Below are 72,089 nucleotides of genomic sequence, written 5' to 3' on the forward strand. Positions count from 1 at the left end.
TTAAATTTGTCTTTTCCTATCATCATCAGTATTATCATTGGCAGGACAATTAACATCCATTCATAAGGTTTTAACAGTCCTTATCCCACAAAATTAGAATGCACAATGTATATTGTTGGGGCAACGGTTTTTTCAACAGTTAGTTCTTGATAGTTGTTAGATCTAGGCCATGTTTGTGCTGTAAGAGGTGTGAAAAATGGATATTTTATTACTTAGTCAATTCCATATCCACTTTATTATGAAAATTTGTTGTGTAAGAGAAAGCTTATATTGAAATTTCTTACATTGTTCATATATTTGGATTAATGGTTCCACTTATAAGTATTTATTCTAAAGATATAGTTAGATATGTACACAGCAAGTTTATTGCAAATTTAATTAATATATTAAAAAATATTTGTTGAGCACATTTTTCTTATGCTTGACATGGAGAAAATAGCAATAGGCAAATTTTTAACAGAAAACTAGTTCAAGTTATGTTGTATAATGCAATATGGTAGACTATCATAGTCACAGAATTTTATTTCATGTAAGAATATTTTTAACATAATAAATGTTTGCACTATACTGAAAAAATAAAACTTATGTTTCAAAATATGGAAACAATTTATATAATTTTGTAATATATATTTATTTGCATATTTAATGCTTTGTATAATTATATCAATAGATATTTAGAGACAAATACATAAAAAAGTGGAATAATATATATCAAAATGTCAACTCACAGGGGCTATAAATTGACTATAAATTATAGACAATATTTATTCTTTATGCTTTTCTAACATTTTCCAAATATTTTACAATAGACATATATTACTTTAGCAATTAGAAAAAACAAATATATATTATATATATGGTATTGGGCAATGAAACCCCTCAAAAAAAGTTAAAATTTCATTCAGGATTAAGCCACATATAATTTTAGTTTAAGCCCTCTAACTCATCAGTAAGTATTTATGTGGAATCCAAAATATTTTCATAGAATATGATACTCGAGTTCCTTTTCTTGTTATTTGTTATTTTGAAATTTCAATGTGTTTCAGTTTAATTTTATTTTTTGTTGACAACCTAATCTTCCCACAAATCATTAATCTATTCATTAAGAATCTTCCTCCAAGCTTTTTCCCAGACTCAGGGCTTCTGCATAGGCTTCTACGACTGCCTGATATGCTCTTCTCTCCACTCTTGTTGAATAATTCACACTCGTTCTTCAGGTTGCTATTTAAATATCTCCTTCTCATCACACTTTATGATATATCTTCTCTTATCAATATAAATCAATCTCTCCTCATTATAGTTTCTTTAACTTTCTTGTATAACGTTTGCATTATTTAATAATTATAAATCTATTCATATTTCCACATATTTAATTTCTATACACCCTACTAGACATTTTAGTTTGTGTTTTCATTTATTCATTCATTCAATCATTCAACCACAATAAAAAGGAGGTTCTACTAAGTTTTAGGCAGGGTTGTAGGAATTACAGAACTTTCAGTGAACAAAGCTGATAATGTTCCTACCTCCTGGAGTGTAAATTCTATAGAAAAGACAAAAAGGAAGAAATACATATGTATATATCAGTTAGTGATAAGTGCTCTGTGGAAAAATGAAGCAGGATATGTGGATGAAGACTGACTAGGAGAACAGGGTTCTGCTGTTTAAGAGAATGGCCAGGGAAAGATCACAAGACTAATGAAACCAGAGCAAAAATCAGAATGAAGTGATGGAACGAACTACACAAGGGTACGTGGGAAGAGAGTTCTAGGCAAAAGGAACTGCATTTGCAAATCTTTTGACAAGAGAATCTATTTGGAAAATTCTAAGAACTGCGAGAAGATCAGTGTCACTAGAGCCGAGGGAATCAGTAAGAGTGGTCTGAGATGAAGGCCCAGAAACAGAAAAGGGCAGGTCATGTAAGATCTATGCTGGCCATTGCTAGGAATTTGGATTTTAGTCCAAATATGATGAGAAATCTGTGGATGGAAACGACATAATCTGGTTTGCTCTCTTAAAGACGATTCTAGCTTTCATATGGAAAACAAACCTTTAGAGAGTAGAAACAGAGGCCAGCTACGTGGCTATTGCAGTTGCCTAAGTAAGAAATGATTCTACCCGATACATCCAGGTCCTATCACAGTGCATAGACATTGTCAGGACTTAACTCAAATATTTTTGCTGAATGACCAAATGCAAGAACAAGATGAATTAATATATCTAAACTATGCCTGGTTCGTTCGTTCTTGATAATTTGCAAGGACTGCTCAGTCCAGCATTCTAACGATGGATTACACAGAGTTTTGCCACAGTTGTTAGCTATTGACCATTTTTATTCTCCCTGTCACCTAGTGGAGAAATCTATTGGGAATAGTGTTAGGGTCATTGACAATTCTTATTCACCTTTTTGTGCCCTGTGACTCAATGCACAAGAACCATCAATAGGCTAAACTCTAAGAACTTAATATAGATGTTGACATTTTTACTAAATTGCACCTAAAATCTTCCAGGATAATCAGAATTAGGATGAAGAATCTATGGATGAATCAAGTAATAATTCACAAAATGCAAATCGGGGATTCCCACTCATCCTGAAGGCTTTAATTTTTCTTCTACCCAGTGGCTTGTCACAGTTTTGCTTATTGCCTTACTTTTTTGTTTAACGTGAAAAATATACATACACATTTTATATAGCAATCATACTTTTTTTTGTTACCATCTACCAATAACCTAATAGACAATTCACTCTGCTATGTAATTATAGACAGAGAGTAAATAGACAGTGACATCACTTTGAAATATGTTTTCTAGTATTTAACTGACTGAATAAAGAACACTTTGGAGAAAACCAACTCCTTTAGTTATATAAGACTATAATTTTCAAACAATCCCTTTAAATGTTTCACCAATGTTAAAAGGTGGTTTTATTTGGACTGTGAAAGAGCTTATGGCTCAATGCATGGATATTTCAAAACTCTTGCTGTTTTCAAATATTTTACATTTCTATGATTCAATGGATTATAAAAATCAATGGACTAAAACTGTAAGAATTCAGTATCCATAATAGTGTTCTATAGGGCCTTGATCAACGCATACTTTGAGATTTTTTTTCAACTACTAATTTTATATCTGGCCTCCCTGGAAGACACTATTGGGTCCTTGTTTATCTATTGTTTTGTGGACAGAGAAAAGCAGCAAATTTTGCAAAATATTTCCTTTAACGATGGTATTTCTTTGGCTCAACTTTATGCAGAAGTGGATTTTCTATTTAAATAGTGTCTACTTTAGAATTCTCAACCTCCAAAAGAAAATGGTAATTCTCTCTGCTCAGCAGACTTTTAAACCATGTGTATCTGAACTTAAGAGCAGATAGGCTATTTGTAATTCAGTTCTTTATCAGGGTGACCACCTCAAATTTACTGCCACTAATAACATTCAATTGAAAAAGTAAAATGGATGGAGTTCTCCTGAAAGGTCTGCATTCTAACTCTAGGTGGTTGGATATTTTCCACTGAACAGAGCCAGAACATCAGCAGGCAACATTTCTATTACTGCATTTTTCAATATTTTCTATTAATTTCTTTTTACACTAAGCCCACACTGAAGGACTCTATAAAAAATACAGTGACACTCATATTTACTGTAGAAGCATTCTGTATGAAGTCTTATGATAAAATTTTATCCTGAATTCAGACTTAGAGGGAGTTGTACTTCCAAGCAACATGTTGTTTTTATCTTATAGACTGTATGACTCATTACTGCTCTTAGATGTCCCTTCTTTTATGACATAGAAGCATTGAGTTAGCTGTATCTTGCCATTTTTCAGGCTCACAGAGCAAGACCATACAGCATTCACTTCAAGCACTTAGCTTACCCTTAGTTTCATCTTATTTGGCTAATGAGGAATTATCAAGGTATTTTTGGTTGATATGAGTTACCTCTGGCAGTGAAAGATGAGCAGTAAGAGATACTCAGGTAGATGAGTTCTACCTGACTATTGAACAAAGATTTGTGCCTCCCTTGGATAGTGGAGAGCTATATTTCCCATCTCCTTGTATATTCTGGAGTCATGTAAGTACATTTGGGACAATAAATTGTGGGCAGAAATGAAGTATGCTACTTCCAAGCCTGAACCCAAATGTGATTCCTCATATTTTCTCTTCTTTTTAATGCTGGCTGTATATTAAAACTCAAGATGACTTTGAGAGCCACACATTAAAGGTGGCGTATTTTCTGCCATATAGGGTCTCTGAATGTCTTCATTGAGCATAGCACTTGTTCCTTACCCTCCCCATCACCACCAATTGGTATTTACATGAGCAAATATAAACTATTGTGGCAAACCACTTAAATTTTAGGGCATATTTATTTCATCAGCTGTAATTACTTTAACTATATGAAATTGGAACCTAATTGGGATACTGCTATTTCCAAAGACTGTCCCATGTTATCTAGTGGCAAAATGTTTGGTTAAGCTGACTGAAATTACTTGGGAAGCAGACCATATGTCTACTGAGCCTATAGCTCTATTGGAATAGACTGAAAAACAGAAAGTCAATGTTTGTTGGTTGTTACTGGTAGTATTTAGCAAAATGTTTGAGAAAGGGATGCACTTAAGAAAATATAGGCTGATTTCAAGCCAAAATAAATCAAAATAGAAAACCATCCAGAAATTTGGAGATTTGCAAAATGGGAAATTCCAGTATTAACTAATTATAATTTCCAAAAAGAAAATTATAAGTATGAAATGTCTGAGCTACAAGGCCCAGTAACACTCAGTCCTGTTGCAAAAATTTTAAAATGTGATTCTTGACTTCCAATTTTGTGATCCACATGTAGAAGCTTAGAAGTCACCACTCTATCCTAACAACAAGTAAAAAGCTGAACAGGCTGGAAAATCAACAACTCTTCTTGGATTAGTAATAGAAGGGAGGACACAGGGCAAACCATTGCCCCCAATATTGGAGAGACAGACTACTACGTTCTTCTTAAGAAAGCCTGTCCTCAGGAGAAACTGGTTAACCAGAACCTAAAATACTGGGGTATCATCAGAGCCTAACTGAACTGGGGGAAGGGAAATACTCAACTGCAGCTCATTCTTGCAATCCTGTTCACCTAAGAGGGGAGGAAAGAAACTGAGAAACACTTGTGAAGTTCACGGTGTACAGGGAAAGGCTCACAAAAAGATTGAGACCTACTCATAGGTCTATAGAACACTGATCTTCCCCCACACACTTTACGACTATGTTACTACAGGACTATTTACCACAGTTCCTTTTGCCTGGTACATGATGTTTGGCTATCAAGAAAAAATTACAAGGCATACTAAAGGCAAAAAACATAGTTTGAAACAACAATGATTAATATGCTAAGGGCTCTCCTGAATAAAGTAAACAGCATGCAAGAACAGATGGGAAATGTGAGCAGAGAGACAGAAATCCTAAGAAAGAACAAAAAAGAAATGTTAGAGATCAAAAACACTGCAACAGAAATGAAGAATGCCTGTGATGGTATTACTAGTAGACTGGATACAGCTGAGGAAAAAAATCTCTGAGCTTGAGGACATATCAATAGAAAATTTGAAAACTGAAGTGTAAACAGAACAAATACTGAAAAAAAAAAAAACAGAACAGAATATCCAAAGGCTGTGGGACAACTATAAAAGGTGTAACATACATATAATATCTTGAACATCAGAGAGAGAATAAAAAAGAAAGGAACATAAGAAATATTTGAAACAATAATAACTAAGATTTCCCAAAATTAATGTCAGACACAAAACTACAGATCCTGGAAGCTCAGAGAACACCAAGCTGGATAAATGCCAAACAAAACCAAAACAAACTACGTTTAGGCACATCATTTTTAAACTACAGAAATTCAAAGAAAGAAAAAATTTCTAAGAAGCCAGAGGGAAAAAACACTTCACCTAGAGATAAACAAAGGTAAGAATTACATTCAACTTGTCCTCATAGACCACGCAAGAAAGAAGAGAGTAGAGTAAAATATTTAAATTGTTGAGAGAAAAAAGGAAAAAACACTCACCTAGAATTCTGTACCCTGTGAAATAATCCTTAAGAATGAAGGAAAAGAAAGACTTTCTCAGACAAAGAAAAAAATGTGGTTTTCCCACCAATTATTTTAGATAGTCACAAAATAGACACCATTCTTTCATAAAAGAGATATTAAGGTTGAGAAAGCAATGAAATACATAAAACTTAAGAGTTATGTCTCAGAAATAACTTTCAGTATCATACGGGCATATGAATTTAATAGGAAGAAAATTGAAAACAATCCTACTAAATTTTTTAGGAAATTGTATTACAAAGGAAACCAGGAGACTGGTTATAAAAGGCTTTGATTAACAATTGTTAAAACAAATTTTATCCTCTTGTACTTGCACAAATGGAAACACACTAGATGGACTTCAGGATATTTTTCCTCTTGAGGAAGAGGGAGTGTGAAATGGATGCTGGAGGAAGGTACTACGAGGATATTTGGTGATCAGAGGAGTGGACCAATGCAGAGAGATATATCTTTCCACCAAGAATTTTTCTTTCCTTTATGGTACGTAGTTTTATCCAGCCTGACCCAATATTTTCTATTCTCCTTGATTCTGTAGGGTGCCATGTGACCATGTTTGATCAATGGAATATGGACCAAATTGATCTATTCTACTTCTAAGTCTAGCTCTTCTTCTTTGATGCTAGTATCCATGGCAACCCTGGAAGACACATATTGAAGATGGTAGAAAATCCATTACCATTGATTACAAATAAAACTCTGTTGTGTTTACCCATTGAAATTTGGAGGTTTACCTATTATAGCAGCTATCATTACCTTCTATGTTCCCTAATTCACACAATGGACAATAAAAGTCAGTCATAGACTGAATTCTGCAAAATGTACAAAATTTATTAGCAAGAGAGTACATAAGCAGCAACACCATCTGATCTTATAAGCTGACCTTAGGCATTTTGACAAATACCTTGGATAAAAGGCAGATAAAACAATATTCTCATGGTAGAATCGGTCAGTACTCTAGTTGAGGCTCCTCAAGTCTTCAAGTTTGTCTCTCCGAATTTGTTAGCTTCTTTATCCCCAAGCAGTTACTCATTCTCATGCCTCCTGAATTCTTAGCCTTTGGCTAGGCATGCAATCTACACATATACCACATAAAACCGATTGTAGATCTTCCTCCCACCTCTCCAATTTTCTTCTGTAATGGAATTTGAAACTCTCTTTGCTGTTTCCTCAGTTTTCTGTTGTCATTAAATAGATGATTTATGTGTATTGACGTATATTTTCTGGCTGCTCATCTTATTTTTGGTGAGAAAATAATTCTGCAGTAGATTGCTTCATCTGTACCTCAAACCTTCACCATTGGTCATGTCTTTCCAATAAGACTCCGTGCCTAGCACTGGCCGTAAGACTTTACCAAGGTTTTGTCCACAAAGAAAAATGAAACCTCTAGTCTACTTATTCTTTATCCCAAATTTCTTCACATATGTGGTTATCTAGCTATATGTTATGTCATATTTTATGAACCACACTGAAAAATGTGCCATAGGTACAAAAACGCATATATATAAACTATGTCTTTCTAAAACGTGTTTCCATTCTTCTGCGTTAGAAAGTAAATATTTTAAAAATTAATCTTTTCTTAATGATTCACAAATATGTAGCATTTGATGCCCCCCTTCCCTTTTCCATCAAATATATGGACAGTGTTATACTTTAATTGTGTGAGTCAACGCTAACAACTTTGTATCTAAGAATAATTTAACCTAGATTCTATATCTGTGTTTTTTAATAACGCAGTGATATTAAGAAAATCCCTCAGGGGCTGGCCCCGTGGCTTAGTGGTTAAGTGCGTGCGCTCCGCTGCTGGCGGCCCGGGTTCGGATCCCGGGCGCACACCGACGCACTGCTTCTCCAGCCATGCTGAGGCCGTGTCCCACATATAGCAACTAGAAGGATGTGCAGCTATGACATACAACTACGTACTGGGGCTTTGGGGGGCGGAAATAAATAAATAAATAAAATTTAAAAAAAAAAAAAAAAGAAAATCCCTCAGCTCATAGGGTGTCAGTCTCCCTATCTCTAAAATGAAACAGATGAAATATTTGAAATTAAATGGTAAGTCCTGTTCAGCTACAAAATTTACTATCTGGTATTAGGATTAATCTGTGCTAAACTCACCATATACCTGTTACAGAAAATGAGAGCTAGATAAAAGTAAAAGCAGTGAAGATAGATTTCATTGAAGAAAAAGTATTACAATAGGGGAAGAGAGACTCCAGCATAGGACTGGGCTCAATTCCAAATATGACCAGAACACAGTGGGATTTATAGCCAAGTAGCAAGTGTGTGTGTGAGTGTCATTACTAAGGAAACACATCAAATCTGGAGAGATCCTGGCTGAACCAACCTAACAGGAGGCTTGCCGAAGGCAGGGCAGGATGATCAGACATCCTCTGGGGGATACTGGATATTAGGAATTTGATCAGATACCAAGGGTGCAGAGTTCTCACTAACTGAGTTAGCAGGATTCTGGCCCAAACTGGATTCTACAACTAAGTGCAAGGGTGAATGCTGTTGGAGAGAGGGTTCACGGGAGTCTGACTACAGTTTGGTCAAGCAAAGAATCTTTGTTACACCCCAGAACTAACTTTTGTTTGTTTTAACAGGTTTCTGTTGAAGTTCCTTGTTATTAATAATCATGTGAGCATTAATAAGCATGTTACCATGCTTACCATGTACCAGCACTGTGCTAAGTGCTTACATCTTTCAAGATAATCCATTTTGAACTCATGCCACATGTCTACCAAAGTTTGGTTGCAACTCTGCTCTGCATCCCTTTCACTCTGGTACCTAGCTGATCGACCACCTCTATCTGAAGTATTATCAATCTTGTGGAAGAGAATAAAGAGGCATAATGGAAAACCACATGATGCTTCTCAAAACTTCTGCCCTATGTGATACACATAACTTCTGTTCAACTACGACAAGCAAAAGCAAATCTATATCATCAGCCAGGTGTCACTGAAGGGAGGAAGTTAATCTTCCTTACCACAGAAGCATTCAATACTTGTGAAAAATAATGCAGCCTACCAATGTGTGCTTAAATCAGGACTGATGCTAGGTATTTTTCTCTTTTAAATGTAGGAAAACAAAACTCATAAATGTAAACCTATTGAATTAAAAAAGCCAGGATTTGAATGAAGATGCAGATCTGTGGTGAAAACTGTGTTTGAAAAAAGCCCATCTTCTTAACTTGTAATAATTTGGTCAAATTTTGATGAATTGATTATATTCTTTTACAGGGATCTCCTAAAAATGAATAAGAATGATCAAAGTAATAATAATAATGATGATGATAGTGAAAACACAAAATTAGCAATGAATTTTTTCTCTTTCAAAGATTGGGAATTCCATTCTCTCATTAAAATCTATGCTCTATATGGCTTCTAAGCATTTAAAATGTTGGGGTTTTTGTAATGGAAAACTTTTTAATGGTGAGTCAATTTTAAAATTCTAATTTTGCTGTTTTATTTTCTTAGCCAGGGAGGTGGAGGGCAACGAGTAAATGTCAAAGTAGAGCAAGGAGAAAGACAGGGAGGCAAGCAAAGCACAGAAATTGGGAATTTAACAGTTGATTACCTGTTAGAGTGTCTTGGTGGTTCCCTTGTGTCTTACATTCCTTTCAGCTTAATTAATGACTCACTCTGCCTTTTAATCTGCCTTCCTTAGATTATTAACACAGTAGCCTTGTTTATTTAAGGAAAATTGCAGGGAGCTGGATGTTAAATAGTACTGGTCAGTATCTCACTCATATTTGAATGCCTAATACTGCCTTGCTGATTCACATTAGGTCTCATTCTGTATTTAACATGGTTCCACGGTTGGTATACAATATAGATTCTAAACTTTATTACTCTAGAATTTCTTTAGAGATTTTGAAATTGTTTTAGAAACAGATCATTTTCTTTAAGTTCCATAGATAAAGCATAAAAATTGAATATGTTTCATATTCCTTGAGCCAGGGTTTCCACATAGGGATGTATGATCATTTTGATATAGAACAAATAAGGTTCATATGAACCACCTCAAATACTCAGGTAAAATGGTCCAGCATTTATTTAAGAAAGAAAAGCATAGTTGAAATTGGTTGCTGCTGCTCTGTTATTGAATTATGATATTTACCCCTTTTTCTAACCTCTTCTATTCCCACAATTTCACTGTTATTAAGCCAGGAAAACAAGAATTTAAGACTCTCTGTGTTTCTCTCCCTGTTTCTCTCTCTCTCTTTCTTGCTTTGGAAGCTACAATAAGTTCTGTTGAATTTATTTGTTTTTATTTTTTTAATTTTATTTTTATGAGACAGTACAATCTCATATTCAGAGGTTCTACATTAGATTTACTTTGTCCTTCAAAACTGGATAGAAAGAGGTGCCAACACATATGGTAACTCCTGGAACAGTTTGCAGTTTGAACAACCTACAGGAAACCATGAAAGCCACATTTTCTGTCAGTATTGTGAAGCCAAAATCTGTGTTTGGAAATGAACTTGAGCATGTACCTAAAATCTGTGCAAAAATCCATTTAGTGATCGTATATAGTTTTAGAGGTGACATATCCTGAGTGACATTCCAATAAAAGCTAACAAAATCCTGATTGCATTTTAATGAGTGAAAGTAATTTTGAGTTCTACTTTGTGTTTTTTTAATGAATACAATTTTATGATTTTTAAATTCCACTTCAAATAAAAATTAAGCTCGATTTCTTGTCTCTGATAGCCTTGTCTATGTGTTTCATTTATGTTTCACTTTTCTTTAAAAGACAAGAATATTTGAAATTTCCCTTCTTAATACAGTTTCCAGTTTTGCATCTGCACTCTATGTATTTATGTAGATAATTTTACAACCTTTCCTGTGATTAGATATTAGTTGTGGAATAAACCAGTAATAAGCTAAATAAATTTTGAAATATTTACAATATATGAGCTCTCTATGTGAATAAATCCTTTGATCTTTCGGAAGGAACACAGTTGATAAGAAACACTAGAGCAAATTTCCAAAGCCTGAAATCTCTGGCTGTTAACAATTGGCACTTCAAAGAATCTTTGACAGTAAAGATGGTGACAGCTAAGAGTGTATCGTGAGGAGAGTTTGTAGTAAACAAATGTCTCCTTTGATGCAAATTTGGCTTTCTAAAGACATTAGTTATTACTGAATGGATTTTCAAAGGCTGCTCTACAAAACCTGCTTGAGAAATTGCTCTGTGGTATTACTCCAAAGCTTGTATTTATGTGTGAAAAATGGTTCTTTTTTTCACTTTCAAATGGATGGTTACAGCTATAGGTATCTCCCATTTCTATAACACGCAGTGAGGATAACGTGTCAATTTAGCCCAGAGAACAATCTATTATGCCGTGACTGATGTTTTCAGTCATTGAGGTAATATGCTTAAGAGAAGATTCTCCACACTTTGGATAAGCTACTCACCTCACAGCCTTTACCCTCCCGAGACTCAGTTATTCAGCAGAAACCTTGCCCTCCTCACTCAGCTTCTACTCCCCAGTCTGCAGCTTCACCTCAGAAACCTGGGTAGTTTCTCCTGTCATCATCAGTTTTCTCCAATAAAGAGTTGGTTATCTTATTTTTCTTCTTTTTGTATCAAGTAGAGTTTGAGATTTACTAAGATTCTTTTTTCAAACTTGATCTCCTCTCCCCTTTAGTACTCAGAGCAAGCAGTGATGGACGGGACTAGATATGAAAATTGAATTGCAGGTGTCTACCTGCCATGAAGCTAAATTGAATAGAAGCTGACGGGTGTAAGACCAACAATAATTCAGGAATACAATGAAACTTTTCTTCAATTTTAGAGAAAGGAAATGCCTTTGGTTTACCAATCTCCTTAATTATACATTCTATATCCCTCTAGGTCTAAAAAGTGCAAGGCAAAACACTTATTTGGGTTTTTAGAAGTCACAAGACAATTGTCAAGCTCTCATGGTCTCTTACTATTTGATAACTCTGTTTATAAGACGTCGTGGCTGAATTGGCAGAAAGAAAACAACCACAGGTAGATTGTATACCTAATCAGTGTTAACATGGCATTAACAGAGATAATACTGTCAAATTTAAAATTATTAGGGGGAAACTGTGGTGAAAGAGATTTTAATCACTAAAGACACAATGAAGATATTTGAAAAGGCTTGTGAAAGAAATGTCAACCAAATCACAACTCCACACTCTAATAAGGATGAAATTTTTCAAACTGATGTGAGTTTCTACATTAAATAGATATCTTGTCCTTCACTTTGGCCAAAATACACGAGACTGCTTAGTAGTAGATGAAAAGGGGAGGTAATTTACCTCTACCATCCTGATACATTAGATTCTTCTTCTTATCTATGTCTGTTATTAGCTGTATTTATTTATGATAAATCCAACCATATTTTTAGTGTATAACAAAAAATCTCCATTATTTGAAATGTTTACATAGGCATGTGCACATATTTTTGTCTGATGCAAAAATATCAGTATAATTCTTATGAGTAGCATATCATAATATGAAGATGAATTAGACATGAATCCAACCATAAGTAAATTTATGTTTATTTGTAAACCAAAAAAAATAAACAAAATGATATATTTAGAAACCAACAACGTAAAATGGGGAAATATTTATTATTAACATGTTAGATAGTAGATTAGTATATATATGTTTCTCAGTGTACATATAAATTGGTAAAATCAACACTAACATCTAAATATATACTTTAGGCAAAAGTTACAATAAATATTTAATGTAGCAAGAAATGCAAATGATTAATCAATATATCTATAAATGTTTGCTGTCACTAATAATCAAATAACTGTAAATTGAAACTAGTTAAAATATCTTTTGCCTTTCAATTTGGCCAAGATTTGAAACAAATGTTAACATAAATAATGAGAGAAGAGGAAAAAAGACATTTTCACATGCTACTGCTGAGAGTGAAGACTAGTCTATCTTTTGGAAGAGCAATTTGTCAATATTAATGATAGAGTCTTTAATATTTTTATGAATTTTCTCCCATTTTATGAATTTTTTTCTGATAATTTATTCCAAGGAAATTGATAGAGTTGGATGTTAAGACAGATATGAAAGTGTGCAAATTGACGTTACTTCTAGTAACAAAAACTCTAAAAATAAAAATTTTTTAAATAATGGGTTTATCAAGCAAGTTTTGGGCAGGAAAACAGTTATATCTAGAACCAATTGGCTAACATAGACAAGATGTCATAATTAATATTTAGGCACATTATAATATTAGTTTTTGATTTGTTATTATTCCTGTGAGGTTGTAATGAGACGTTTATTTTATTAGTTCTGCTTTGAGCTTTTACAAGCATTATCACACAAGGTATTCATGCCAGTGAGTCAACAACTTACTGGTTATGGGGAAGCAAAGCAGTGCACATACATGAAGAATTGGGGTCAGGAAAGTGATGTGGCCAGAATTTAGGTAGACAGCCAGGAACCAAGAAGACACACGTCACACAGAAACCAGAGCAAAATAGGTACCAAGAGCATGCAGGGCATGGGCAGGAAATGAGAAATAGATGAAATCAAGTAGAAGAGTAAGCTCTCGGACCCGTAAATAAGTAAAGGCATCACAACAGAGGCAATTTTCGATTGCAACCTTACTGAACTTGAAGCTTCTTGAAAGCAAGGACCATCTTTTATTCCAATGCTTAGTAGAATGGCTGGAAATAATAAATGTTCAAAAGTAGAATTGAAGTAATGGACTTTTTACCCTTTAACCCCAAGATAGCCTATTCTATTCTGGAGTCTTTTAGCCACTTAATATAAAAAACAATTCTCAAACCAAAGTTAAGTGATAATTATATAGTTATATTTTGTTTGAATGGAGGGCAGAAATAACTATTTTATACATGAAGGAGGTATTTTGGATTGAAAAGAAGCATCTAAGTGAATATTTTTGTGTTGTGATTATTCATTGAATTATATCTTTATTCTTGCACTTGATAGGCAATCTTGTATTCATTTGTTTAAAGTTTATCTCCCCAACTACACAGCACAAGCTTCTTGGCTTGAACATTTATTCATCTTTACATTCTCAGCTCAAGGCTCTACTGATACCTCCGTTGTCTTTAAATTGATCTGAAATATTTTTCCCTTTCGGACAACCACTCTTTTCCCTTCTGAGTCCCATGATTTAGGCTGAATTAACTTTACATTTAACTCAGAGTGGACCTGTGCCCTAGGTCTAACCAACATGACCGTTTCAAGAATGATCCCATGACCCAAAGTTGGAATTGGCCAGTGAAAATATCCTCAAGATGATTGCTGGAGTTCTTAGAAGAGAAGCATTCTTTTCTTTTGAATTCCAAACTGTAAGAAGGATGTAAGGTATATTTACACAGCACAAAGAAATCTTCTCTGAATGGCACAGAGACCAGAGTAAAATGGAAAGACGAAAGGAGAGAGAGAGAGACTTGATGATGACATTGAGCACTTAGATAGAGCCCTGCCTGAAGTCCATCTGTATCTTCTCAGTTATGTGAGCCCATACATTTCTTTTTATGCTTTAGTTAGTTTGAATTCCGTGTCTGTCAGCTAGAAGTGAGAGAACCCTCAAAAATTCACTAGTAGGAACCAAGAGCACCTTTAAAGACTTTACTGAGAAATTCGGAAACATTTGAATATAGACTCTATATTAGGTAATATAATTAAATAACTGTTAATTTCCTTGAGAATAATAATCATAGTGTGGCTATATAAAACAATGGTTTCACGAAATACATGCTGAAATATTTAGGGATAAAGCATCATAAAATCTGCAACTTTTATTTTTAAATGAATTAACAAAGTAAGGCATATATTTATATAAAGAGATAAAATATACATGGCCAAATGTTAACAATTAGTGAATCCAAGTGAAGGATGTACGTGTGTTCACTGACTATTCTATTAACTTTCAGTAGGTTTGACATTTCTTGAAATAAAATCTGTGGAGAAAACCCAAAAAGCAATAATTCCTGAGTACAATGATTGCTTTATAATAGATGCTCAGCAAAACACATTCCTTTTCAATTTTTGCAAAGTTTTATTAGCTCCTTTATTCACTAGAAGTAATCAAATCTTAGCTAAATCAACACTATAAGGACTATTTTTACCCATGCTATCTGCAGAGAGATCAAATTGTGTAGTAGCTTCTATATTTGGGAAGTGAAAGTGAGTTATGTATCTGAGATAACAGAAAAAATCAACTTGTCAAGTCAGACTCACAAGAATCAGAGATCTTACTCAGTACCAAACTTTGCTAATCATTTTGAGGAAATAAGTAACTACTAGCCACATGTGAAAAAGGAATGTTTGAGACACCAATACACTTCAGTATTCCCTCCTGAAACATCTTCATTTTATATGCAGATAGTTACATAGCTTACATGACCTTTTCCAGAGAGCTATGCCCTATAAATCCTCACATTCTGGATTTTTTTTTACCACAAGCAATCCTAGACAAACCAGATACATCTTGCTAAAAGCATTCCACAGATAAAGAGTCTCTGAGAGTAAACATCAATATGTTTGCCAAGATGTCTGTCATTAGCATGTTTACAAGGACATTTGACCAGATTACCTTCCTTCTTTCTTTTCCCAGGTCAGGAAACCCCTCACATTGAAAGAATGGATTGCAGAACTGTTGTGACCAACTTTCCCCCAGTATTTCACCTTCCTCTATCATCTCCAAGACTTCCATGTCAATTACCTATATTGGTGTCAGTTTATCCACATCCTGGCTTTTGAGTTTAAATAAAGAAACTAACTAGGCAAAGGCATCTAGACATTTTCTAGGATTAGTAAAGAGAAGATAATCAACTGTGGGCTATTGAGAAAAAAGAGAGGTGGAGAGAGTAAGGGACAGCAGTAACAGAGGCATGCTAAAGACAGAGGCACAATCAGTGTAATGTGGTTGATCATGCTTATATGTAAAATATGCAATAATTTTATATACATGTATAAAACTGACACATACATATGCCCAGAATTCAGCAAAACATAGTGAATATTTATTTTGGTTTACTTGTGGCTTAATGTTTTATGTTGTCTGCAAATCATAAAAACATTCACCTCTGATCAAAATATCAATTTTGTGATTGCATTTTTTTCTTTCATTTACTATATTTTAATTGTTTACATCTCAGTGATGGAGTTTTAGTTTTATTCAATTTAATCTGTTTCTTTGGTTGCTGTCATATTGGTTACTGTCATAGGAAATCAGTTTTGTATATATATGATATATGTATCTACATATATTTTATGAATCACAGGACTTCCTTCATATATATAGAAAGAAAAGACCATTCAGCAGGCATATTACCCTAAAGTAACACTGTATATGTATTTGTGGATGTATTTATACACACCTATAATTTTCTACAGCACTGTTTAAAGTCCTTGACAACATATTTAAAATACACACATGAACATACATTCAAATATTACATGATTTGTGTGACTTTTTTACTATTTTGCTACTTTAAAATAGAATAGTTTTACATTACTGTTATTCAAAAATTATTGCCGTGTATTTTTATTTGATTAGAAACAGAAATCCAGTTGAATAACACTTAGAATGACCTTATTGTGACTACCTGAGAATAAAGCTCTTTGTTCTGTCCCATTCCAGAAATTAAACTTTAGGTGGGGTCCAAGGAGATCGTAGATAGCTTTGCAATCTGTGTCAAGTGTCCTGCCTAGAAATTGGAGAAGAAGAAAGCCATGGACAACTCCTTCTGAAAAATTCCGGTTTTCATTACAGGATAGCACTGGCAGCTGGGGCCTGAGAGAACTGCCCTTGCAAATCTCCACTCCATATGGCCCCAGCATGGAGAGGAGAGCACTCACCAGTGTTCCTATGTCTCACAAAGTGAGATGTGGATCTTGGCAGAGAGTGGACCAGTGAATTCACAGTCCTGAAGCAGACTCACAATGCTAGAAAGAAGATCATGAAATATTTAGAGCTGGTTGTTGGAGGGGACATAAGTTCATGAATTCAGATATTTCAGCAGCAGATGTGGAGGGATGAGAAGCACACACATTTATAAAAGGAGGTGAGCTACACTTTATCAAAAGCCAACCGAAACAAACCAACCCTCCCCTCAGTTCCTGGGGCCTGAAATCAGCCCAAGAACAAAGGTAGAAAAAGGGGAAAGAATCGTGAAATGACTATTTACCTATAAAAGACTGAATTATATATCCTGAACTGCCTGAAACAATACTGATTTGGAGTGAGAAAGCAAATTAAATTGACTAGAATATGTCGTTGACCATTTGGAGAGCTAAGGCTGAGTTAGCGATAAGATTTGAGCAATAAAACAATAGTTCTTTCACTACACACTTGAGTCTAATGGACTCCTGTAAATTTTATATCCTCTGAACATACATATTTCTACATTTTTGTTGTTGAAAGCACAAATAGTTTGTACACTGTAATGGTGCATTGAGCAACCAGGACTCGTGGATATAATCAGAAAGCATCTTCATTTTTCTCTTTTGTTGTCTTTTAAAGATATGTTCAGTGATAAAGTCCTTTCTTTACCCTTGGTTGAAAATTCAGACATTCCCATGCTTTTTGGCTTAGTCTTATAATAAAAGGTCTCATAGTTGCATTAAGAAACAACACATTTTCAATTGAAATATTACATACTTTTGGTTCTTATGGTAATCCAAATTTGTACCTGATTGAAAATTAGACTCACCTTGTTTTTCTTTGTGTCACTTGCTGGCCTCTTGCAGGAGGAAACAATGGTGCTGTTCTTCCTCTTAGGTTTTCACACCTCCTCATCCAATTAGCTCAAGTCTGTGGCCAGAGTAGGGCTGAAGCAGTTGGGGGGAGGAGAATTAAGGGAGACAGGAAAGCAGTCACCTTATACTGTCATAAACGAGCTTCGTGCTTTCAGGGCCTGCCAGATGTCTAAAACACGCTCTGACTCGTGAGAGCTATTCACTTCAGTTTCATATACTCTAGGAGGATATGCCGTTTCCAACAGTAGCATTTCTTCTACACTCACCTGCCAAATCAACGGGCCACTCCATCTCTCTTGTTCCCTGGTCTCTAGATTTCCCAGGTAGGGGGTACATACAAGTGTATTCTATTCCTCTCAATGCAGTGGAGATATATCAAGCTCTTCCTTTCTCTTGACTGAATGAAGTTCTGCTTACCTCATCTTGTACCATTAGAAAATAGGTCCTCACAACACAGCCCTCTCCAAAGAAATACGCAAAGAATAGCCTTTCTTTTATTCAGTCCTCTTTTACTCACCATGTGGATGAGGGGGCCAAGATCAATAGCCAATTTTTGGCTAATCTTCCTCTTCAAGAACCCCAGGCTAGTTGATACTGATATTTTCATATTCAGTATTGATTGTGTTCATGTCTCATTGAAAATTGAAATAAAAGTTCAATATTTGTATGCTGGGGGCCCGTCCATCAATCATCCTATCTATCTATCTATCTATCTATCTATCTATCATCTATCTACCTATCTACCTATCTCTCATCTAATTTGTTTTATTATAGTATATGTTGGTAGTTCAGAGTGAATTTTCTTCCATCAAAAGGGATCTTCTCATTTGCAATGTCCACACTTAGTAACTCAGAAAAGGGCCTATTCGTTTACCTATAAAATGAGCAAAATTTGATTCACTATGTTTAGATCTTCTTCCAAACCTGACGTTTCGAGTCCTTTGCCCCTTGTTTCTACCATGGGTCTTCCTTGGAGCAAGTGAGTAGGTATATAAATTGTGTTCTAGGAATAAAATTCTATCTTTCACAATATGGCAAGGCATACAAATAAGTCTCTAATGAGTGTGGATAAGCTACACTGTTTTTTTTTTCAATTTTCATATTGTATAATCCTGCTTACTGTAAGTGCCAAGTTGCAGACACCCTAGTACACGAAAAGCAATGTATGTGTGAATCTGAGCAGTTGAAAATTAAAATGAAGGGAAGTGGCTTAGGATGCAAAATGAGAATTAAAAAAAAAATAACAAGACTGCAGGAGAGTTGTACCCTCCAGATTTGTGATAAAATCTCAAAATTATACATTGCAACAAGGAATTACAAATCTGCAAAATTCACCATCTAATACTGAGCAAAGGAAGTAAATAAAAAACAGAAAGAAAATGAGAAAGAAGTCTCACAAGACTAAATAACATTAAGATGAACAAGTTCCTTTGATGCTTAAAAACAAAGATGGTTCATATCCTTGAATAGAAACAGTCACTTGGACATAAAGTAGGGACACCATTGTTTCATCTGCTTCCTTTATTGAATTGTATGCCTATGTGTTCCAGTAGGAGTTTTAAAAATAAACTCTTTTTCCATCTACTTATTTCAAATTATAATAATGCAAATAGAAAGTTCAACTACTCTAACCTTTAAAAAATAGCAAAACACATACATTTTTGTTTCCTCATTTGTCTCTTAAACATGAATATAATTTTAAGGGCATATTTTTAAAAAATAAATTTGTCCTTTTAATGTTTCCTTGAAATCTTCAATTCTGAAAATGATTTGATCCGTTTTGTTTTTCTATTTCAACTTTCCTCTGACTATTCAGGTCAACAAGCCTATTTCATGCATTTTTGCTACTTGCATCTACATATCTTCATCCTGCTTAGTGTTTTGTACTCTATATTTATTAAAGATATGCTCTTTTTTATTTTCTGTTTTTAGTCACTGGCTTCATTACCTTACATTGCTCTGGAGTGAATATCACAGTCAACTACAGTCATTAGCTAATGATCCATTGTCTCCTAAAGGCAAGATTAGAGACGCAGAGATGCTCATGCTGAGCAAGTGAGAACTGGATAGCTAACACATCGAGAAAATGAAATAAAGGGAAAAAATCCAATTAGATACTCTTAGTAGGGGTCAAAAGAAGTAAGGGTTTTCATTGGTTCTGACATATTCACAGTGTCAATGTACCGTAGAAGAAAAGTATAACGCATTGTAGAGAGGCAGATATTTATGAAGTGAGTCACCGAACAATTACTGCAAGTTGCCACCAAACAAAACATAATTGCTTAATTTTGTCAGCGTTTACTCTTTAGTCAATCTATCTCTATATTGCTTCAAATACTAATTTCAGTATCAAAAATGCTCAATGACAATAACAACCTTTGCAGGTTTTGCCAGAATGTTCTGTTGGCAAAGATTCACAGATCCTTATATTTAGTGTTCAGTTTCTAGAATTAATTTCATGAAGTAAGAAGTCAAGAGCACAATAGAATCTTTTATTTTTTATTTATTTATTTTTTTGTGAGGAAGATCAGCCCTGTGCTAACATCTGCCAATCCTCCTCTTTTTTTTCTGAGGAAGACTGGCCCTAGGCTAACACCCATGCCCATCTTCCTCCACTTTGTATGGGACGCCGCCACAGCATGGCCTGCCAAGCAGTGAGTCGATGCACGCCGGGGATCCAAACCGGCGAACCCCGGGCCGCCACAGCAGAGTGCGTGCACCCAACCGGCCACCAGGCCGGCCCCTAGAATCTCTTAATTGGAGTTCAAACTGAATAGTTGATATTGAATACATTTTGTGTTACTGAGTAGTGGTACTTTTTCCTCATTACACATTTATAATCTTATTCACACCCCTATCTCAGGCCATGGTATAATTATTCTTTACAATTTTAATTATACTGAACATAACACTGTGTATAATGTTGACATAGGGTCTTTAATTTCAGATCTGTGACTTATGCACACAACTTCCAGAGTTAATAATATGAATTTCACCCTCCCCTCACCACCATTATTTTAATAGATGTGATAATTTAAAATAGCTGTAAGGAGAATGTTTGGTGACAGTTTTTTATTGTCTTGTGTGTCATCTCTCATATTCTTTGTTTTTAAAGTTTGACTCACCTTCTATAAGTCTTTTAACAGCTTTTTAAAATTTAAATGTTTTAAATTTCTTCTTTCTCATTTTTCCTATTGATCTCACCCTTTTCAATAAAAAAGTCTAATTAAATTCTGATGTATCTTTCTTGCATACTCTTCCCCAAGTATTATCAATCATACCATATGTCCTATCACAGTTTTATAGCACTAAAAAGCATGTTGCATGTGGGCTTATGTGTTAAAAGTGTGTCTCTATATAGAGTCATCTGATACTTAGCAAGATGTATTTGATTTCTAATTTTAGAAAGCTTAAAAATTAAGAAGGTAGGAAAACAACTATGAAATAGAAGGATGACCAGAGGAAAGGTCTGAAGCCCAAAGAGAAGAATGTCATAGAAGACAGGACAGATTGAGGTGCTAAAGTTAAGATAAAGAGGAAAGAAGTGTGAGTTCTGGGTCCCAAAGGAGGAAGGACAGATGTATCCATGGATACTTTAAGAGATTATATGTGGATGGAGGAGGAACACTTGGATGGTTAATCTTACGTGTCAAATTGACTGCGCGATAGGGTGTCCAGAATTTGGCTAAACATTACTCTGAGTGCTGCTGTGAAGATATTTCTGGATGAGATTAACATTTGAATTGGTAGGTGGAGCAAAGTAGATTGCCCTCTGGTATGTGAGTGGGCTTCATCCAAACCAATGAAAATTTGAATAGAAGGAAAGGTGGAGAAAAGGAGAATTTGGGGCTGGCCCAGTGGCATAGTGGTTAAGTTCGCACACTCTGCTTTAGTGGTCCAGGGTTTTCCAGTTTGGATCCAGGGTGCAGACCTATGCATTGCTCATCAAGCCATGCTGAGGCAGCGTCCCGCATAGAGCAACTATAAGGATGTACTACTATGACATACAACTATCTACTGGGGCTTTGGGGAGAAAAAAGGAAGAAGATTGGCAACAGATATTAGCTTAGGGCCAATCTCCCTCATAAAAAAAAAATTAAAAAAAAAAGGAGAATTTGCTCTCTTTGCTTGACTGTTTTAGAGCTGGAACTTTGGTCTTCTCCTGCATTTGGATTGACACTTATGTCATTGGCTCTCTTGGCTCTCAGGACTTTGGACTTGGACTGAAACTATACCACTGGCTCTCCTGGATCATGTGACTCAGTTCCTTAATATCTAAATCTATATCTATATCTATGTCTATATCTATATCTATATCTATATCTATCTATATCTGTATCTATATCTATCTATATCTATATCTATATCTATATTATCTATATCTACCTTATTTAGTCTGGAGAATCCTGACTCATACAGATTTTGGTACCGAGAGTGATTCTAGAAAAATAGAATTTAAAGGATGAGTTTTCTGAATTGGTTCTGGGGTTTTTGGAATTGCCTCTCCAATCTTATTAGATTTATAAACACTAATTACTCTATTTCCAGTAGTAAATGGAGATGCACATAACATCTCCATTGGGTACTCCTAATCAACCACTTGCAAGAAGCAAATAACTGGATGACTATGTATGTGATACTTTCAAATATTTTGGAAAACTGATAAACATAATGAGGTTGGCTGGTTGTTCCTAATGTCCCTGACTTTTACCAAAGTAGTCAAAGAAAAGACTGAGCTCAGTGATATGAATCCCCAGCTCAAGCATGCATAACTGACCTGAAGGCTTCTATGTGTACCCTGAAGGAGACCTTTATCTCCTATAGCCTCAGAGCTAAGATTGCTAAAAATCAAATGTAGAATCTCATCTTGCAACTGGCAGGATGCAAATTGAATTCCCAGCCTCACAGAGTGTCTACTATTAAACTGAGGACATTGATTGAGAAAGAATGGGATCCTGTAAGTTGAGATGGGCATGGGTGGGAACACACTGGTGAAGCTAAATATATTGATCCCTAAATCCTGATGAGCCTTCTTTTCCAGTGGAAGTGGCCTATAACTCCCATTTGAGGGGATTAATCCTACATTGCCTGAGGAAACTCTAATGTTTTCCCTTGAGGCAGTGCCATGCAGGACAATATTGATTGTCCCGAGGACCCACCCCTACCACCCTTCTTTGCTTCTAGACTTATAACTAGACTTCAGTCCCAGCAAGCCCTTAAAGGTGAGGAACAAAGTGTGACCCATGAGGAGATGTGTTACAATACAAAAGGACTACTTGAGTTTTCTAATTTACACAAGCAGAAATCCAGCAATGGATACTAAGGGTGTGGGATAACGGTGGAAGGAAAATGAAGTCGGATCAGGTTGAATTTATTGATATGGGTCCACTAAGAAAAGATTCTACATTTAAAGTTGCCATTCAGGAGTTAGGGAGTGTTCTAATTGTTTGTCTGGTTGGCTGAAACATGGACCAAAATATGGCCCAAAGTGAGCCTACCAGATCTGCCTTAGTTTAATGTAGAGAAAAGAAGTCAAAGGCTTAGGGAGATTGGAATGTTAGAACAGAATTTTCATTTAAGACCTACTCACCCACACTGGGAGGGTCCAGAAGACATACATTTCACCAATACTGGCATCCTTGAAGAGCTCTGGGATCTCTCTTCTTTGTAAGTAGGACAGACCTTACAGAACAGTGCTCACTGAATTGGAAAACCTAAATGCAATGGGAATAATTGGATCCCGGACTGTCAGGGGCTATTTGGTGGTACTCAGCCACCAAAGGCAAAGTGGGTATGGTTACTGTAATGGACAGCAGAGTAAAAGTTGCAGTCAGAATCGTCTAACCTGCACAGACTTATGGTGTTGGCTAGTTGAGCATGGAGTTTCTAGAAGTGAAATAGATAGGAAGCCTATTAAATTCTTACTTGATTTGTATAAGCAGAGAAGTTCTAGGTCAAGTGAACAGAAGTCTAACCTGAATTATAAAAACAAAAAATCATAGTCCTTTAATCCATTCCCAGACTTGAGCCCGTTTATAGAGCCAGAATCCCTTGAACAAGGGAGGCTGGATCCCCTTGGAGAAGGACTCAGCACTCTATCAAAAATTTATCCTGTTAATCTTTCTCTCTGTCTTCCCTAAAGAGATCCATGATCTTTACCAGGGTAACTGTTCATTAAGTAAAAGTAAATATTCACATCTTTCAGGGACCACTGGTCACTGGCTCTGAACTGACACTAATTCCAGGAGACCCAAAATTTCCCTTTGGTTCATCAGTCAGTGTAGGGACTCATGGAGGTCAGGTGATTAAAGGAGTTTTAGCTCAGTTCCATCTCACAGCGGTTTGTCCCTCTACCCATCCCATGGTTATTTCCTCAGTTCTGGAAAGCATAATTAGAATAAATACATTAACAGCTGGCAGAATCCCCACATTGGTTTCCTGACCAATTATAGTGTAATAAGGACTATTATGGTGGAAAAGGCCAGTGGAAGCCACTAGAACTGCCTCTACCTAGGAAAATAGTAAACCAAAAACAATACTGCATTCTTGGTGTGATTGCAGAGATTAGTGCCGCCATCAAAGACTTGAAGGATGCAGGGGTGGTGATTTCCACCACATCCCCATTCTACTTGTCTATTTGGCCTATGTAAAAGACAGATAAATCTTAGAGAATGACAGTGAATTATTGTATACTTAAACAGGTGGCGACTCCTACCGTAGCTGCTATGGCTAGTGTGAATTCATTGCTTAAACAAATTAACACATCCTCTGGTACCTGATAAGCAGCTATTGATATGGCAAGTGACTTTTTCTTTATCCCTGTCCATAAGGCCCGCCGGAAGCATTTGCTTTCAGCTGACAATGTCAGCAATACACCTTCACTGTTCTACTTCGTGGGTATATCAGTTTTTTAGCCTTATCTCATAATTATTTCACAGGAATCTTGATGGCCTTTCCCTTTCACAAGATATCTCACTGGTCCATTACATTGGTGATATTATGTTGATGGTATATGGTGAGTAAGAAGTAGCAACTTCTCTAGATTTATTGGCAAGACATTTAGGTGCCAGAGGGTGGGAAATAAATCCAAAAAATTTAGAGTCTTTCTAACTCAGTGAAATTTCTAGGGGTCCAGTGGTGTGGGGCATGTTGAGATATCGTTTCTAAGTACAAGTTAAGTCATTGCACCTGGCCCCTTCTACCATCAAAAAAGAAATACAACTCCTAGTGGATCTCTTGGCGTTTTGAAGACAATGTATTCCTTATTAGGGTCTGTTACTCTGGTCCATTTTCTGAATGACCAAAAAGCTGCTAATTTTACGTGGGTCTCAGAATAAGAAAAGACTGCTAAAGGTCGAGGCTGCTATGCGACCTGCTCTGCTGCTTAAACCATATGATCCAGCAGATCCTATGGTGCTTGAAGTGGCAGTGGCAGATAGGGCAATTATCTGGATCATTTGATAGGCCCCTATAGGTGAATCACAGTGCAGGCCCTTTAGGATTTTGGTGCAAGTTGTCCTATCCTCTGCAGATACCTACTCTACTTTTGACAAACATCTCTTGGCCTCCTACTGGCTTTAGTAGATACTGAACACTTAGCCATGGGCCCCCAAGTTACCATGCAATCTGAGCTGCCCATTATGAATTAGGTGTTATCTGACCCACCAAACCATATGGTTGAGCATACTCAGCTGCACTCCATCATCAAATGGAAGTGGCATATACTTGATTGGGTTTGAGCAGGTCGTGAAGGCACAAGAAGTTACTTGAAGATGTGTCCTCATATGTTCATGGTCCCCAGTCATGCTACATTGCCCTCTTTATCTCAGCCTGTACCTATGGCCCATGAGACATTCCCTGCAATCAATTGACAGAGGAAGAGGAGACGTGGGCCTGGTTTATAGACGGTTCTGTAAGACATTCAGGTACCACCAGAAAGTGGACAGCTACAGCACCACAGCCGCTTTCTAGGACCTCTGTGAAGAACAACAGTGATGGGAAATCCTCCCAGTGAGGAGAACTTTGAGAAATGCACCTGATTGTTCACTTTGCTTTGATGATGAAATGGCCAGATGTGCAATTATGCATTAATTCATGGGCTGTGCCAATGGATTGGCTGGATGGTCAGGGATTTGGATGGAAAATGATTGGAAAATTTGTGACAAGGAAAAGGTATGTGGATGGACTTCTTATGAATGGGCAAAAATAAATGAAGATATTTCCATTCCAAGTGAATGGAAAGGGCATTCCAAAGGGTATCACCAAAGGGCAACCTCAGCAGAGAACAATTTTAATAATCAAGTGGATAAGATGACCCATTCTGTAGGTACTATTCAGCCTCTTTCCCAGCCATGCCTGTCATCACCCAATGGACCCATGGTCATGGAATTCACAGGTCTTACCAAGTTCCCATTTTCCTGAAGCAGCTGGTTTGATAGAAAGATGGAATGACCATTTGAAGACTCAGTTGTTGTGCCAGCTGGGTGACAATACCTTGCAGGTCTGGGACAATGTTCTCCAAAAGGTTTTATTTGCTCTGATCCAGCATCCAACATTTGGTACTGTTTCTCCTATAGCCAGGATTCATGAGTCCAGGAATCAAAGGGTGGATATGGATATGGAGATGGATGTATACAAATATTCTGTCGGTTTTGTTTCTCTGGACAACTCTGACTAATACAGTTTCTTCTATCAGATGGAAGGAGAAAGGAAGAATAAGTGCAGATTGTGATTCACTAGCTGTTCGTCAGACGTGGAGTTGAAGTAACTCTTGATTAATGGTATAGTTTGCTGAGAAAAAAAGATAAAGCAGTACAGTTAAAAACCCGAGGTGACAGATGTGGGCAGAAAGAGAAAGTATTGACCAGGTGTAAGAAAAGAGATTAATAAACATCTTTAATATTCTGGTTGACTTTAAAAATCATGACTTTCAAGTCGTGCCCATGTTTATATTTTCATTTAACAGTACGTAATAATCTGACTTTAGAAATGGAAAAACTTGTCATCTGAGTAGATTTAAAGTTTTATATTTTTCAAGATGCATGACTAGCAGAAAAGAGATGAAGACAACTGAAGGTTCTAAAAAGAAGATGCTTAAACGGATCATGGATGTTACACCTCTAATTGAAAGAAATGGTGCCAAAAGGATGCTGCTAGACCAAGAGGAAACAGAGTAATAAAGGAAATTGAGCTCTTAAGAAGATAAAGATCAAACATAAGAGGAGTAACAATGAGGAACAAAAATAAGAATATGAATATGAAGTCAGAAATTTAGATATCAGATTATAAATTTGCAGGAGTGTAACAGATGTACTTGATGCCAAGTTCCTGATGTGTCTATCAGAATGGGTTGCTGAAGCAAAATATCAGTAAAGATCACTGAAAATGAAAAATAATTTCTCAAAAGTGTGAAGAAAGTTTATTGGTTGAGATAACCACAGCCAAGTTGATAGTGGAGGGCAATGAAATAACAGGAACACTGATTCAGATATAAAAGTTCTTCGTGAACTTCATGAAGTTTTATATCTGGTGGAAGTGGATACAGTGAGCAAATGACAGGTGAGAAGTAAAAAAAACAAATAAAAAGGTCTCACTTAAATATTTTTATTAGATTATTACCATTTTTTTTAAAGTCATGAGTCATTTTATATTCTCAAAATAATTTTGAACATATTTATTCTTCTTTATGGTTATCACACTATATTTAATACATCTGTTAATGGACTTAGAATGTTGGAACACTGCAAAATTGGCTGAAATGAAAAATCCTCATAAAATAAATGTCAACCCACTGCTGAGAGTCACAAGTGTTCTCATTCCATGGGTTGGAATGACTGTATTTCATCATTAATGCTAGAAACTTCCACTTATGTTTCATTTCTTTTAATCCAGGAAAAAAAACAATTTTTATGCTTATATTTATATTCATTATTCTATTTTCAATTATTTCTCCTCCTTAATTAGTACAGCTAGAAAATAACTTTTTCAATTTAAATTGGTCTTCTTGCATGTGACTTACCAAAGAGATAAATGAGTCACTGAGGGATTTGACTTGTGTTGACATTAGGAAAAGACAGGTACCAGGAGGCCATTTAAACAGGTTAGCTGTGACTGAATCATATTACTCCCACACTACACAAACATACACTTTGTTACTGCGTGGCTGAGTGGGCTATCATCTTTGTGTCTTTTGCCTAAAATAGGTACAAGTAAGCTGATAAATTTTTAATTATGTCTCCTTTAAAACATGCTTTGATTTGATTTTGGTAAATAGAAAAAACACTCACTTACACTAGCTGAATTGGAAATGTCTTTAGAGAGCAATTTCATTCCAGTAGGTTTTATTGCATTTGCTTATTGTTTCTTCATTATTTGATGTGTGTGTGTGTGTGTGTGTGTGTGTCTGTGGTGTGTGTTTACCCTTTTTGAGAGTTAGTAGAGAGAACACGGCATAGGTCCTGATGATGTTCATAAAATAATGTTCATGATTATGATGTTAATTTGGAGTGGCTGAAATTGTCATTTGGGTGCCTTTATGTTCATCCCAAAGTATTGCTGTGGTAATTTTTCAGATGGGTTTAGATTTTCAGAAAATGTAACTCCATTTGCTCAAAGCAACCACACTCTTGGGAAAAACAGACAACAATACTGTCAAACCTTAGATCTCAAATCATTATATAGACGTCTATGCAAATTTTTCAAATAATTAATTAACATTGTGTTAATCATTAGTTAATTAATATTACATTAAATTCTTAATTATGTTTGTGTGCTTATTGCTTTATATTAATAGAATGGAAAAATAAGTAAACATATATAGAAAAGCTCTGACGTCAAGAGCTTTATATACTCTATGTAATTCATTACTTTTATGGCCATGTAAATTAAGGATTGAGAATCACATTTTACAGATGAATAAATTGATGATCAGAGAGCTGAGGAGACAGGTTAAAAGTTCAACAAATCTTTCTCTTCAGTGATAAGAGAAGTTAGGCCAACTTTTCCACTACATCATTATGTCTTCTGATATTTGGAGTATGTTTAACTCCCAGATCCATATGAATGGCAGGAAGCCAATTTCAAAGCTCAACTATTACACGATTAAGTACATGAAATCAGCTTTCTGGTTTGTGCATTTCACAATTGCCAAATTCAGCACAATGTGTTGTTCTGCAGTCCACTAAGGGATACCTTAAGGTGCAAGCTCATTGTTCAACTTGCTAGAAACCTTGAGGATTAAATATGAATCTCTTCTTCTATTAATATTCTAAAACATTAAGGAGATCAGTCATAGGTGAGCCTTGATTTTTTTTTAATCCATTACTTTTATAATGAGAATCTCTTGTTAGAGAGAAATTATGTGGCAAGGATGAATGACCACTTCTCTCTTCTGAACAGTACGTTAGAATATGAAATTAACCCAGGATTAAAACTCCGTTTAAAAATTTAACATGAGTTTTTCAACAATTTTCAGGCATATTTTTCTCAACATTCCTTTATGGATATTTTCAAATGTACAAAGAAGTTGAGAATTTTACCACGAACACTAATAAAGTCAGCACCACAGTTCTGCCTCCAACACCTCATTACACTTGTTCTAGCACAGAATTTCCCTTTATCCTTTGCTCTATCCCTCCACAATCTATCTCGATTTTTATAAGTTTTTTAAAAATTTCAGATGTTAGTGTACTTCTTCCTAAATCTTTCAATACGCATATCATTAACAAGAGTTCACTATTCTATTTTATATATAATAACATGGACACATTTTATAAACATATGTTGAATTTTGACAAATGTGTAACTGGATAATGCGTGCAATCTATATAACCCAAACTCCTGTGTAGAACGTAGAACATTACCATCACCCCCGAATGATTGCCCTTGGCCCTACCTAGTAAGTCCCTACCCCCAATCCGCTCTAAGTAACCACTGTTCTGATCCTTTTCCACCATATGTTAGTATTGTTTGTTCTAAAGCTTCGTATAAACGGAATCAGAGCATGTAATCTTGCATAAGGCTTCTTTCAAACAGCATAATGTCTTTTTTCTTTTTGTGAGTATAGCATTTTTTTTTACCCCTACCACTTAGAAAATGTTACTTGTATTGCCATAAGTTATTGAGAATTAGATTCTCTTCTCTGTGGATAAACTGAGAGTATTTAATCTCAAGCAGTGCAGAAATGTTGGTTTTTTCAATTCTGAAAGTTCTTCAATTCAATGTTCTTTCATTTTTCATAATTGTAGTCTTCATTCTTCTTCACTCACTTCTAGTCTCTGATTCCACAACGACATAAGTTGTTTTACTTTTCAATACATCTCCTTTTTTTCACACTCTCTCAGCCTCTTTTTAAAGCTCAGATACTTCCTTCTTCCTTTAACCTCATGTGACTCTGAAGTAAAGCATTCCTGAAATTAAATAGAGAGTGAAAGCATATTCTTTTAATTGACAGTTGTTTGTTAAATTTTGAAATTTAGGAAAACATTTTCTGATTATCCTGATACTTTACAATAGATGCTAAAAAAAATGTTCACATTGTCTCTTCTGGTACAGGCCAGTAATAGAAGCTGTTGGTATCTACCCAGATCCCCTTTACTGTGCAGGTTCACACATTCCTCATCTGATGTGATTATTGGCTGCTGAGAGCTCACAGCTGCACTCACCACTGGAGTTTCCCAGGACCAATGGGCACAGTCTCACCTGGAAACTTCTGGGAGGTTACAACCTCTCTAGAAGATGTATCATAGCCAAGATTGACATGAGAAAGGACGGCCCTCTTAAACTAAGGGGAAATAACTCTAAGGTAGGTCATACTTGGAGTTCACCACAGGATCAAGCCGACTCTAGACTTCAATGGAAACCACAATTTGTTTAGCTTCTCCTGCCATCCTATCTTGCTTCCTTCACTTCCTCACCAGACTCTCCTGAGGGCACACTCTCAGGAAACCACTTTTAAATGAATCTCATTCAAAGGGTTTACTTCCCAGGAACCCAAACTACGATACCTCCACTGTCTTTCTTATCTCCCTGTACCCTATTATGAGTCACCAGTTAATAGGAACAGATTAGTTAACATTTGTACTCTGTTTTGGAACACTTGTAAAATAATTTTTTATGTAATTAACTGCACTTGCCAAAGTTTTCAAATTCTGTAAATTAGAAAGATCTTTTTTTTATTTTAAACTTACTCTTTTATTATTGCCTTTTTTCCTTTCCTTCCTTATGCATATTTTGAGTTTACTTTTAAATTTTTGGATTTGATTTCTAATATGTTTAGGCTATTACTTTCTTTCTTGTTTATTATTGAAAATATTTAGGCTATGATTTTAACTTTTGGTAGAGTTTTGCTGTTTGCTATACATTTAATAAATTTTGTTTTCCCTAATTTTGTGTTAAAAATCCTAAAATTAAAGACTTTTTTTTTGCTGAAGAGACCATTAGGAAACTTTGTTTTTTAATATTTTAATTTGGGAGAGTATTATGCAATTTCTTTCTTTCTTTTTAATTTCCTAATATTTGGTCACTTTTATAGTTGGTCTATGGGCATTTGGAAAGAGTATATATATATATATGCAATATAATTATTAGTTGTGAAATTTTAACTCTGTTTTTTTCCCCCCTTTATGTAGTCTGTCAGAAATCAAGAGTGTAGTGCTGAGGTAGTCAAAAATATTATTATGCCAATTTTGTTTTCTATTTATAAAAATAAATTATTTTTAATATATTATGAAACTAATAACTAACAGGCAATATAAGATGGTTCATAGACTGCTATATACTATTGTGACATACTTTGGAAAATTCTGTCCTTATGGGTATATGTGACATTCCGAGGAAGGGATGTATGACTTTCACATAAATTTTAAATGAATCCATGACCTAAAATAGTCAAAGAACTACTTTTCCATATCCTCTTGTATTTCTGGCTCTTCCAGCTTAAAAATTTGTGAGGGATTTCTTAATACATTCCTCTAATATTGTTTCTGAAAATCTTTCCTTGTTTATTTAGTGGTTTTTGTTTATAAGTTTCAATGTCATTTGATTTTAAATCTTTATTTTATATTGTATCTATCATTAACATTGAAAGACCATTTTTCTGTCAGAGCTGTCAAAGGAAAGTTATACTGAACAGAGTGAAACAGGCAAGGAAGACTCTATTCAGGACTATTATAATAGGGGAGAGACACTGAACTCAAGTCCCTTGAAATAAAAGGTTTTTTAAGTTTTTAAGTGCTGGGGTGAGCTAGTGGAAAGTGTAGGATGTTAGAGGAGGAGGGTAGTTCTATGTGATTAGGCCGTTTGCTAGTTATTACTTATTGAAGTTAGACTCCTACCTTCTTCTCATAGAGACTGGAGGATAGGAAAGCCATCTCTCTATGATTACATTTCAAAGGGATGACTCTCACTCAGTCCTTGAGAAAGACCTTCCTGGGTTGTAAAACTGGGAAGATGCTGGGAGAAGATTTACATGTCAAAGGGGTGAAGAAATAATTTATGATTGAAAGTTTTCTAAAGTAAATGCTCTAAGGAAAGGGAGGTCAAGGAACTAGAGTCTGAAAGAAGCCTGTCTAAAGTTTAGTCAAACTGAGGGGAACATAAGGCCCTTTTATTCAGTCTCTTATTCCCCAGGAAACCGGGTTCTTTTAGGTGTCAGAGGCATGCCTTGTAAGCTTACTATCAGGTTTATTTTCAATCTGGTAGCAACTGCCCTGTCACTGGCAGAAACTCTCATTTATAACATGTGGAGGGAAGCCTGCATTTGGTTTTCAGGGTGGTTGTAGGCTCTTCCCTAGTTTTATGTTCTACCACTCCTTCCCAGGGAGATGTGGAGCATAAGGGTTAGCCAATTGTGGTGTCATTTCATTTGGTAGAATCATACTGTTTTCAGTAATGGTTGGAAATCAACTAGAACAACTCTCTTATTTTATAAATGAGAAAATTAAAACCTTGAGAATATAGCAGTTTGCCTGAGATTTCACAACCAGTTAGGAAAGGAGCTACAAGGTTGATTTTTGTCTTCTCTTGCCTTTAATTACAATAGCTTACTTCTATTGCTGCTTTTAGCTAACACTCAATATTAGCTCTTCAACTGATTTCTTCCTCATTTTCTGTGCTCTTTCTGAACACTATTGTGATATATGATTGATTATTTTCTACAAATTGAAATACACTGCTATGCAAAATCATTCTTATCTAATTTTACCTCTTTTACATACAGTGCATAATTGAAGTATTTGTTTTGCTATGGACATGCACTTGTTCTTTTTGCCTGAGCACCAGTAGTTATGAGACATTTTAGATGATTTGGAAGATGGGTGGCTGAACAAGGAATGTTGCATTTTTACATATTGTGGTAAAATTTTAACATACTGTTATTAGTAGTAAAATCTTTGTATTTTTTTTTTGAAAATGTATTTCAGAGGAGCAGTTTAACATAGTGCCATTGTTTCTAATAGCTTCACATTACACGTGTATATTATACCTCTAACTTACACAAGATTTAGTGAATTATGCTATTATAATAGACAGTTTTAACAGTATACAATTATGCATATAATCAATGATATTAGATGTCTGACAAAATATAACAGAGTCCTAGAACAAGAAAGAATATTTAAAATATATCTAGACTTCATAAGTTACCAGTAATTATCAAAAGTCACTTGGAATTTCTTTTAAAATAAAACCAATCTGTGTAAATAAATGTTTCAGAGTATATATTTATAAAGAAAATCATTAAGATACTTGTTGATTCTTTACTAGATCGCAGAAAAACAAGCAACTTGGAAGGAAATGCAAGCTCCTTGAACTGCTGGGGCTGTAAACCTCTTTATTTTTGCTAGTCTTGCCTTTAATTTGTGATAGGCCATGGAATAGCAGTTAGGTATTATTGTCAGCAAGATTTTATAAGTGTTTTGATCCCTGAGGTCATACATGTTAACGTTATAATTATTTTTTGTCATATTTTTAATAGGATAAATACTAACTTCATTATCCAAAGTATTACACATGTCTCAGACTGAAAAAAATAAGATTGAACAGACTATTCATTTTCATTTAAGAAAACCCTACCTTGAATTAGCTCTTAGTGTGGAGATGCTCTTAAAGTTTAGACAATATGTTGTGAAAATTGGATTTTATGCGAGGGTTTCATATCACTAAGAAACTGTAGAAGAGATTAGAGTCAAAGAGAAGAGACATATTTTATATCAAAGAAAAATTGGAATTGATTTTCAAACTTTACCAGGATTAGAAGAAGAAGCAGAAAGCTTTTTCTGTGGGTAAAACCACACCAGCAAAACGAAGTAAATTGAAATTATTTAGATATTCAAGAAAAACAATGTGCATATGATGCAATAATAAAATAATTTTAAATGTCATATAAACTGACATCTTACAAATAATGTATGTCTTTCTGAAAGTATGCATGTATATCTTTATGTATGCATGTAAATTTTATTTTTATATGCTGTACTATTACAATTAGCTATGGTTAAATTTTTTTTACTAACAACTCAATATCAGGAATGAGTTGCAAGTTAATGTTTAGTTAGGTCACTGATAACTTAGACCTTTATCCTGATCAAATAATTTAAATGAAATCAATCATATTTTCTTAGAAACCTGTTTTCATCCTATAATTTCAGATAGAAAATAGTAAACTTATAGATACACATTCTTAAGATCCTAGCAAAGAATAACTAAATCATGAACAGCTAATTTTGTTTATTAAATATACTTTGTACTGAAAATCTACAATTTCTGTGATTTTTTTCTCATTTTGCCATTAAACCATAGTTCCATACTTAATTAAAGCTGTCCTATCTCCTATGCATAGTCTAACACCATTTGAAAACATTATACTGATAAAGAAATTTGTCTATGATGTAATAAATTGTGGAATATTTCAGTGAAAATTAGAGAGATACAAACATAAATTTATGATAAAATGTGTTCAATGTATTCCATCTTTTACATATATCTGAGTTTTTACATATACTCAATTTGCACCAAAGACTAAAACGTTCTAAGATTTTCAAATGGTTTCTCATAATAAAATGCATAAAATTCTCTGTTATAAAAATAATAAAATTTGTGTTTCTTCACCCATGAAGGTGTGTTTATCTTAACAATACTCTGCATTCCACTTCCTCCCATTAGATTGCAATCAAATATTTCTGAAACGTTTCAAATCGAACTGTGGTTGTTTTACTTGGTAATTCAGAGAAGTGTGTATCTAGCAAAGTACTTTTTGTAGTAAATGGTGTATATCATGCTTTTTTGCCTAATAAAATGCTTCTAATAATTTTATGATGGTAGGGGTAATCTTGCAGTGAAAAATGACAGATGATTTCCACAAACTCCTTTTAAGAAAAATGCATTAAATAAAAAATCTATTGTATACTTATATTTTTATAAATAACTTCTCAAGCAAAAATAAGGATTGATGAAATAAATTGCATTGTTTATTTTAGCATCTGTTATGTTTGGAATTTAACACCATTTTACACTCATATTAATTGCCTAATAACTTCTTTCTATTAGAAAATCAATCTAATCTAGAAAATTAACATATTAAACTATAAGCACTTATATTCATTTTTTTCACTGTTAGCTAACCATCAGTCATCAGATAGCTTAATTTGAAATCTTTCATCACACATTTAGTGTATGTTATTACAACAGTCTGAAAGTATAATCTTTATTATCCTTCATTATTTTTATGTCTTCTTTAATTCTGTATTTCTTACCAACAAAATTTTCATTGATTGGACAATATGAAAAAAATCATGCCATGTAATAACAATCTCTTCTACTAACATTCATTTATTATTAAAATTAATTAGCTAAATCATATTGAATATTTCTTTGCAAGGAAAATAGGAAAGAGCTAGACATTCCTTTAAATTTTCTTTTTTATTGAGATATAATTGACATGTAACATTATATTAGTTTCAGGTGTACAACGTAATGTTCGATATATGTATATATTGCAAAGTGATCACCACAATAGGTGTAGTTAATCTCCATCTCCATATATAGTAAGAAATTTTTCGTTTTTTGTGTGATGAAAACTTTTAAGATCTACTCTCTTAGCAACTTCGAAATATACAATACAGTATTATTAACTATAGTCACCGTACTGTACATTACATCCCTATGACTCATTTATTTTATATTTTATAACTGGAAGTCTGTACCTTTTGACCTCCTTCACCTATTTTGCCCACCTCTTGCCCCCCACCTCTGGCAACCACCAATCTTTTATCTATATCTCAGTTTTTTTTTTTTCCTTTCTTTTTTTATATTCTACATATAAGTGAGATCATACAGTATTCTTTCTGACTTATTTCACATAGCGTAATGCCCTCCCAATCCATTCATGTTTATGCAAATGATAGGATTTCCTTCTTTTTTATGGCTGAATACTATGCCATTGTGTATATGTAAACATACATATATATATATACTATTTTCTTTACCCATTCATCCATTGTAAATAATGCTGCAATGGACATGGGGGTGCAGATATCTTTTTGAGTTAGTGTTTTGGACATTCTTTCATCTTAGATTGTTAGAAAGTTTAACAAATTGAATAGCAAAAAAAGGTTACTGAATTGAAGGACATTGATATAAGTTAACCTAAGTCCACTTACTTGCTTACTAACGTGTTGTGTTATTTAATATTCAGGTCTAAAGTGACTATCAAGATTACTCGTTCTACATATTCTTGTTCTTTCCAGAGACCTAATTACGTTGATATTTTTTATTTTAAATTTCCCTTGAAATCACTATCTTCCAGAATGGAGACTGCCCTCTATTCCTATTACTGAAACAGAGAATGAACATAGCCATGCTTCAAATAAGATTCAAATAACTATTAATGACTGCTTATCAAATATTTCCCTCATTCCCTCTCTACTTTTCCAAAATTTATCCTGCTCATAAAACATCTACTCAACTTCTCCTTTGCAAGCAACTCCAACCTTCAAAAATCTTGCTTTGTCTGAAGTTCCCAGCATCTTTTTTGCAATATATTTTTCTCACAGTCTATAATTTAACTTTTCATTTGAAGGAAAAAAAAACTATAGATTCACAGGAGGTGGCAAAGAAATGCACTGGGAAGTTTCATACACTGTTCTCCCACCCTCCCACAATGTTAACTTACACAATTATAATACAATATGAAAACCAGGGACTTTACGTTGGTACAATCTATAGAGCTTATATGGATTTCTCCAGTTGTGTATGCACTCATTTGTGTGCACTCATGTGTGTGTGGCTCTATGTGATTTTGTCTCATGTCTAGCCTTGAATTACCACTACCACAATCAAGGTAATCATACAATCACCACAAGACTCCTTTGTGTTGCCAGTTTATAACCATATCCATCCCCTCAACCTCCCCACCAAATCCTGGCATCCATTAACCTGTTATCCATCTCTCTAATTATGTTATATTCCACAAATTACACATAAATAGAATTAATTCATATGTGTCCTTTTTAGACTGGCTTTTTTGGCTCAGGGTTCATCCAAGTTGCTGTATGTATCAATAGTTCATTCCTTTTAATTGTTGAATATATTTCATAGTATAGATGTACAATAGTTTATTTAAACCATTTATCTATTGAAGCTGCTGTAAACTAGACTAGCTATTAGACTAGCTGCTAGAGTGATTGTATTATTTTGTGTCCACTAGTAATGTACGAGTGATAAAGTTTCTCCACACCATTGCCCCCATTTGGTGCTATTATTTTTTATTTTAGCCATTCTGATAGTGTGTATTTATATTTCATTATAGTTTTAATCTGCGTTTCTCTAATGGTTAATGACGTTGAGTATCTTTTCGTGTGCTTATTTGTCATCTGTGTATCCTTTTTTTTTTTTTTTTACCCTTTTCTAATTGATTTGTTTGTTGACTTTTGGGAGTTATTTATATATTCTGTATACAAGGCCTTTGTCAGATATATGATTTGTAAATATTTTCTATCTATCTGTCATTTGTCTTTTCGCCCTTTTAACAGGATCTTTCACAGAGCAAAAATATTTCATTTTGATGGAGTCCAATTTATCAATTTTTATCTTTAAGAATTGGGCTTTCAGTGTCAAATCTATGAATGCTTTGCTTAGAGCTAGGTCCCAAAGATTTTCTCTTACATTCTTTTCCAGAATTTTTATAACTTTATGTTTTACAGTTAAGTCCATGATCTATTTTGAGTTATCATTGTGTAAGGTATGAGATTTAGGACAGGGTTTGTTTTTTTTGCTGATGGATCCTCAATGTTCCAACACTATTTGTTGAAAAGGCTTTCTCTCCCCTCTTGAATTACATTTGCTCCTTTTTCAAAATTAATTGGACATATTTGTTTGGATCTATTTTCCGTGTTCTCTATTCTGTTGGATTCATCCATGTGTCTATCCATTTGCCAATACCACACCGTCTTGGTTACTATAGCTGTATACTAGGCTTTAACATCAGGAAGAATGCTTCTTAGCACTTTATTATGCTTTTTCAAAATTGTTTTGGGTATTTTAGGACCATTCCTTTTACTCTCTCTTTTTAAAATTATTATTCTCTAAAATTTTACCTGCCACATTGATGACATTTCTAACACACTGCTAACACTTATTGTTTCCTTATATTTTCAGGTCTTTTGACTTCCCTATTCATTATGCTAACTACTGTTGTGGAGTCAATATTATCATTTAAAATTGTGTTTACCTTCCTAACACAAGGACAAATTTCTTCTCTATTGTCATGTAACTCCTTGTTTTTTAAACTAGTCCTTTTCTTCTTTCCTATCAATTTACTTTTTCATCCTCATCATACTGCTAAAGTTGCAAACACTGAACATTTACTCAGTCCTTCCTTTCCTGTTGTGATTCTCACTTGTCTACATGCCAGTTTTCAACTTTTGGTTAGCCACTTCAACAGTAAACTCACAGTCTAGAATGTATCACTGAAACAGAATTGTTATCTTTTTTATCTGGTTAATTCCTGTTCTTCAGTAATATCCACTTCCCATGTTATCCTTCTTTATTACCGCTACTGAGCAGCCCAGAAAATATCATAAAATAATTTATATTCCCTGATCCTCTACAATTCTTCTACTCATCTTGTGTTGATTTCTTGAAAACTTATTCATTCTAGAGCTTTCAAACTGTCTCTTCCACTTTTCTCAAAAACCCCACCTCTACTCTATACGTACTCTCCCCTCCTAATTTTCCTGGGTTCTAAGTTGCCAATATGATTTCCCTCAACTCCCCTCTCTCTATCTCAAAATAATTCTCTTTGTTTTTACTTCACTGTTTCCGCTTTCCCCACCCTCATGTTTACAAGAGAAGTATTCACTTCATCCCTTCCCAAACTAAACTCTCCTACTTTGGATTTTGGATCTCAAGAATATCAAGTATAAGTGGTGGATTATTTTCCCAATAAAATGTGCATACAGATATTTTTTACATTTCAACTTAAAAAATTAAATTCCAATGCATTCCAAATTAAGAAAAAGTGATTTATGCATTTTTATTTCATTGATCCACAACTCTTTACAATATATATTTGATGACCATGTCTCTACTAAAATTCTCTGAATGACTCATTAAAGCATTGAAGTCAAATAATTCATCTCCTTGATCTCCCTCTAATTTGACATTATGCCTTCTCCTCCTTCTTAAACTCCATCCCTTGTCTTCCATAAATCTCATGTTTTCGCATTTTTTTCTCATGTGTAATGTTCTTTCTCTGTACCTTTTATTAACTCTTCTTTATTTCCTCTGCATATCTCCTATAAACGATGATTTTTACCCAAAGTTCTGTTCTCAGGTTTACTCTTTCCCTCAAAAAAAGGTTTTATTTGTTTGTTTTATCCATTTCCATGACCCCACATTACCCTTTTTTAGATAACATTAATTCTAAATCTCACTGACCTCTCTCACACCATTCCAGTCACACATACTCATCAGCCTTTTTGAAGATCTTCTGTTTGGATGACTGCCCAGTATTAATTGTTAGCCCTTCTAAAATCTGCTCTCATAATTCTTGTTCAATTTGTGTCCATAACTTTTCCATTGTCAGCATCTTTATTTAATTCTTGGTGTATATAAAATTATCAAAATAGCTTCCTTGTTCATTCATCTTTCCAATCTAAATCTCCCTGTAATATATCCTAATTGATAAATCATCTCATATTTCTCCTCACATCACTTACTTATCCAAAAATCATCAACAATTTCTCATTGCTTACTAACCTAATTTAGAAGTTTTCATTTTGTGACTCAAGAATATTGAGGAGTGTTTTCTTTCCCCTTTTCTCCTATAAGAACTGAAGGATTCAAAGGAAAATAGAAAGGAAAAAGCAAAAAACAAAACCAAGATAAATCTCACTGATCTCTGGAATCAGATTGCTTAAGGTTTCAATATCAACTTTACCACTAACTTGAAGCAACTTGCCTGCAATTTTGTGTCTCAGTTTTCTCATTTGGAAAATTAGGAAAATAACAGTATTTGCTACACAGAGTTACTGAAAAATTTAAATGGGAAAATGTCTTTGCACAGTCTTTGGCACATAGTAGGCAATTAGTAATGTGAGCCATTATTTCTTATTTCAAAACCTCTATAATACTGGAAGGGCTCGAGGGTGTTTATTCTTGCATATACTCAGACATTTCCAGAGTATTATAAGGTTATATATGAAGAGGAAGCACTGTTACATTTTACTTCACTACAATTTTAAAGAAGAATTGTGCACATAAGGTAGAAAACGCAATGTAATATTATTTGTTATTGCTTATAATATCTTTTATTCTAAGACATCAAGGTTCATGAAATTTGTGTTTTCCTTTAAGTTTCCTTTTAACTTTTATTACTATAGTATAAAGTATATACAGGTGAGATTTCTTTTATCATTTTTTACCTGTTCTTTGTCTTATATATTAAGGATATATGGCTGGAGATTGATGTCCGGTCATTGATTTATGAACCTTTTCTTCAGCTCTTATTTTTTATCCAAAACATCAGCAAAGCTCAAACTTTCTTTCTGTTCACTATCTACCATTGAATTAATGTAAACTGGAATTAATATCCAGATGATTGGTGATTCTGTCATAAGACTTGTCATATAAAGGTCTATTTGATGACCTTTCTGCCTGGATCATCTTCCATTTTCCATATAATTTACATCACATTAAAAGAGTTTCATCATTATTATCTGGTGATTTTGGTCTTTTCCATTGAATACATTCTGAGGATATTGCCATAGTTTTGAAGACTATCTTGAACATTTCTCCATTAAACTAGAGGAGAAATACTACTGAACTTTCCAACTGATTTATTCAGTTTGGCACATATTCATTATCACACACATATACACATTAATATATGTTATTAATAACAATATTTTGACAATAGGTATAAACCAGAACATTCTCAGTTCTGACCTCTCTACTTTTTACAATAGCCTTAAACAAAGCCTTCCTACTGGTCTAATTTGTCCAGTGCAAATTTTCATTTGACAAGACACAAGAAATTTTCACAGGCTCTATGTATGTCCCCACCAGATTACTTTCAATTACAAATGGAAAATATTAACTATACAAAGTAGAAATTGAAGCGGTACAATGTCTACTATATATTTTACCATACAGTTGCATGCACACAGAGTGAGAAGAGAGAGAGACACAAGGGGATAGGGAGAGAGACTGAGAGGGTTATAACACAAATGAGACAAAATGTTCAACCTTGGTGAAGTGTGTAAATGTATCGTGGAGTTAGTTGTTTTATTAATGCTAATTTTCTAAAATTTTTATTTTAGTTTTCAATAAAAAGTTTAATAAGTTTAATAAAAATACCAACAAAGACAACATTGCACTTTGAGTACTTCTTTCCTCTGCCTTCTTAACTGGAGATTTTCTGACAAACTGTGAAATAAAGACAGGAGAACCTCACATTTGGGTAAACTATCACCTTTATTACTGATAAAGAGAATATTGGCACATGTGGCTTATGTCATTAGTGAAGTGGGACTTTTTTTTTTTCTTTCTCTTTTTTTTTTTTTTTAATTGATGTTTTAATGGTTTCTAACATTGTGAAATTTTGGGTTGTACATTTTTGTTTGTCCATCACCATATATATGACTCCCTTCACCCCTTGTGCCCACCCCCCACCCCCACTGCCCCTGGTAACCACAGTCCAGTTTTCTCTGTCCATGTGTTGGTTTATATTCCACATATGAGTGAGATCATACCTTGTTTGTCTTTCTCTTTCTGGCTTATTTCACTTAACATAATACGCTCCAGGCCCATCCATGTTGTTGCAAATGGGACGATTTTGTCTTTTTTATGGCTGAGTAGTATTCCATTGTATATATATACCACATTTTCTTAATCCAATCGTCAGTCGAGGGACACTTAGGTTGCTTCCACTTCTTGGCTATGGTGAATAATGCTGCAATGAACATAGGGGTGCATAAGCCTCTTTGGATTGTTGATTTCAGGTGCGTTGGATAGATTCCCAGTAGTGGGATGGCTGGATCATAGGGCATCTCTATTTTTAATTCTTTGAGGAATCTCCATACCGTTTTCCATAGAGGCTGCAGCAATTTGCATTCCCACCAGCTGTGTATGAGGGTTCCTGTTTCTCCACATCCTCTCCAACATGTGTTGTTTTTTGTCTTGGTGATTATAGCCATTCTAACTGGCATGAGGTGGTATCTTAGTGTTGTTTTGATTTGCATTTCCCTGATGATTAGTGATGTTGAGCATCTTTTCATGTGCCTATTGGCCATCTGTATATCTTCCTTGGAGAAGTGTCTGTTCATTTCCTCTGCCCATTTTTTGATCGGGTTGTTTGTTTTTTTGTTGTTCAGTTGTGTGAGTTCTTTATATATTATGGAGATCAACCCCTTGTCAGATGTATGTTTTGCAAATATTCTCTCCCAGCTGGTTGGTTGTCTGTTCATCTTGATTCTGGTTTCATTTGTCTTATAAAAGCTCTTTAATCTGATAAAGTCCCACTTGTTTATTTTTTTCTTTAGTTTCCCTAGTCTGGGTAGGCATGTCATCTGAAAAGATTCCTTTAAAACCAATGTCAAATAGTGTGTTGCTTATATTTTCTTCTATGAGTTTTATAGTTTCAGGTCTCACTGAAGTGGGACTTTTTTAATACATCGAGTTTGAATGTTGATGTTGTGGTCAATCAGACCTATCACTGTTCTCTTTTTGGAGGTCAAAATTCTATCAAGACAGGCCTGATTCCACCTTCATTAAACCGATTCCCAATATCAATCCCTACAGCTTTGGTTGTTCTTGGAACCACTGGGCATTAGTAGATATGTTGATCACATAAGACTCTGAAAAGACTCAGACTAATGTATTAATAAATGCTTAGCTCCCTTTGTATGCAAAGCTGAAATTAATTATTTTGTTCTCCATCCTAAATTATACCTAGCTCATTGTTGAATAAAGTCATTGGAAGTTTAAAAATAAGATTAAATGGCAACATGTAGATATAACACATAATATTCCAAAAACCTAAAATAATTTATATCCCATTAATAAATTCCCAGGGAAAAGTTTAAAAAATAAAATATTTTAGACTTAAAATCTGAAACCAATGTTTCAACAAAGCAAAGTTCAAAATCCATCCTTCCCAATTTGTTATTCTGAGGATTTTAAATTTGTGTTTTGCCTTTCAGCCTCAGTTTCCTTTGAGAAACTTAAAATATGATGCTGTTAGGGAATAACTGTGAGGTGGGGCATGGAGGAGCACTTTGTCAGAGAAAGTTGTCAAGTTCAGACTTGCAGGATGAGGAGAAGCCTTAGGGAAATGCTACGTGGGATTGTTTTGTACTCTTCTCCTGGACCTCAGAATTCAAGGAGTATAAACCAAAACGTGGGCTTGTGGGCAAAGCCAGCTCTTGACCATTGGACTCTTACTCTGTCCCTCCACCCATCTGCCTTTTATTTCAACACCAGTAAACAGCCACCACTTGGCTATGACGTAGATGTAGGGATATGTGCACCTGTTTCCTTGCACCCTCAGGAAGGGGGAACCAGGGAAGGGCTCTGTGCAATTCTTGAAAGTGGATAGAGGACCATTTGGATAGGACATTCCAAGGTTCTGAATATGCCTTGTGTGTAGCTCATAAAGGGCCAGAATGGGTGCTTTGGTACAATCACCTATTCTCTAAGTCTAAGGCTGGTGCAGATTTTAACCTATACTTTTTGCTGTGTCATGTATTATGCCTAAGAACCTCACCTCCTAAGACTGTGTCCCTCTGTAAATGAACACAGAGCCAACTTGAGCCCACTCTGTAGCACCTGTGAAGAAGTGCTACAGTTATGTGCCCAGATCTTTAAAGGAAGAAATATTGTTCCACACTATAATATCTAAAAGACATCTACTAAAACCATTTCCCCTGGCCTCAGCTGCCACTATATACTAAGGTCTTTCTCACCCACTATCTGCTAAAGTAACTCGCTGTCCTTATTCACATAGTAAGGTTTGTGTCTGGTTTTGCAAGCTCAACCTGGTACCGTTGCAGATTGCATCTTAAATCTCCTATAATGTGGCTAAGACCATCCATATGAATGCCCAGGGTTTACTTGCCAAGGCTAAGTAGGCTAGCATCTGCTGAGGTACCTCACTCAGCCAGAATTTGTCAAAGGACCACTTGGCCATCCACTTTGCCAAGGGGTGCTCTTCACTTCTTCCTAAGGCACAAGCGGCCCCACACTTTTGCTGATCCTTCCAACTAGGACCCACATGTACATCCTTCTCTTCTATGAATTTGGTTACTTTTCAGTAAACAAGACTGATATGAGCTGCGGTGAACTGACAAGGTCAAGATCACATATGATCTAAGGCTTACAGCCATTCACCTAGAGAGCAACAGGAAATGCCACTTACATAACACAAAGTAACATGGCCCAATTGAAGCCTTTATAAACTATCAAGATCAAAGATCCCTCATAACACACCCAAGTCCAAAACCTTAGCTACATGAGAAGCCTTCGCTACTTCATTTATATTTTGTTCCATAAATTTTACTTTCCATGTCTATTTTTGAGGATCACAGATCAATGCAACTAATGTGTTTAAAGAGCCCAGTAAATATCATCCTGTTTTTCTATGTGAGTGCTCATCCAATTGAGAAATCTGACAAGTAATCAAAGCTGCTGGGGACAAAGATGTTACTTTTATCATCGATAAAGTTGATATTGAGAATATGGCTTTTTCTATGTAACCAAGGATTTCCATAATACTGAGCTTCAAGATTAGAATCCATGTTCTCTGTGCTCAGCAAACTCTTAAGGGAAAGAGAAAGAGTGAGGGACCGGGCTGCACCTGCCCAGTTTTTCCTTCCAAAGTCATGACTCGTGCAGCTCGCCCTCCCACCCCCAACCTCCACCTCCAGGGAGAGAACACAAAAGAGATAGAGAAGGCAGACATGCTTGATTAATAAAGGTCTGCACCAGGTACAAAACATCAGAATGGGGGTACAAAAGTTACCCCCTCAACAGAAATTACACTATGTTACATTTCCCAGAAAACCAAACAAAAACAAAGAGAAAAATGACTGGAAACTGAACATTTGAGGGGGAGCAGAAAAGGACACTTTTCATTTAACACAATCTTATAAACCTCCAGTTTCCTAACACTTTCAGTACTATTTCTCTGTAGATCGATTTGAAAGAAAATACTAATTGGTGCATTTAACTTAATAGAAGCAGCCTCATGACTTTGTACATGGTAGGTGTTCTGCTGACAAGAATACTCACCAGAGATTTTGCGAGCAAATTATTGTTTAGTTTCCTGTATTTCTGTATCTCTCTTGTATGAGCCTATTAGTCAATTGTAAGACTTCTTAACAAAACAAGAGTTCATTATTTATTTTTGAAATTTTAGCATGCAAGAGTAATTTAATTTTTCAATTAAATTTTATATCCAATTAATACTATTTAGCTTTATCCTAATTATTTAATACAATAAATGCCACATGCTAACCTATCCAGCCAAGTATTTTCTAACCGTTACAAAATGCACATTTTACATGGAACATTTTTCCCTTTTAGAGGCCAACTTTGAAACATTAAAGTGGTACCAGAATACTTCTTATATCTCTTGCTACACTTACTGGCTTGATCATTCATAAACTAGATAGATAGATGGTAGATGATAGATAGATAGACAGATAGATATAGATATCTATATTTATATTTTTTATATTTGGTCATTCATAAATTAGCTAGATGATAGATGAAAGATAGATAGATAGATAGATAGATAGATAGATAGATAGATAGATAGTAGATAGATAGATAGATAGTAGATAGATAGATAGATATAGATGTCTATGTTTATATTTTTTAAATTAAATGAATGTTAAGTTTGTTACTAACTTACAAAGCAACATTTTATTTTATCTGCCTTAAAGCTACTCTGGAAGTAGAATTCGGTTAAGTTAAATCCTAATCTGAGTTCTGACAATAACTTGGTATATAAATTTGGAAAAATTACTTAATTTCCCTAAGCTTCATTTTTTTCCAGCTGTAATGATTTCTCAGCCCATTCCAATTCCAACCCCGTATGGACATGTTAATAGACAAGTCATTTCAGTAGTGAAGCTCTGGGATGTAAAGCAATGGATCTCATTTGAGAGTCATACACCCAGGGCAAATTCAATAACACTCTCTGATATTCAGTTTAATCATTTTTGAAATAATATTGTCCATGATATCATCTGTTTCAAAGAATCAGAGGGAAGATCAAATAAAATAAGATTACGTAAAATCATTTTTACCAGCAGAGCATGAAGTAATTGTAAAATATTGCTCTAATTCTAGGAAATAACTTCCATATTTCAAAGGTGGTGCTCATTGTACACTATTACATGGTTTGGTGACTGAGATTTTCTTTATTTTAGCCATAAGTTTTACTTTGTCCAATCAGAAGTATTTGTAATGTTTATTATGTGCCTGAACTTAGTGTTATGTTTTTACAAGTCATTATTTTCTCACCTTCGTTTCTGACAAGATAGTCTGTTCTACTATGGCCATTCCTCCATCCTCATGATCAACTTAGAGCCATGGTTTTGGAACTTATTAAAGAGTGCCATGGATTTCTTTGTGTGTGTAAGCAGAATGATAGAGCAAGCGAAGGTATTGTTTTCGAGGTGGAACTAAATAAGAATTTCTCTTCTACTTATGACACTCCTTCTAATGGTGAAATGTTTAATCTTGACAACTTATAGGTCTCCTATGTCTAATGAGAAGCAGGTCACCATCTTAGTTACCCTTCATAATCACATAATCCAGATGTCCATCTATTTCTAGACTTTTTCCAATCAGAAGTAAAATAGAGGTATGATTCACTGGCATTTATTCTATGCTTGAATTGTCCATAGGTATTAAGACCAAGTTTTCCCAAATTGTTACCAATATTTAGAGTCAGGATGAGGGGAAGCGGGTGTCATTTATTGGAGTTGACCACCTTTCAAAACTTATTTGTTGGAGTCTGTATTACCAGAAAGCAATTTATTCTCTGAGTTTCTTGTGTATGGTGTCTGGAGAAGCAAAGTCTTTTACCAGAAATTTTGATTGATCAACAAAGATCCATCCTACTGTCTCCCTTTATTCCAGACTTTAAAAAAATATTTATTTATTTATTTCTAGTTTTATTGAGAAATAACTGACATACATCACTGTAAGTTTAAGGCATACAGCACGATGGTTTGATTTCCATATTTTGAAATGATTATCGCAATAGTTTCAGCTTACATCCGTCATCGCATATAGATACAATATAAAGAAAAGAAAAAAGAGAAAAAGAATTTCCTCCTTGTGATGAGAATCTTAGCATTTACTATCTTAACAACTTTCTTCTATCTAACTATAGTCACCATGCTATACACTACATCCCTAGTACTTATTTATTTTATAACTGGAAATTTGTACCTTTGACCACCTGTCTAGACTTTTAATAACGTTGAAATTTACTTACAGTATTTTTCACTCTCTATAGCGTTCTTTAATAGGACTTTGTTCTTGACTTGATTCTGTGACATTCTCTGCTCTGTATCCCCATAATTAAACTTCAGTCTTCTTTGTTAATAGCCTGGAATGCAACCTCTCCTTTTCATCATGAAATTTGGGGTAAGACCATTAATTTTGTATTGACTCTTTTATGTTTTATCTTCAATTCAGTTCAGTTTTTTTTTTTCTTGAGTTGTAGGTTGCTGCATAGATACTCTTCCTCCCTCAGAAATAACTTAAATGTTTTTAAACATCACTTTTCTGCATGACCAAATTGAGATATAAGAAAGAGCTATAGTACACTTACCTAAAGATTACAGTCAATTCCTAGAATTCAGAATTTTCAGAAACCATATTAACTATTGGAATAAAGTGACCTTCCAAATAATTAATATCAGAGAAATGTATATGTACCCTATCTTCAGAGGCACAGAAAATATATTATACCCATGTCTCCAAACAATGTCTTCATTGTTCACTTTTGTTTATCAAAGTGTGCTTGCTATGGAACATAATTTACAATACTAGAAACTTCAAAATTTTTATCCATTCCTATAATAAAAAAATTATGGTCTTCTGAAATAAAAAGACAAAAAAATTATAGGGTAAAATATAATTCCCCAAAGACACTTAGTGTTACACATTTACACTGTGACCTCAGCATGCACTTAAATGTATTTTTTATGTGAAAAGCTATTATTAAATTAAGAGATCAGAATTAGCACTTCTTAGAATTAAGAAAATATGGTTATAGTAAAGGAAGTACACATTTTTGATTTAGTGTCATAATGGATTAAAAAATGCATATTCACCCTTCATTTATTTGGTCAACGATTTTTAAAAAAAATTTTTCTGCTTTATTGAGGTATAATAGACAAATAAAATCATATATATTTAAAGTATACAACGTGATGACTGATATACAAATACTTTGTGAAATGATTACCACAATCAGGTTAATTAATACATTCATCATCTCACATAGTTACCTTTTGTGTATGTGTGTGCACGTGTCTGTGTGTGTGTGTGTGTGTGGTGAAACGCTTAACGTTTACTCTCTTAACAAATTTCAAGTACACCACACAGTATTAACTATAGTCACCAATCTGTATATTTCACCCCCAGAGCTTATTCATCTTATGACTGAAACCTTGTCTCTTAGACCAGCATCTCTCCGTCTTCCCCACCCACTAACCACTGGTAACCACCATTCTACTCTCTCTTTCAATGAGTTTGACTTTTTTTTTTTTAATATTCCACATATATGTGAGACCGTATGGTATTTGTCTTTCTCTGTTTGGATTATTTCATTTAGCATAATGTCCTCTAGGTTTGCCCATGTTGTCACAAATGGCAGGATTTCCTTCTTTCTCATGATGAATAACATTCCATTGTACATAGATCTTTATCTATTCATTCTTTATCTATTCATCCATCGATGGACACTTAGATTGTTTCCATATCTTGGCTGTTGTGAATAAAGCTGCAATGAACATGGGAGTGCAGATGTCTCTTCAAAATTCTGATTTCATTTCCTTCACATATATACCCAGAAGTGGGATTGCTGGATCATATGGTAGTTCTATTTTTAATTTTTTGAAGAACATCCATACTGTTTTATATAATGGGTGTGTCAATTTACCTTCCCTCCAACAGTGTACAAGGGTTCCCTTTTCTCCACATTCACACCAACACTTGTTATCTGCTGTCTTTTTGATAAAAGCCATTCTAACAGGTGTGAGGTTATATCTGTGGTTTTTCTTTGTATTTCCCTGATGCTTAGTGATTTGCACAGCTTTTCATGTGCCTGTAGGCCATTAGTATGTTTTCTTTAGTAAAATATCTATTCAGGTCTTTTGTTCGTTTTTCAATTGGGTTATTTGTTTTTTTTGCTATTGAGTTGTACAGAGAGTTCTTATATATTTTGGATATTAGCTTTTTATCAGATAGATGGTTTGCAAATATTTTCTCCCATTCCATAGGTTGCCTTTTCTTTTTTTAGTTTTGTTCTTCTTTTTTTTAATTGCAGTAACATTAGTTTATAACATTGCATAAATTTCAGCTGTACATCATTATACTTCTATTTCTGCATAGATTATATCACGTTTGCCACCCAAATACTAATTGCAATCCATCACCACACAGATGTGCCTAAATATCCCTTTTGCCCTCCTCTCTCTCTCTTTCCCTTTATTTGCAAACCATATATCTGATAAGGGGTTAATCTCCAAAATATAAAGAACTCATACATCTCAACAACAAAAAATCTAACGACCCAATTAAAAAACGGGCAAAAGACCTGAACAGACACTTCTCCAAAGACGATATACAGATGGCCAACAGGCACATGAAAAGATGTTCAACGTCATTAACTATCAGGAAAATGTAAATCAAAACTATAATGAGATATCACCTCACGCCCATCAGAATGGCTATAATTAACAAGACAGGAAACAACAAGTGTTGGAGAGGATGTGGAGAGAAGGGAACTCTCATACACTGCTGGTGGGAGTGCAAACGGGTGCAACCACTATGGAAAACAATATGGAGATTCCTCAAAATATTAAGGATAGAACTACCATAGGATCCAGTGCTGGGTATTTATCCAAAGAACATGAAAACACCAATGGGTAAAGATACATGCACCCCGGTGTTCATCGCAGCATTATTCACAATAGCCAAGACTTGGAAGCAACCTAAGTGCCCATCAAGGGACAAATGGATGAAGAAGATGTGGTTTATACACACAATGGAATACTACTCAGTCGTAAGAAACAATGAAATCCAGCCATTTGTGACAACATGGGTGGACATTGAGGGTGTTATGCTAAATGAAATAAGTCAGAGGGAGAAGATCAAATACTGTATGATCTCACTCATAAGTAGCAGATAAAAACAACAACAAACAGACACACAGAGACAGAGATTAGATTGGCGGTTTTTCATTTTTTTGATTTTTTCCTTTGCTTTGTGGAGCTTTTAGTTTGCTGTAATCTCACTTGTTTATTTTTTCTTTTGTTGTCTGTGCTTTTGGTGTCATACCCAAAAAAATCACTGCCGTGACCCATGTCAAGGAGCTTTTTCCCCATGTTTTCTTCCAGGAGTTTTATGGTTACGGGTCTTATATTTAAGTCTTTAATCCGTCTCTTGTTAATTTTTATGAGTGTTGTAAATTAGGAGCCCAGTTTCATTCTCTTGTATGTGGACATCCAGTTTTCTTAACATCTTTTATTGAAGATATTATCCTTTCCCCATTTTGTGTTCTTGGAGCCCATTTCAAAGATTAGTTGACCATATATATGCCTGGGTTTATATCTAAATTCCCTGTTCTGTTCCATTGATCACATATTGTGTTTCATTGGTTAAACAATATCATACTGTTTTGATTCCAATAGCTTTGTAACATAGTTTGAAATCAGAAAGTGTGATGTCGCCAGTTGTGTTCTTTGTTCTTCTTTTTTAGGATTGCTTTGGCTATTCAGGGTCTTTGTTTTTCCATACAAATTTTAGGATTGTTTATTCTATTTCTGTGAAAAATACCTTTGGAATTTTGATAGGGAATACATTGAATCTGTAGATTCCTTTGGGTAGTATAGATATTTTAACAATACAATTCTTCTAATCCATGAGCATGGAATATTTTTACATGGAATGGAGTGGTATGTCGGTAAAGCCCACTTTGGGGTCCCTGTGGCCAGTTGGGCGTAGTTTGCCAACAAGACATTCTCAGCGGCTTGTGGGTGGGGTTCCTGGTGGAGTCCATAAAGTGGTTAGTAGGGTCTCAGTCCCTTGGATGACTTCTGAGTGCGGTGGCTGCCGTTCTCCCAGCCTCTTCCTGCCTCTGGTCATGTAGCACATCTCAGTATTCTGGATGGGGTGAGAAACAAGTAGCCTCTTTGGGAGCATCCCTCACAGCTGGAGAAGCCTGTATGTTCTCTCTTTACCTCATTTGGAGAAATCACGAGCTGAGATCTCTCTTGGCACTGAGCTCTGCCACCTTGGGGGTTGGGTGACTCGGGTGGAGTAAAACTGTCCCTCTTACCCTCTTCAGTGTGTCAAATCTTGTTTTTTTTGTTCTCAAAGGTTGTACTTGAACTTCTCTGTTGAACACCTGGACTTCCACAAAGCTATTCTAGTCTGTGAGTGATTGTCAAAATTAGTGTTCTTTGGGGAGAATGTAGCAGGGAACACCTATTCCACCATTTTGCTGGCCTAGTCAACTCTTGATGGTGCCACATCTTCTCTAAACAAGCCAGTATGCAAAGCATTATTCATCTGAAATATACAAAGACCCGTTAGAGATGGATCCTGTCTTCACCATCACTACAGTCCTGTGTAATTGCTACAGCAAATTACAAAGGGAAAAATAACAATATAAAGTTGAAGGGGCAAATAAAAAAATAGTTAAAGCCCCACAGAGTCCAGAGGAGAGAAGTTATTTAAAAGTTGTCTTAACTTGACACAGTAGTCTAAGATGCCACATTTCTTACATTTTATGATTTTGTATGGCAAAAACCTATGAAGAGATTACATCCAAAAGAATATTCTGTAGTGCAAACAGATTCATGGCATACTAATACTTTTGCCCCTAAATATTTTTTTTCCTTTTTCTTGCTGAAATTTCTCATCATGCACTCTGTTTCTTTACTCTAGATCCAGAATCACACTAATCAAAATTTGGGCCCCCGAGGGACTAATGAACCTGTACTGTCTTGACCAGATGCTATGGTTACTACTCAAAGAATGCCCCACTGTCTGCTAGGATTCCATCCTGCAGGAAGTTATATATTTTTTTCTCCATTGCACTGGATCTATTTAGCCAAATTGGAGTTGCATTGTCAGCACAGTAGGACTGTATTAATTGTATATCCACTCACTTAATACACATAATAACTCTTTAAGGCATGCAGTTAGGTATTCTCAATCCATCTTAAAAATTAAAAAAATAAGACAGAGTTTCTAATGATATACTAATGCAGCTAATATGTCACAGGTCTGGGACTACATTTAGGTCTAAGCTTCCTACTGCTTTTCCAATAAAGAGAACCCTCAAATGTAATTCTTTTGGTGATTTTTTTCCCCCTTTTTAAATATTTAAGATGAGGAATCCTGTCCTAACTCCTGCTTCACTTAAAACTCAGTCTCTGAAATCACGCAAAAGCTGCCTTAATATCTCCTTGTCAATGTACCCTACCTCTCCACACTGTTGCTAGATTTTTTTTTAAGTAAAACATCATGTTAACTCCCAGATCAAATCACTTATATAGATTTTTATTGTCAAAATGAAAATGCCAAATAAACTTCTTGGTTTGCAAAACAAGGCTCTTCTCAACTTGCCTTTCTTCTCTCGTTTTTCTCCTACTGCCCACATGTATTCAAGCTATATCTGACTACCTACTTTTTCTCGAAATTGCCACATCCTTTCTTCTAAAGCAGTGTTAAACATTAGCCTCATCCTAGTAACATGAAGGGTAGGGAAACTATTCAAATGATTCTGGCTTGTGTACTCAATATTTTTATAAAAAGCCAACGTTTAAAACTCTAATACAATGTACAGAGAGAGAAAAAGGAAAACTTGGTAGTCTTAATTGCCTGGGAATATATTTCTTAATTGATATCAACTTGTCCTTGGTGATATTTTATTCTTTCTTTGTTCTTTATTATTAAAAGTATTGTGACATGTTGTGTCAAGGAAATAATGTTGGAGCTGTAAAGATCATAACTAGGTGATGGCACTTACAAGAAACCTTATAAATTTTAATAAGTGACCTTTCCAAGAAGCTGTCAATAGCAAAACCTTTAGGCTTTAAGTCCAGTAATTCACTCTATATCTATCATCTATCTATCCACATTTGTATAATTTAATTTATAATTTCATTTGGAAATAAAAATAAAAATATATTAATGTTGCTAAGCACTACTATTTAAGATTAAGAGCATCGTTTTTATCTAAATTTTTAAAAGTTTTAAAAATGATGTCATTTTGTTCCATGTGTATAACATACCTAGAGAATGTTCAGGATGTGCATAAATGTATGCACGTGTTCAGAGAGAAAAAAATGTATCCTAAATAAGGTGCTTGTCAGAATGCTCAAGGCTTGCTGTTCAAATTATGTGTAATGTGACAAAGCGAGGGGGAAACCCTGTCATTTTAGCTATGGAGTTCAAACATGCTAATGAGTACATATTCTGGCATAAATGTGATTAGAAATGTACTGTGTCAAAGAGATTGATCTCCATAATAGTTAATGAATCTGAAATGAAGAATAGAAGATACAGTGTCATAGATCCAATTTTATTGCTTGGAATTATATTCGCCCTTGGCGAAGTAGCTTGTTTATTGGTGCTCATTATAGCTGATACAGTATTATAAACTACTTTCATCTAGAAATAAAGGTTATCAAAGATCATAACACAATGCAGGCACGAGGAGTTTTCACAACACTTCAACATGTTTTTATTACTGACTATAATACAGCAATACATGTAGTGTAAGTATTAGCATTACAATTATATTACCAACACCTTACCTGTAGTTTTAGTATCAAAAGAAATTGTATTTAGTCAAGGTTGGATAACGGTTCAACTAAAAACAGTATTGAAAAATCAAAACTGAATGCATGGCAAACATTTGAAAACACATAGGGCAGATTTATTATTCATATTGAATACAATTATTCCATGGCACCAATGGAAAGAAAACACAAAACAACATGACATGCTAAAGACTACTACTGTTTTAACCTTACTTTACTGGGAATCCTCTTAGTTTAAAGGATCATGGGCAGGAAGTGGCAGACTATTATGACCTACAAGTTTCATCGTTTAAAATTTATTGGATTTTTTTGATACATAGATATTTAAAAGGCAGCTGTTTCATTACACTAGTCATCTTGAAGCCCTAAGTTCGGACTAAGAAAAGTTTGGACATTTTAAATAATCTTAAGATGTATTGTCTGCCCACTAGGCATTTTTAATTACATGGTCTTTTAAAATTTAGCAGAAATTTTTAATTTTACTAAGAAAGGTGGTGCTCTATGGTTATATTAAAAGACCATTTTTCTCTTTTGCCCAATAGTGTCAAAAATGTGTGAATAAGCTATTAAAGGGAAAACATTAATATTTTGCCATAAATGTAAAATGACATTTGTTGAATGAATGAATATCTGCTTTCGTTTTCAAATCAAGTTAATAAAATTTTATAAGCTTTATAAACTTTTTCATATATGGCATTGAAATTCTTTTATTCATTTTATCATCAAATACTTATGAAGAAAAAAATGTGATTAGCATTCTTGATACATTTCCCAACATTCTACTAACATACCTAGGAAAGCAAAGAAAAAGATGTACCGAAAAATAACTATTTATCCTATAAAAGATGTGTAATTTATTTAAAAAATATTGTGTGAATTGCGCTTACTAAATTAGTGACTTAAGTAGAAAGAGAAATATGTAGGTATAGCACCAAAAATGCTTAACCATAAGTGGCATTAATGTTTAATAAATCTGTATTTTATTATTTTCTTTATACATCCTTTTCAAAAGGTCAAATAAAATAAAGATTGGAACTGGTAAACAAAAAGCCAATTTACGATATTATTAAAAATTCAAGATTGAATTGTCATGTTGTCCATTAATTCTGCATGTCAAGGAATAATTACAGAAGATTTATATTGAACTTACATTTTTATTGATTTAATTCCTACTACACAGTGTTAATTGGGCTGGGTGAAGGCAATTTGACCATTTCTCATTGAGGAAGTGAGACTAATAACATTAGTTTAAAAAATACATATTGTTTAGGGAAATCCCACTAAATGGAGTTTTCATCATCTAAGAAGGATTAAAGAGATAAAAAATAAGATGAGATTGAAGAGAAATACTGCAGAAGGAAAAAGAGTTTTTACCATGCTGACAACTTAGAGGGAAGCATATTTGTAAAAATAATATTTTACAAGTTGCAAAAAGTTTTTATATAAGTACCTGATATATGTAATAAAAAACAAGAAATCATGCATGGTGTCTGTATCCAGAGAGAGACAGAGGAGAGCTAGAAGGAGAGAAGTGATTATTGAGATGATATAAAACAAATTAAGACAAACATGAAACAGAATGCATTGCAAAGACAAAATGTTAGATAAAGAGGTAGCTCATTAAACTAAATAAAAGACTGCGAATTAACTAAAAATCCAATGGCAAAGTTAACAGTGGGGAGAGCAAGGAGCAGGAGTGAAAAAGAGGAAATCGAATACAGATGTAAAGAATAAATTAAGACAGACTGCTGTAAAGACAAAAATGATGAGAATAACGACAGAATATATATGGAAAGAAGAGTAAATTAAACTAAGATTTACTTAAAGAAGAAACAAAACTATAAAAGAAACAAATGTCAAAGTCATAAATATTTTATAGGGTTAAAAATATAGACCTTGAGGGGGCTGGCCCGGTGGCGCAGCAGTTAAGTGCGTGCGCTCTGCTGTGGTTGCCCAGGGTTCGCAGGTTCGGATCCCGGGTGCGCACCCACGCACCGCTTGTCAAGCCATGCTGTGGCTGTGTCCCATATAAAGCAGAGGAAGATGGGCACGGATGTTAGCCCAGGGCCGGTCTTCCTCAGCAAAAAGAGGAAGATTGGCATCAGATGTTAGCTCAGGACTGGTCTTCCTCACAAAAAAAAAATTATAGACCTTAGCAACATAGATTCAAATTGCTTACTACAGTCAAGCAAGATAAATAAAAACAGACACACACATACATTTAAAGAATCAAATTTTCAATTTGAGGAATTAAAAATTTATGCATCTAGGTAAAACACGTTACAAATAATTGAAAATCAAGCAGAACTCAATATTCTCCTTTACAATACAGTGAAAGATGGCACTGTAGTTTTGTGGAGAAAAATAAGTGTAAATAAGAATTTCGTATGCATTTAATTCGATGTTCATATATAAAAACCACTTCCAAACTTGCATGATGGTAACAAAGAGGAAAAGAAAAATAAACACAGCATATTTCTCTTTTTACAGAGAACAAAGTCAGATGATATTGTTCTAGGATATTACAGGAAAAAAATAGGTTAAAATAGGTTTGTAAAACCTACAAAAAAACTTACAGGTCAGAATATATATATACCTCTGTAAGAAGCCATCAAGGATTTTAATAAGGCATATGCCATGATAAGATTTGCATTGAGGAATATCGTTCTGGCAGCAATGTCAAAAATGTATTTGATGGTAGCAATATTAGTGAATATTAGTAACTAATAGCCCTAATATGACTTTTGGTATAAAATTATGAAGCCTAAGTGTGCATGTGTGTGGGGACATCAATGGTAGTGATGGTAAAGAGAAAAAGTAAAATACTGAAGAGATAATATCAACTAGACTTGCTGAACAATTTGAAAATGGGGCTTGAGAGAGAAGGAGAGAGAACTAAAAATCACTTCCACATTTCTTGAGGGAATGGGTAGATTCTGGTATTTTTCATCAAGAGATGAAAATTATCAAGATGAATACCTTTTTAAGGGTTGCAAAGGAAGGAGAGGAGGGGATATTGTGGCTTCATTTCACATATTGGTTTTGAGTGCACTGCACTGGAGTGCAGAGAGATATAGAGTAGGCAATTCAATATGTACATTTGGAGTCAGGAAGGAGAGAGTGATTGTTGGTGTCACAGCAGAAGATTCTTTTTTTTTTTTTTTTTCATCTCGGCCAAAGTATTTTTTATTTTATTTTTTTATTGAGGTCACATTGGTTTACAACATTATATAATTTTCAGGTGTACATCATTATACTTCAACTTCTGTATAGACTGCATCATATTCACCACCAGAAGTCTAGTTGCCATTCGTCACCATATACACGTGCCCCTTTACCCCTTTTGCCCCCGCCCCTTCTGGTAACCACCAATCTGTTCTCCATATCTATGTGTTTGTTTGTTTGTACTCCCTTCACCCCTTGTGCCCACCCCCCACCCCCACTGCCCCTGGTAACCACAGTCCAGTTTTCTCTGTCCATGTGTTGGTTTATATTCCACATATGAGTGAGATCATACAGTGTTTGTCTTTCTCTTTCTGGCTTATTTCACTTAACATAATACGCTCCAGGCCCATCCATGTTGTTGCAAATGGGACGATTTTGTCTTTTTTTATGGCTGAGTAGTATTCCATTGTATATATATACCACATTTTCTTAATCCAATCGTCAGTCGAGGGACACTTAGGTTGCTTCCACTTCTTGGCTATGGTGAATAATGCTGCAATGAACATAGGGGTGCATAAGCCTCTTTGGATTGTTGATTTCAGGTGCGTTGGATAGATTCCCAGTAGTGGGATGGCTGGATCATAGGGCATCTCTATTTTTAATTCTTTGAGGAATCTCCATACCGTTTTCCATAGAGGCTGCAGCAATTTGCATTCCCACCAGCTGTGTATGAGGGTTCCTGTTTCTCCACATCCTCTCCAACATGTGTTGTTTTTTGTCTTGGTGATTATAGCCATTCTAACTGGCGTGAGGTGGTATCTTAGTGTTGTTTTGATTTGCATTTCCCTGATGATTAGTGATGTTGAGCATCTTTTCATGTGCCTATTGGCCATCTGTATATCTTCCTTGGAGAAGTGTCTGTTCATTTCCTCTGCCCATTTTTTGATCGGGTTGTTTGTTTTTTTGTTGTTCAATTGTGTGAGTTCTTTATATATTATGGAGATCAACCCCTTGTCAGATGTATGTTTTGCAAATATTCTCTCCCAGCTGGTTGGTTGTTTGTTCATCTTGATTCTGGTTTCATTTGTCTTATAAAAGCTCTTTAGTCTGATAAAGTCCCACTTGTTTATTTTTTCTTTAGTTTCCCTAGTCTGGGTAGGCATGTGATACGAAAAGATTCCTTTAAACCCAATGTCAAATAGTGTGTTGCCTATATTTTCTTCTATGAGTTTTATAGTTTCAGGTCTCACCTTCAGGTCTTTGATCCATTTTGAGTTAATTTTTGTGAATGGCGATAGCACATGGTCCACTTTCATTCTTTTGCATGTGGCTGTCCAGTTTTCCAAACACCATTTATTGAAGAGACTTTCCTTTCTCCATTGCATGTCCTTAGCACCTTTGTTGAAAATTAGCTGTCCGTATATGTGTGGTTTTATTTCTGGGCTTTCAATTCTGTTCCATTGATCTGTGTGTCTGTTTTTGTACCAGTACCATGCTGTTTTGATTACTATTGCTTTGTAGTATGTTTTGAAGTCAGGAATTGTGATGCCTCCTGCTTTGTTCTTTTTCTTTAGGATTTCTTTAGCTATTCGGGGTCTTTTGTTGCCCCATATAAATTTTAGTATTCTTTTTTCTATTTCTGTGAAGAATGTCATTGGGATTCTGATTGGGATTGCATTGAATCTGTAGATTGCTTTAGGTAATATAGACATTTTAACTATGTTTATTCTTCCAATCCACGTGCATGGGATATCTTTCCATTTCTTTATGTCATCGTAGATTTCCCTCAATAATGTCTTGTAGTTCTCATTGTATAGGTCCTTCACCTCCTTGGTAAGATTTATTCCTAGGTATTTTATTCTTTTTGATGCAATTGTAAATGGTATTATCTTTTTGAGCTCTCTTTCTGTTAGTTCATTATTAGCATATAGAAATGCAACTGATTTTTGTAGATTGATTTTGTACCCTGCAACTTTGCTGTAGTTGTTGATTGTTTCTAACAGTTTTCCAACAGATTCTTTAGGGTTTTCTATATATACAATCATGTCATCTGCAAATAGTGAGAGTTTCACTTCTTCGTTACCTATTTGGATTCCTTTTATTCCTTTTTCTTGCCTAATTGCTCTGGCCAAAACCTCCAGTACTATGTTGAACAGGAGTGGTGAGAGTGGGCAGCCCTGCCTCGTTCCTGTTCTCAGAGGAATGGCTTTCAGTCTTTCCCCGTTGAGTATGATGTTAGCTGTGGGTTTGTCATATATGGCCTTTATTATGTTGAGGTACTTTCCTTCTATTCCCATTTTATTGAGAGTTTTTATCATAAATGGATGTTGTATCTTGTCAAATGCCTTCTCTGCGTCTATTGAGACGATCATGTGGTTTTTATTCTTTGTTTTGTTGATGTGATGTATCACGTTGATTGATTTGCGGATGTTGAACCATCCCTGCGTCTCTGGTATAAATCCCACTTGATCATGGTGTATGATCTTTTTAATATATTGTTGTATTCGGTTTGCCAATATTTTGTTGAGGATTTTTGCATCAATGTTCATCAGCGATATTGGCCTGTAATTTTCTTTCTTTGTATTGTCTTTGTCTGGTTTTGGTATCAGGGTGATGTTGGCCTCATAGAATGATTCAGGAAATGTTCCATCTTCCTCTATTTTTTGAAATAATTTAAGAAGGATAGGTATTAAATCTTCCTTGAATGTTTGGTAAAACTCACCAGAGAAGCCATCTGGTCCTGGACTTTTATTTTTTGGGAGGTTTTTGATTACTATTTCAATCTCTTTACTTGTGATTGGTCTATTCAGATTCTCCATTTCTTCTTGGTTCAATTTTGGGAGGTTGTATAAGTCTAAGAATTTATCCATTTCTTCTAGATTGTCCAATTTGTTGGCATATAATTTCTCATAGGATTCTCTTATAATCCTCTGTATTTCCATGGTATCCGTTGTAATTTCTCCTCTTTCATTTCTAATTTTATTTACTTGAGCCTTTTCTCTTTTTTTCTTAGTTAGCCTGGCTAAGGGTTTGTCTATTTTGTTTATCTTCTCGAAGAACCAACTCTTTGTTTCATTAATCCTTTCTACTGTTTTTTTGGTCTCAATATCATTTATTTCTGCTCTGATTTTTATTATTTCTCTCCTTCTGCTGGCTTTGGGCTTTGTTTGTTCTTCTTTTTCTAGTTCTGTTAGGTGTAATTTAAGGTTGCCTATTAGGGCTTTTTCTTGTTTGTTAAGGTGGGCTTCTATCGCTATGAGTTTCCCTCTCAGGACCGCTTTTGCTGCGTCCCATATGGTTTGATATGGCATGTTATCATTTTCGTTTGTTTCCAGATAGTTTTTGATTTCTCCTTTAATTTCATCAATGATCCATTGGTTGTTCAGTAGCATGTTGTTTAATCTCCACATTTTTGTCACTTTCCCAGTTTTTTTTTCCTGGTTCATTTCCAGTTTCATAGCCTTATGGTCTGAAAAGATGCTTGTTATGATTTCAATCTTCTTAAATTTATTGAGGCTTGCTTTGTTTCCCAACATATGGTCTATCCTAGAGAATGTTCCATGCGCGCTTGAGAAGAATGTGTAGTCAGCTGTTTTTGGGTGGAGTGCTCTGTATATGTCTACTAGGTCCATCTCGTCCAGTTTTTCATTTAAGTCTAATATTTCTTTATTAACTTTTTGTCTGGATGATCTATCCATTGCTGTAAGTGGGGTGTTAAGATCCCCTACTATTATTGTGTTGTTGTTGATTTCTCCTTTTAGGTTTGTTAATAGTTGTTTTATGTACATTGGTGCTCCTATGTTGGGTGCATATATATTTATAAGTGATATGTCTTCTTGGTGGAGTGTCCCTTTTATCATTATATATTTCCCTTCTTTGTCTTTCTTCACCTGTTTTATCTTGAAGTCTACTTTGTCTGATATGAGTATGGCAACACCTGCTTTCTTTTGTTTGCCATTAGCTTGGAGTATTGTCTTCCATCCTTTCACTCTGAGCCTGTGCTTGTCTTTAGTGCTAAGATGTGTTTCCTGAAGGCAGCATATTGTTGGGTCTTGCTTTTTAATCCATCCTGCCACTCTGTATCTTTTGATTGGAGAGTTCAATCCATTTACATTTAGGGTAATTATTGAAATATGAGGGTTGAATGTTGCTGTTTTGTCACTTATTTTCTGGTTCTTTTGCATTTCCTTTGTTTCTTGTCCCATTTGTTTTGGACTGCCAATTCAGTTTGGTTGTTCTGTCTTATGATTCTTCTAGTTTTCTCTTTGTTTACCATATGTGGTTTTAATTTGATTATTTGTTTAGTGGTTACCTTGAGGTTTGGGCGAAAAATCTTCTGTATGAGATAGTCCATTATCTGATAGCCTCCTATTTCCTTATACTAAGTCAATTCAGTCACTTTCCTCTTCCCCTTCTAAATTGCTCTTGTTATACCTTATTCTATCTTGTGTTGTGGCTGTGTGTTTACAGTGATGAGGTTAAATTTATTTTTGGTGAATTTCTTCCTTTGATCTTTGAGTTTAGTATTTAAGTGGTTGCTAACCTATTCCGGTAAAGATCTACTATTTCTCTGATTTTGTCTACCTACTTTTCTCCTTACTCCAAGCTTTGTGTTCCCTTTCTCTTCTTGTTTTCAGGCCTGAGGGCCTTCTTGAGTATTTCTTGTAGTGGCGGTCTCGTGGCCATGAACTCCCTTAGCTTTTGTTTATCTGGGAGAGTTACTATTTCTCCATCATATTTGAAGGATATTTTTGCTGGATAGAGTATTCTTGGCTGAAAGTTTTTGTCTTTTAGTATTTTGAATATATCATTCCAGTCTCTTCTAGCCTGAAAAGTTTCTGTTGAGAAATCCGCTGAGAGCCTGATGGGAGTTCCTTTGTACGTTATTTTTTGTTTTTGTCTAGCTGCCCTTAATATTGTTTCTTTGTCGTTGACCCTGGCTAGCCTTACCACTAGGTGTCGTGGTGAAGGCCTTTGTCTGTTAATATATATAGGCGTCCTGTTGGCTTCGCTTACTGGTATTTCCTGCTCCTTCCCCAGATTTGGGAAATTTTCAGCTATTATTTCCTTGAATAGGCTCTCTATTCCTCTTTCCCTCTCCTCTCCCTCAGGAATACCTATAATTCTTATGTTACATTTTCTAATAGAGTCCGATATTTCTCGGAGTCTTTCTTCATTTCTTTTTAGTCTTAGTTCTCTCTCTTCTTCCATCTGGAGTATATCTGTATTCCTATCCTCTAAAGTACTAATTCTTTCCTCCATATTGTCAGCTCTGTTCTTTAAAGATTCCAGATTCTCCTTTATCTCCTCCATTGTGTTCTTCATCTCCATCAGCCCTGATAGGTTTTTCTTTATGATTTCAATCTCTTTTGTGAAGAAACTCCTAATCTCATTTAATTGTTTGTCTGTGTTGTCTCGTATTTCGTTGAGTGTTTTTATGATAGCTATTTTGAAATCTCTGTCATTTAGTTTATGGATTTCTGTGTCTTCGGGGTTGATTTCTGGGTGCTTGTCATTTTGTTTCTGGTCTGGTGATTTCATATATTTTTGCATTGTGGTTCCTGTGTTGGTTTTGATTTTCCTCATCCTGGAAGTCTCTGGTTGCAATTTCCACCTGCCGCCACTGTCTGGTGGTAAAGGGCTGTGTAGTCTAAGCCCCCTGCGCTCTGCCCCAGTTTTTCTGCTGCGATCCGCAGTTTTGTTTTGTTTTGTTTTGTTTTTTTTCCCCACTGCGATCCACGGGTCCAGTCCAGTTTATTCAGGTCTGCCTCGGACCACTAGATCTGGTCGAGCTGCAGACTCCGGGTTGCGGGGAGGGGGGAGCTCTCTCTTTTGCCCTCTGGGTCCCTGACTTGGGAGGCTTCTCATTTGCCCCTCTTTATCTGCTCTCTGGGTTGCTCAGATGTTGATGGTAGCCCTGTGGCTCCTCTGAGCCCTCTGTGCGGGAGTTTCCCACTGGCTGAGAGAGACTGAAGAGCTACAGTTTCCCGCAGAGGGCCGCCCCTCCCCCCTCTCTGGGAGCCGCGCGGACCGGATCGCTGATCTGATGGGGAGGGAGCGGAGTTCTCCTTACCTCTCCCCACTTCCTCCGGGGGCCCAGCACGTTCTGCTCTCAGATGTGCGGCAGTGTGGATCCCTCCGCTCTAGCTTTTCACTGTCTGGGATTCCGTTGTTGGTCTGTGGCTGTTACTTTTGTTGTATCTTGTGGGGGAAGAATTCACGGGAAAGCTCACTCCGCCATGATGCTGACGTCACTCCACAGCAGAAGATTCTTATTCAAGCAATAAGAATGGATAGGATTCAGCAAGGATGGTGTATACGTGCAGATTTGTAGTTGGTGGGTCCCGACATGTTGCTGTGCTGGGAAGGGTTTCCAGGTAGTCCTGACATATTTTTACCATTATCCCTCCCAAAAACCTGGCAGAGCACATTGTCTAGAGAGTTAGGACATTGTCTACCACAAATGCTTTCACTCCGCCCCCACCTTAAAACACTAATATTTAGATGTCAGGCGTTTCACCAGACGAAAGCATTTGAAATTGAACAATCAAAAAAGTGATGTTCTAGGGGCCAAGAAAAAGAGATTGGTCAATTGCAAGAACTAAAATACCTAATTAATTTTGGCACTACCAAGTGATTGCTAACCATGGTAGAAGCTTTCAGTTATAAACCTAGAAATCAGATTTAAGTGATTTGAAAAGGTGGGAAAACATAAAAATTAATATCAGCTCTTCTTTTGAGCAGCTTGGCTATAAAGGAAGGAGGGAGATATGTTGATAGTGAGAGATTTACTGTAAAGGGAAGGGGAACGATAGCGTGCTTATAAGTGGAGGGAGGAGGAGAGAGTAAAGAGCGATTGGTTTACGATATAAAGAAGAGAAGGTCATGAGTGGAACAAAATTCCTGGAAAGAATGCAGGCATGAGATTATCCACTATCCACAGGAGGAATAAAATGAGATTATTGATTTACTTGCAGATTAAATCAGAACTGGAGAGAATTTCCATGTAGGAACTCCTATTGCCTTTGCAAAGAAATAGGCAGTGCCATTTGCTTAGAGCGAGTAGGAAATGTTGGCTAGAAAGAATCTCAGGGAGAATGACGGAGACTTGAAATAGTAGTTTCAAGAAAAGAAAGAGATTGCCTATTATGGACTCATTACCTCGTCAAAAAGCTAACTTTGAAATCATGAATTTGTAATAGTGCAAAATATACCATGCATACTAGGAATGCCACCAGCATTTATCTATTTCATATAAAATTAAATGTTGCTATGAAAATCTTATTTTGCATTACATTGCACAAATTTTTTCTCCTACTTCAGATTTACTTTACTTTTTAATGTGAGAATGGATGAGGAATTTTGTCTAACATATTTTAAAATCTACTAAAATAATCATGATGTTTTTCTCTAACTTAGATTTGTTCATTTTATTAACATCTTTCCTAAATCTAAACCATCATTCTTTCTGAAAATAAGCTTCACTTCAACCAAAATTAGGAAGAGGAGGAGGAAGAGGAGCAGGAGGGAAAAAATGAAAGAGAAACATGTGCCAGGCATGGTGCTAAATGTCGTGTGTGCCCAGTCTCATCTGATCGTCACTGTTTGTGATTTTCACTATTATTTGTATATTCAACTTAGGCCCCTGATGGCCATCAAGTGATAGAAATGAGGATCATCTAGAGCTTTTGAGAATGTGTGTGAGTTATTTAATCCCTCTCTTACATATTATGCAGTCATGCCATATGCTTCATATTGATTTTTTTGGCATTGTGTGAAAAAATTAAAACTTATCAGTTCTGGCTAAAGAGCAGCCAGTCTAGTCCAGTGGTACCACTGAGAGCTTGTCATTAGACTAAGAGGAGAATGGTGCAGTTCTTAGTGAGATTGATTGAGGTTGACAGTCCCTTGGATAATGCAGACCAAAAATCTAACTTTCTTCTCATTAAAATAACCTTCTGGGCCACATTTATCTGAGTAAGTGACCCATTTTTCCACTTTAGTTTTTCAAGGTGGCATAGTGAATAATGTGTTTCTAGCATTCTCTGGTTTTAATCTCAATGATAGGAAAATGTTTGGGAAATGATTTAAATCTGGCATATGCCACTGTGCTAAAGCATGTGCCCAATATAATTTTTCCCCTTCTTTGAAATATCTATATAGGCCATAAGAGCAAAATACTGTTTTACAGTGTTTTATATTTTTATTTCTTTACTTAGGAGGTTTTGTTAAGAATTTATATTCTGGAGGTAATCTATGGTTCAAAATGTGTAAAAAATAATTGGAAGTAGATTAGGAGGAATTGAGTTTTACAACCAAGTACCCTGATTTTTAACAAATGCTATGGTTTATTTCAGAGGGTGATGTTCAAGTATAGATTACTCAGGAAACACGATGTCTCTTTTTACATTTGAAGTTCAGTTTCTTTCCTCTAACTCTCCCAATACTTTTCAGTGTAGCATTTCATTTGAAAATTTTTTAACTTCTCTGTTAGGAAAATTGTTATTGGAAATGAGGAAGGAGAGGCCAAAGACAAGTGCTATTGCTCTCATAGAAATCTTGAATTTGTAAGAAATTTTTAAAAATCAGTTTGAAATGTCTTTCTTTTTGTTTTCTTTGATATCTGATGTCTTTTCACTTCTCACAATAATTGACTCTAGTTATCCATGCTGAGTGTACCCCATAGCTGCAGCATTCTTTGATAAAAGTTTATGCTTATATGTCCTTCATTATTTTCCTGAGATTAATCCAGCACCTTTTGAAATGGATTGATGGAAAATACTTCCTTCTTGTTCTCATATTGTATTTCGTTTTAATCTAGAGCTTCATTTATGCATTTTTGTTGGAGGTAAATGTCTAAATGAACTGGGTTATTCCTGTGTGTAATGGAATGTGGACTTTATGGACATAAACTATGTCAGAATCAACCAGAGCAAATCTCACTGGCTGTAGCTCATAGCAACAGAGGGTACGAAGTGTTGTACATATATTAGCACATAAAAGTTTTTCTTCTTTAATCTTCTTAAACACTTCCAATTGTTGAATTCTAATAAATGTTAGAAAATAACAAAATTATGTACTGGATTTCAAATAATGTGATTTATAATAACGATACAAGAAAATTAACTAAAATGGCAATTTTGGCATTTTGTGCTCTTTTTATTTTCAGGCACATGGATATTTTGGCTACTCACACATTTCATTACTTGCCATGATGGTAGACGTAGTTGTGTGACACCTTCCCTGCAGTTTTATTTAAAATGTATTGATGTGAGTCTCAGATGGCCTAGAGCTTCTTCACAGGATGAGCCAAAGCTGCCATCTTGCTACCTTTATCAAACCTCTGCCACAACATCTGTTTCTCTTAAGGCTTTTACCGTACTGCAAAATAACTTTCTTCTCCATGACCAAGGTATCATTTGTCCAGCTGCATAACCTGTGGTGGCAAATTCCTTAACTCCATCCATGACCATAGTTTAGGATGAAACAGAGGCAATTTTGTGGTAGACGCTTCTCCCCAAAGGAGTTTCCATATGTTACCTGGGAACACATCTCCACTTGACTGGCAATGTAGGCTGCTGCATTTTGGAGTCTTCTCTAATTAAAAAATTGTCTGTCACTAAGCAGGTTGCCTATGACAGGCTCTAATTTATTTAGATTTGGCATTATCCTTAGGGGCTCCTATAGAGATGACACTAAGTGTTTTCATAAACTCAGAATTGTATGATGCTAGTTACATGCATTAATGACACAGCTTAATTTTGATGTGAAATATCAGGGCATTAAGAAGCTGATGCCTTAAAAAATATAAGTGATGGGAGGTGGTGGTGGTAGTAGTAGAACCTACTTTTGACGAGCTTTTTACATAACAGAAATAGATGAAGTATGAGCACCTGGTGAGAGTTTATACATTTAAATCTGAGGAAAAACCTAAGACTAAGTGGTACATAGAAAGTCACTAAGACAGTTTCCTATGGGAATTTCACGTTGATAGGCTCTCCACTTATACAATTTAAAATAAATATTTATTTGGTTTTTAAGATAGTATTGATTTTTATGTAAAGTCTTACATACATACAGTCTCTCTCTCTCTCTCTATATATATATATGTATGTATGTACAAAACTTTTATAATAATATTTCTTCTCTCATGCCTGAAAGGTTAGGAAATTTTTAGCAAGGAATTCTATCTCTACAAGGGCATAATTACAAATGCTAAAAAAGGCAAACATAAAACTGAAATATAAAATCCCTCCCTTTTTTTATAGTAACTGGCACATAAAACTTCCAAAACGTATGATAAATGTCTATTTCTTACTCACAGCATACTCCATGTGGATCATAGGAATCCCTGGGATGAGTGCTTTTCCCTGTCATTCAGGGCCTCACAAGTTTTCCATTGTACAGCTTTGCCATTTCTTGGGCATCAGAACCTGTGCTAGATCATCTGTGTCCAGCAAGATAATCTACAAAGTATAGAGAATCACAGAGAAATATTAGGCCTCTGCATTAAAATGATGCCTCACTTCCATCCATATTCCATTGGTCAGATCTCAGCGACCTGGTCTCAACTAATCAAAAAAAAATGCTGGGAACTGTTATCTAACGGCACACGCAAGAGGAAAAGAGAGAGTTTGGGTGACTGCAGAGAACTGTCCCTGTCAAAGCCTTATATTTTGGTCATCAGTAACTTTTTTAGTCTTCCTCCTGCACATAGAACACGCTTACTCTCCTCCAAGGAACAGAACCCAAAGTTTCACTCAGTCACTGCAGCTCCAACTCCAAAGTCTCCAGAGATATGCAGTCCTTGTCATCAGGTCTGTATATGAACTTTACAGTTTGGTAATACCATCATTACCCAACTTCTAACGCAGTTCAGAAAACATGGATAAATGACTCGATCATCATCATGATCTTCTAGTCCACATCATTATTGTACACACACAAACACATGCGTGTGTACTACATACACACATATCTATGAAGAACAATGGTAATGAAGGGCCCTTTGATAGCATTTATACACACATATATCTGTATTTGCAACTAGATCTACAACTAGATCTATGCATAATATATAATTTATATATATCATATACATATCTGTCTATATGTATACTTATGTGAGTACAGACACAGAGAGATAGCTATATAAATATAAAAGAAATAAATACACATATACACAGATGCTATTAATTATTTCAGGTAAAATTTACAGAGAGTGAGATATACAGATCTTAAGAGCACAATTATTTGTGGAGTTTGTATAAAAGTATATCCAACACCTTTGTCAACTTATAGACTATTTTCAGCACCTCAGAATGTTTCTCACATCATGTTCCACTCAATCCCCAACACTCCTCCCTTTCCAGACAACCACTGTTCTACTCCTTATCCTTGGGGATTAGTTTTGCTTATTTCTGATCTTCACATATGAAAAGAATTATATAGCATGTATTCATTTGTGTCTGGCTTTTATCGCTTAATGTAATGTCTTAACATAAAGCCATGTTACTAGTTATGACTTTGTAAGAATTATGTTGTTGATAGTCAGCACATATCATTAAAAAAAATAAATGAGTAGTATGAATTCCATTATAACACAGGCAATGCAATTTGTTTATACATCTCCAATTGAAAAACAATTGGGTTATTTATAGCTTTTGTTACTATGATTTAACTTTGTGTAAGTCTTTTTGTGGACTTTCATTCCTTCTGAGCAATAGATTTCTTGATTCATAAGACAGATGTTTGCTTAATTTTATAAGAAATTGTCAGCATGTTGTCCAGAGTGTTGTACCATATAAATCCCCGCTAGCAATTGAGAAGAGTTTCACTTGTTCTGCTGCTTTGCCAGTATTCAATGGTTATCTGTCTGGTTTTTCTTTTTTGCCTTTCTAGTAGTAAGGAAATAATATCTTATTGAAGTTTTATTCTGCATTTCCATGATGACTAATGATGTTGAATATCTTTCCATGTGATATTGACCATTCACTTATCTTTTTTGTGAAATGTCTATTCAAGGCTTTGCCCATTGGGTGTACGTGTTTTTCTTTTTGTTATTGATTTTAGAATCAATATTCTGGATGTAAAATCTAGATAGAAATCATTTGCCATATAAATGTATTGTGACTATTTTCTCCAAGTCTATTGCTTGCCTTTTGTTTTTAAGAGTTTATTTTTTTAGAGTAGTTTTAGGTTCAGGAAAATTGAGAGGAAGGTGCAGAGACTTCTCATGTATTTCCTGACCCCATATATGCACAACCTCCCTTATTATCAACATCCTCCACCAGAGTGGGACATCTGTTACCATTGGTGAACCTACGTTGGCACATCATAATCACCCAAAGTCAATAGTTTACATTAGAGTTCACTCTTGTACATTTTATGGGTTTGCACAAATGTATAATGACACATGTCCATCATTGCTGTATCAGACAGAATAGTTTCACTGCCCTAAAAGTTCTCTGTGTTCTGATTATTCATCCCTCCCACCCTCGACCCCTGGCAACCACTGAACTTTTTATTATCTTCCTAATTTTGCCTTTTCCAGAATGTTGTATATTTCAAATCATACAGTATGTTGCCTTTTCAGATTGGCTTCTTTCACTTAGTTATATGTATTTAAGGTTCTGCCATGTCTTTTCATGGCTTGATAGCTCATTTTTTTTTAGCAGTGAATAATAATCCGTTGTCTGGATGGACCACCATTTATTTATCAATTCACCTACTGAAGGACGTCTTGATTGCTTGAAAGTTTTGGCAATTATGAACAAAGCTGCTATTAATGTCTGTGTGTGGGTTTTTGTGTGGACATAAGTTTTCAACTTCTTTGGGTAAATAACAAGGAGCATAATTGCTGGATCGTATGGTAAGATTATGTTTAGTTTTGTAAAAAACCGTCAAACTTTCTCTCAAAGTTGTTGTACCATTTTGCATTCCCACCAGCAATAAATGAGAGTTCTTGTTGCTCTACATCCTCACCAGCATTTGGTGTTGTCAGTGTCCTGGATTTTGATCATTCTAATAGGTGTGTAGTGATATTTCATTGTTGTTTTAATTTGCTTTTCCTAGATGACATATGATGTGGAGCATCTTTTCATATGCTTATTTGTCATGTGTATGTCTTCTTTGGTGAGGTGTCTGTTAAGATCTTTGGCCCATATTTTAATCAAGTGGTTTTCTTATTGATGAGTTTTAAGTGTTCTTTGTATATTTTGGATAACAGTCTTTTATCAGATGTGCCTTTTGCAAATAATTTCTCCAGGTCTGTGGCTTGTCTTCTCATTCTCTTAAAAGTACTTGCCTTTTCATTTCTTAACAATGTCTTTTTATGAACAGAATTTTTTTAATTTTGTGAAAGTTCTCTTTAGCAATGTTTTATTCATTTTTAGTGTTTTAATATCCTCCCTAAGAAATTTTTGCATATTCCGAGTTCTCAAATATATTTCCTTATGTTTTCTTGTAGAGGCTTTATAGCTGTAGATTTCACATTTACATCACTGATCCATCTAGAATTAATTTTTATATGGTTTGGGACAGGAGTCCAAATGCCTGTTTTCCATATATTTATTCAGTTGTTCCCACATCATATGTGGGAAATATTTCTTTTTCCCGTAGAATTGCCCTGATATCTGTGTTATCTGCATAGGTTTATTTCTCTATCTGGACCTTTTGTTCTCTTCATTTATGTATTTGCCTAACCAAACACCAATATTGTGTCTTAATTAAGCGATTGCATATTTAGATTGGTTATCTCTTCCTGGTAAATTAACCCATTGATCATTATGAAATGTTTTTTTTTTCTCCTGATAATATCTCTTGTCCATAGTCCACATAGTCTAATATTAATATAGCTGCTTCAGTCTTTATACTTGTGTGATATGTGTTTTACAACTCTGTTGCTTTCAACCTACGTCTTTATATTTAAAGTGTTTCAATGATAATCTGAGTATTGATGGATTGCATTTCTTTTAATCCATTCTGGTACTCTACATTTTTAAAATTTGATTTTATTATAGTAAGAACACTTAACATGAGATCTACTCTCTTAAAAAATTTTTCTTTACCATATATTATTTTTCACTATAGATACAATGTTGTACAGATCTCTAGAACTTATTCGTTTTGCTTAAGCGAAACTTTATGCTTGTTGATTAGTAACTCCCCATTTCTCTCTCCCCTCCTGGCAACCACCATTCCGCTCTTTGATCCTACGAATTTACCAACTTTAGAAACTTCATATACGTGGAATCATGCAGTATTTGTCTTTCTGTGACTGGCTTATTTTGCTTACATAGTATCCTAAAGGTTCATCCATATTGTTGCATATTGCAGAATTTCCTCCTTTTTAAAGGCTGAATAGTACTCCATTGTATGTATATGCCATATTTTCTTTATCTGTTCATCTGTTGATGGAGGTTTAGATTGTTTTCTCATTTTGGTTATTATAAGTAATGCTGAAATGAACATGGGAGTGTTAATATCTCTTCAAGATCCTAATTCAATTCTTTTGGATTAATACCC

The sequence above is a fragment of the Diceros bicornis genome, chromosome 9 (assembly GCF_020826845.1).
Source record: "Diceros bicornis minor isolate mBicDic1 chromosome 9, mDicBic1.mat.cur, whole genome shotgun sequence".
Classification (NCBI taxonomy): domain Eukaryota; kingdom Metazoa; phylum Chordata; class Mammalia; order Perissodactyla; family Rhinocerotidae; genus Diceros; species Diceros bicornis.